This window comes from Nannobrachium achirus (genome assembly GCF_963921795.1).
Source record: "Nannobrachium achirus genome assembly, chromosome: 6".
Lineage (NCBI taxonomy): Eukaryota > Metazoa > Chordata > Actinopteri > Myctophiformes > Myctophidae > Nannobrachium > Nannobrachium achirus.
In genome coordinates this window covers 31,457,307-31,522,425 of record NC_137815.1, presented here as the reverse complement: position 1 = coordinate 31,522,425, position 65,119 = coordinate 31,457,307, and the positions used below count along the sequence as shown (strand labels likewise).

The window sequence follows — 65,119 nt, the reverse complement described above, 5'->3', positions numbered from 1 at the left end:
AATAGTGGCAGTAATTAAGCCAGTGTCAAGTGCAATAAGCATCTCCTCGCTTGACATGTCTTTACAGATGTCATGAAAATACAACGGTTCGTGTTTTCTCTGTTTTTTGTTTTTGTAAGTTAGTTGGTTATTCACGCGTTGAACTTTGTTGCTGTTCTCCAATTAGGAACTCCTACACGCTAGACCTTGGCAGCTGAATGCAGCACTGAAGACTAATTAGAGCGAGAGAGAGAGAGAGAGAGAGAGAGGGGAGGGGGGGGGAGAGAGAGAGAGAGACTGAGAGAGAGAGAGAGAGAGAGAGGGACGCACTGACATGCGCACGCGCGCGCGCGCACGCACGCACGCACACACACACACACACACACACACACACACCAGGGTTGTCAACATTGGACTGTCAGAATCCAGGAGATTTCTTTTTGGGGGGTGCGCGGAACTCCCCAACCGGGGTCTGGGGGGTCCTCTCCCCAAAACGTATTAATAGATATATTTTCCTGTGTTCTGTTTTTTTGTGCATGTTTGGTACATTTATCAGGCTTACTTTACTAGCATGTGTACAATTTCAGCCTAATATGCCAAATGTAGGTGTACAGATCTGATGACAGAAGCAAAGTAAGACATCTTTAATAATGACGTCTCATCTGTAAGTCATTACTTAGTGAATATCTATATGATCTTGCATGCATTGCCCCCACCCCTAAAGCGGGTCCTCCCCCAGAACATTTTTAACATAGTAGATTTTATCTCCTGTGTTCTGGTGAATTTTGTGCATGTTTGATACTTTTATCAGGCTTGCTTTACTAGCATGGGTACAATTTCAGCCTTAAAATGCCAAATGTTGGTGTACAGATTTGATGACTGAAGCAAAAGGACATCTTTAATAATGATTTCTCATCTTTAAGTGAATATCTGTATGATCTGTCTTGCATGCATTGCCCCCACCCCTAAAGCGGGGGGTCTGGGGGTCCTCCCCCAGAAGATTTTTAACATAGTAGATGTAATCTCCTATGTTCTGGTGAATTTTGGGAGTTTGATACAAAATCCAGGAGAAATCCAGGAGACTCCCAGGAGAGGGGTTCAAAATCCAGGAGACTCCTGGGAAATCCAGGAGAGTTGACAAGCCTGACACACACACACGTATTATTGTCATCATGGATGATCCATGTATGGGACAGTGTAATTCAAAGTAACTTAGTAGGCCTACTACTTAAAAGTAAAATGTTGAGGTATATGTTTTACTTTACTTGAATAGAACAATGTTCAGTATTTTTACTTAATACTGTACTACACCTTAGAGACAACTTTTACTCCACTACAATTATATGAAAGCCTACTAGTTACTCTGTAGATTTAGATTTCTATTTCCTAAAGATTGTTATACATTTTGAAAGCTTGAAATGGGACATTTCAGCATAACCATTACTTTTACTTTGGTACTTTAAGTACATTTTGATGCAAATACTTTTGTAGGCTACTTGGAAGATCTTTACTTAAAGGGATATTTCACTTAGATGAAAATGAAAAACTTGGGTCATTTTTATCATCTATTTGCCAACTCAGGCTTTTGGGAGCACCCGGGACAGTTTTTAAGTTGCTCCATTCAGTATTTAGATATTTTATATTATTCATTTGATCAGACACTCCCCCTTCCTATACAAACCCATTGTAACTTCAAACTTCCATTTTAACCATAATAGATTAATCAAAAACACTGTCTTTTTTTCTGATGACTCATATTACCCTCCTAATACGTTATCTGGCCATGTATTTATTTTCAAGAATTTGTTATTGTATTTAAAAAAAAATCCCTCAAAATTATAAAAAATAAACAAAAAAAGTTGTCGAAAAAACAGCCAGCTCACGGGTAGTATGAGTCACCAGAAAAAAGACGGGTATTTTTGATAAATCTATCATGGTTAAAATGGAGTTTGAAGTTACAATGGGTTTGTATAGGAATGGGGCCTGATAAAATGAATATCAAAAATATTGAATCAAGGAAATTAAAAACTGTCCAGGGTGTTCACAAAAGCCTGAGTAGACGATAAAATGACCAAAAGTTTTTTTGAAAGTGGAATATCCCTTTAATGGAGCAACTTAAAAACTGTTTGGGGTGTTCATGTAGACGTTAAAATGTCCAAATTATTTTTACCTGAAATATAACAGTATGATGTGAGTACTTCTTCCATCACTGGTGATGGAAAGTAACTATAGGGTTCGGGTTCGGGTTGTAGCCTACTAGAGGACCATTTTCAACATACTGTATATTCATGGTTCCCCACTAATGCTCATTATAGTATGGTACCATTGCTGGCTGTGGAGTGGACAGTTCAGAAACCCACCTACCAGTGACATCATCGATGGGGAATTCCGCCTGGGTGACAGCAGACTGCTGGCCGAGCGCTGGCACTTATGGGATCAACTTTGACCCAAAAAATGCACATACCTGGTTGGTTGTTTTTAAGTTGGACAAAATGGGGCCATTTTCCCAAACATGGAGATGACTGACATCATAGACTTTTGACGTCAAACGCCACATGAGACTGACACAATATGTCCACATATGGGCATTCCCAAATATGGGCTTAATATTAATGACTCCAGGGATCTACATACAGTATATGAGCATAAAAGGGACAAGGTCGGAATTCATTTGCAAGTGTGACTATTGATGACATCAGGGATCTCCAGATTAGAGACCACAAATATAGGTTTCACAGAACTCAAGTAGAGAGACCCATCTCAACATCAACTGTTCAGCAGAGACCCATGCATCTCGACATCAACTGTTCAGCAGAGAGACCCATGCATCTCGACATCAACTGTTCAGCAGAGAGACCCATGCATCTCATCATCAACTGTTCGTGCTGCCAATCAGGCCTTTGTTGCTTTTGTGCCAAAAGAAACAAAAGGAATGGACATTATATTAGACCGGTGGAAATCCATATATTTGGTCAGATGAGCCCAAATTTTAGATATGGTTCCACCCAACCACTAATAGGCCTATGTCTTGTAAACAAGCCATAGTGCTTTCTTGGGTTTAAATCCTATTCGTAGACCTTGTATTTGAACTGTACTGTCCTGTGCTTTTCCTATGCAAACTGCCAATAAAGTATTCAATCAATCAATCAATCAATCAATCAATCAATCAATCAATCAATCTCTTTGTAAGACAAAGAGAAGGTGGTTTCATCATGTGTGGGTGCCACAATGAAGCAGCCTAGGAGGTGCATGTGTGGCCCCCAAACTGGAATAAACTCCCTGTCGCACTTAGAACAACAGACTCACTCCCTATTCTGCTGTGGCCTGAATTCAAGACTCACCCCTTCAGACTCCACCTTACCTGCTTATTGTAAATTGCTCTGGATAAAGAGCGTCTACTAAATGCCTAAATTGTATGGGGTCCTTTGCTGGTGACACTGTTGGTGATTTGTTCAAAATTCAAGGTAGGCCTACCCTTATCCAAGTCCATCATGGCTACAAGCACATCAGCATTCAGCAGCAACATGCCAGAAGCTTACTGTGGGACCGTGTACCAACATAATGACCCCAAGGCCCAAACACACCTCCACTCTACAGACTATTTGACCAAGAAGGAGAGAGTGCATGGGTCAAATGATCTGGCCTCCACAATCAATGATTAGTAGACACAACCCCTTCAAAGAAACGGCAGCGCCATCTACTGGACATGCACGGTATCACATTGTGACTGCAGACCACCTGTCCCGTCACAGACAAGTCTATTATTTGTTTTTCTTCGCACTTCGCAGCCAGTCAGAAACTCAGAATACTTTAATGTTGACACATCTGCACCACTCGTTCATGGGGTCTGGGCTGGACACCTAGCTTTAAGTAAATCATTGATGCAACATGTGAAATGTAACCGTATGTTTATTTTAGTAGTTAGACATCCTTGATATGACCAACTTAGTTCCCACGCCCATCTCCTGCTTCACGTATTGCAGTGTGTGTGTGTGTGTGTGTGTGTGTGTGTGTGTGTGTGTGTGTGCGTGCGTGCGTGCGTGCGTGCGTGCGTGTGTGTGTGTGTGTGCAAGCGCGCGCACCCGCGCGCGTTGGTGTCGAGGATCACTTATATCGGTGAAGTTATGCGCGTCATGGTGTCCAGACTCAGACCTGACCGGACGGAGTTTAAGCAACATAATCTGGATTCTGACGAGGAAATAATTCATAAGTGTGAATTAGCTGTCAGATTTACAATTTACTGTCATCATGCCAGATGCTGGGGCAGAAAAGGTAAATAGCTTAACTTTGTACACTGAGTATGACTAGGCTATACTTCAGACTCCGACAGACTCTTTGTTCTTTATCCTTCGATCTTTGAAGCCTGTGGTCAATATCCTGATATATTTTATTTAAATTTGTAAGCGGTTCAATTGTGTTGTGTTAGTGGAGAAAGACTCGTCATCGCATTTAACGCGATATGTGTCAATTATTGAATATGTTCCATGTTGTTCCATATCGAATTTCATACTAGGCCACTGGCCTGCCTATCAGGCAAACACAGATCTAAAGACAACACATAGCCTACTACAAAACTTGAACTGACAAAGTGCATTTATATCGTCTTGAGTAGGCTATAGGCTATCTATCATCGTCTGTTTTTACGCATGGAGACTACATGCTTCAGACGCGCCTCCATCAAGAGACTTAATTGGCTCATCTGAACCCATTTTATTTGGCGTCTCTCTCTATATTGACAGGGAAATGCTCGGACGTTGGCACTAATGGTCGCTTCATGTGCCATTGGTGGCACTCTTCAATATGGCTACAACCTGGCCATAATGAATGCCCCAACAGTAGTAAGTAAAGTTGGATTCCCGTGGCTGCACCTGCCCGCCCCCCCTCTCTCTCTCTCTCTCTCTCTCCCTCTCTCTCCTCTGTGTGTGTGTGTGTGTGTGTGTGTGTGTGTGTGTGTGTGTGTGTGTGTGTGTGTGTGTGTGTGAACACACTCACACACACATTTCCCTTAGAAGAGATTGAAAATAACACCAGCATCCCTATCCTGGGGGGAAGAGTCACCAAAAATAGCTGATCTACAAGCTCACAAGTTAACATGTCTCAATGTGCTGCGAGCTTTTAAATCGGCTGTTTTTTGTCAAGGAGATTTGGAGAACAACTTAGTATAGATTGTCTAAAGTGGTTAAACTGAAGTGATAGAGATACATTCCAAATATTATCAAAGTATTCTCAGGCACCCCTGGACTTGTGTGTTTGTGTTTGCTAAACAGTTCCTGTGCTGTTTAAATACCATTTAGTAAGTTCACCGAAGTAAACATTTGACAATGCTTAAACTACACTTTTTTTCCTTCCCTACAGTTTATTCAAAACTTTATAAATGAGACATTTATGGAACGCTACGACGTCCAGTTAGAAGACTACCAGGTGACTCTGATCTGGACAATTATTGTATCCATCTTTTCATTGGGGGGCCTTGCTGGTGCTCTTATCGCTGGACCGATGACCATATATTTTGGGAGGTAATGTAAGGGACTCTCTAACCAGCTGTCTATGAATGTGTGTATGTGTATGACTGGACGTCACAAAGGGTAAATGATCATCCCTGTCCATTGTGGATTATTCCAAAGTTTGATCATTTACTCTCATTGCGTGGTTCTTTCGTCATTGGACGTTATAATGTGTACTGTGGGGGAGCTGCTTTCCATTCCCTGGTGTGGCATTATGGTGCTTATTTATAGAGCAGTGGTTCTCAAACCTTTTAGGCACCCCTGTAAATAACCTTTTAATCCACGGCACCCCTGAATTACATTACATTTATGTACATAATTTATTTACATAAATTATATAACTTTATGTAAATATACACACCAACTCAAGTCTGTTTTACTAAGTATCAAGGGTTGAAATGAATTGATATTGATACATTCCAAATATTATCCAAGTATTCTGAGGCACCCCTGGATTTACATCACGGCACCCACTTTGAGAAACCCTGCTATAGAGAAACCATAATGTCTGTGTAGCCCCCATAGTTAGTACAGCCATGAACCAGCCGACAACAGCCCTGCCAATCGGGCTCAGCCCTATTGGCACAACAGTTTGTGCGTTGGTCTGGTGAGTGGGAACCCCGGGTTCATTCCCCGCTTCTGCGCATCACTACACCTGCATCACTCACCCACAATACAGGGGCTTTAGTCAGGTGCCTGGTCAAAGAGTATGTGAGAAAAGAAAGTAGGCAGGACTCAGTCATGCCCTTTCACTTTTTAATTGGCCTCACCGGGCCACACAACGGACACGTGTTGAATCAGTCAGTCTTCATCAGCTTTTCACGTGCACTGATGAAGACTGACTGAGTCAAAACGCATGAGGGCCCGGTGAGGCCAATTATTGGACTCATCGGGACAGACAGCGGATTAAACAGTGAAAGGACATTCACTGAGGGAGGACTTATTTATAACTTCTAATGCTTGATTTATAATCTGTCGTGTGACGCCTTGTGAAACTTGTAGATTTGCTATTTCCTGGCATGCCACACATACGACAAACTTACTCACATCATGATTGACAAACAACTTTGTCTACTAGTATACCAAAGAGCATCAGGATGTTCTTGATGTTTGTATCTAAACAGCTGATAGGAGCTGACAAACAGGTCCCTATCCTGTACCTTATGAGATTGAATCACGCTAGGACTAACTGTCCTGCCTTGTAATCGTGCAACACTCCACCACACTCTGTTGTGCATGTGCTCCAGAGATAGAGACACTGCTGAGACCTGACCTTGTCTTCACGCATTTGTACACTCTCATATCATATCGTATTAAAACCTTAACAGCAGGGAGGACAAGCAGGCGCTCAAGTCTGTAATAATATCTGGTGCACTGGGAACAATGGGAACGAAGATGTATCCAAACAAGAGAGACAGGAGGTCCCATGACACTCAAAAACTGTAACAGAAAGGAACACATACTTTATAAATCTATATTTGCCATGTTAAATTCATATTATATTAAACCTTGTTTATTATTGATCATTGATGAGACTTCAGTTCATTCCTGGCTCCAGGTGAATTTAGAATACACGTACATCAGAGGAAAAATACAGAAGAGAAATCCCTCTTTTGCCAAGGGATGCATTAGACACCTGGGTTAAAGGCAATCTGTCTCTCTGAGTTGATTGAGTGTTAAGAAATATGTTCGATATCGGTACACTAATGGGAAATGTAGAAACACAAATGATCAGTTTAGTTCTCTTTTCGTTCTCGGAGCGACCTCTCTCAGGCATCTGGCTGATGAAGGTTGTATGACCAAAACCGCTATCAATAAAATAAGCATGCAAGTAAAGATGTGTCAAAGTGTGACTACTACTCACAGTAACACTGTTCTTCTTTTGACAGGAAGAAATGTATGCTGTTGAACAATGTTTTCCTACTGAGCGGTTCACTGTTGGCTCTGACAAGTAGAGCTGCCAAGTCTTTTGAGATGATAATAATCTCACGTGTCCTGGTTGGAATAAACGCTGGTATGTTTAATTCCATTTCAGAGTGATATGGATATAATATTGTTCAATACTTTAATCGGTTGTTGGTTTGAACTGGCATAGTATATAATTGCTATAATATGGATTTAACACTATAAATCCATCCTATGGCATGCATAGGATGGATTTAATATATATTATAACATAACATAAAAACTGACACTATATGTATCCATTTGTACACTTTCAGAGTTAACTGAACTTGTGTAGAACCAGTGGCCAGTAACCTAACCAAAAAGGAACAAAAAGATAACTAGATGACAGGTCAGTTTGACATGAGCTTGTGTGATAAATTCACGGTGAAACCTGTCTTGTTGCACAGGCATCAGCATGAATGTGCAACCCATGTATTTTGGAGAGAGCGCACCGAAGCACTTACGAGGCGCTGTGTCCTTGTCTTCGGCAGTCTTCACAGCTTTTGGAGTGGTGTTAGGACAGGTGGTTGGACTCAGGTATAATCAGAAATTACATATCATGCTCAGGGAAGGGAGGCCGGGGAGAGAGGGCCGGGGCAGCCCAGTAGGGCACAATAGCAGTGGCAACAAAGAAAACCTGTTATTAGATCAGTCCAGCCTACTCTAGAACGATGTAAAGTGAGAAACGATGCAAGTTAGTAATTCATATCCGTTATGCAATAGGCTACCCATTGTAGCCTACCCGTTGTCAGATTACCCGTCTGTATGTCTGTGACCCTTTTATGCCCATATATGGAGATTTCTGTATCAGTCTGTCATTTTCCCTTTTATGCCCATAATGTATATGGAGATCCCTGATGTCATCAGTATATGTCTATCTTTTGGGCTTATCGATTGGGTTAGTGGTTTGGGACAAGCCTAACAATGTTGCATGTTTAAAGATAGATATTCAATATATACATTAAGTCCACTATTCTGTTATAAATATGAATGCTTTATTGATGTCAATTCATCTTGCAGAGAAATATTGGGCAGTGACTCCTGCTGGCAGTACCTTCTGGCCAGTAATGCGATTCCTGGTTTCATCCAGCTGCTCACACTGCCATGGTTTCCAGAAAGCCCCAGATACCTGCTCATTGACAGGGGTGACAAGGAAGCTTGTGTGGATGGTTAGTACTATGATGTTCAAATCCAATTTGATGGAAAAGTACACTTTGATTGATTGAATGATTGATTGATTGATTGATTGATTGATTGATTGAAGTATTTATTAAAAGTTTGCATAGGGAAATGTACAGTTTCATGACAGTACAGTTAAGTTCACTGGTACAAGGTCAACTAAAAGGAAACTCAGGTAAGCCTTGTGGCTTATTTCCATTGAGATCCTTTTCTTTAACTCATATAACATTGAGTGACATACAGATGGAACACAGTACTATGCTGTAGATGCAGGAGAACGAATTTGACCCTTTGTTTGAGCCAAATCTGGGTTGGACATGGTCTGTGGCGCTGCCCATGGTGTTATAATTGAGGACATCCTTAACGTTTTGAAAGTATTTTGTCAGGTATATGGGTATCTTGGTGGAGTGTATCTTGTACACCAGGCCCATTGCAAGATGCTGTACTCTGTCATCTACCCTGAGCCACCCCACGCTAGACTGGTGAATAGGGGTGAGGTGAATCCGAAGATGAAGGTTAAGCATGACCCTAATTATTTTGTTTTGGGCTGTTTGGAGCCTTGTTTGTAGGGCCTTTTGGCCTTGTTGTTTAACCACATTCAACCTGGCATGGGCAACAATTGTCAGAAATTGTCAAAAGTCTTACAAAAGAGCGAACATATCCGATCTAAAGTTCACAACACATTGTGATGCGACATGTATATATATATATATATATATATGGCTTAAATTGTAAAAAATCATTATTGGATCTTTGTAGTGCAATCTTTTTGTTCTGCAATAAAACATCCGTATTAGACTATTTAGGGCCAGGTAAAGAGAAAGGATTTACAGGTGTTTCAACCAGCTGTGATTAAATCAGTGGTTCTCAACCAGTGGTCCGGGGACCACCAGTGGTCCTTGAGGGGGTTCCAGGTGGTCCCCAGCTAAATGATGGAGAGTTGGTAACCAACAGGTCCATTTGGTTTCATTTTACACACTCAAGAGTTAAATTGTTGTTAAACACCTGCAATACTTAATTGACAAAAAGACAAAAAAAAAAGAAGAAATGTTATTTTGATTGACCTGTTATCAGTCCTATGGCACCACATCAATACAGCATAGAATTGTGGACAAAATCCTATCCAACAACGATAACTGCTAAGTTTTGGGTCTGAGAGGCTCGAATGCCGAATAAATAATGGACCTTAATTGAAAAGCACTACATTAAATTAAAAGAACGAATGGACTGATGTTTACCTGTTGGGGTTTTCTTCAGCTTTGAGACGGTTGCGTGGATGTGAGGTCCAGAGCAACGAGCTGGATGAGATTCTGCAGGAGCAGGATGAAGCCAGAGGCGTGAAGCCCAAGGGACCGTGGGACCTTCTCACTGACCGCAGTGTCCGCTGGCAGCTCATCTCCGTCATGGTCATCAGCAGTGCCATGCAGCTGTGTGGCAATGATTCGGTGAGATATAGACAGTGTTGATTTTGACAGCCATCTTTGATTTTGAAAATAGCCAATCTTCTACAAGCTCACAACGCGTCGCGCTGTGAGCTTTTCGGTCTGTGATACCCGCACGCACCCATGATGACTTGTCTTAGTTTTACTGGATCTCTACTCCACTAGTCCCTCCCTAACATTACAGTCTAGTTTTTATTTGTTGACAAAATTGTCGGTATATTTAGTCATAGGTTTAGTCATCATAGCTTAGTTTTTATGTAGGTTTATTCCGTTTTCGTCAGTGAAAAAAGGTAGTCGACCAAAAAGTTTTGTCATAGTTTTAGTCGAGGAAATCAACACAGGATATACACTTCTGAAAAGACGTGATACATCTGCACACGTCATCAAAACGATTTCACCTGTTTAATGTCCACACTCTCGTAGTAGTAGGAGCAGTGTTGTATTGGTCGTGTCATGCGGGTACACGTCATCCCGTATCTTTTTAAGCAGGAGCACACGCACGCATGTGCAAGTTTAAAACAACCCTTAAATTCACAACTCAACAACTTTTACAAAAGCTGTAGTGTAACACCAGCAGCATTAACTGGATGCATATAAATGGTCTGCTAACTCCAGTTAGTGTTAAGCGACGTGCATGTGATGTCATTAAAATAGTGACCCCTACACACTAAATCACCAATGCAACACTGAGTAGGAGTTTGTTATAGTGCTGGGATTAATCGTTGCTTTTCAGGTGTGCTCTTTATGTTACAAAAGGTTACTCTATACACGTAATACCCCAGAGAGGATCAGTGTCACTTATACCCAGCAGTGAGTTCACTATTCTATACTGAAGGCATCAGCGGATTAGATATTTGAGACGGTAATCAATAATTCATACTCTGTTTGGATGTTTTACACAGACGTTTTAAAAAATGCATGTGTGTGACGGCATTGGTCCCCAGTGTAATGCTGAATGAGTGACATCTAAATAACACGTTAGTAAGAGGCGTAAGCTTTTGTTTATTGCCGTTTCTGTCATGAATGTTCATAACTGTAGATCAAGAACTGTTTGTCCTGCTGCAGTTAAGCTGCCTCCCTCTCTCCCAAAAAATGCTGACTAAATAGTTACAGGTTTCGAGGATTTCAACCAGCACCGAGCGGCAGCTTTGTGTGGGAATGGGTATTATGTAAGTTATGTAGCAAATGAACCAGCTGCTGGGTAAATCAGCTTATCAACCATTTCAACTTAACACTTAACGGTAAATCATGAATGATTAAAAGATGCTCTGCTCTGATACTTTTCATGTGTGCTCTCTACCTTACAGATTTACTTCTATGCGTACTATGTGTTCAAAGAGGCTGGGATAGCCGACAGTCAGATCCAGTATATCACGATTGGCACCGGTACATGCGAGTTCACCGCCTGCATACTGTGTGTAAGTAAATCTTCAAAAGCAACACCAACTAATGTCTTACGTAACTACCTACACACACTACAGTACCTCAGAAGGGGAATAGAGAACGGGCCCCGACTGTACTTCAGTTAAATCCTTAATCCAGACTAGTGGAATGTCTGGGTTAGAAGAATTCTGTTTATATACGTTTCACGTTCCAAGGGCCACTAAAGCCTCTATGTGTTAAGCATGTTTTTGATAGACAAATTACATTACAAGAACACAATGTGAACTAAGTTGAACACTTCAACCCTATAGTAGGCCTATACTATAGGGTTACTATTCTTTCCTTTTTTCTGCTTTTGTAATTGATGTTATCCTATGCAAAGTAGTAAGTACTCTGTTCTATCCGTCTGTCTTTCAATGTTATATGAGATACATAAAGTGGTTCCTGTGTAAATAAGCTGTAAAGCTTACTAGGATCTCCTTTTAGTTGACCTTGTACCAGTGATTTGTCATGAAACTGTACTTTTTCCAATTGCAAACTAATAAATTCTTTAAAAAAAAACTCTTAAAGCAAATGTATTTGGCGAAAACAGCCTTTATTATTTTCTATTTCCACTGAACGTTTGACTCTTTTAGCTAAATCTTCACCTGTAGTGGTTTTCAACCAGTGGTCCAGGGACCAGCAGTGGTCCTTGAAGGGATTCCAGTTGGTTTCCCAGCTAAATGATGGAGTGATGGAGAGTTGTTAACCAAATGGACCCTTATAGATCTTTAACTCTTCATTCTACGCTCTCAAGAGTTAAATTATTGTTAAACATCTGCATTACTTAATAACAAGAGGCCTACACAATTAGAGAATATAGAAGAAGTGTTATTTTGATCAGCGTTTGCCTGTTATCTCTCCTATGGTAACAACAGCAATACAGCCGGAATTGTGGGGGGGAAATCTTATCCAACGATAATAAAATATTAGTTTTGGGTCTGAGAGGCTAAATCTCATCAAATGGTGGTCCAATGAATAATGCACCTTGATATGAAAAGGATTGAAAACCACTGTATTATAGGGAATAGGGAAGCAATAGGGTTTATGTGAAGTTAAAATCAGTGTGTACTTTCTAAATTTTCAGAACCTCCTGATAGAGCGAAAAGGACGGCGGTTCATGCTGATGGGCGGTTACATCTTCATGACGGGTTGGGCAGTCGTGTTCACGATTGCCCTGTCATTTGAGGTAATATTCATCACATTTTAAAATGGATGGACTGTAGAGAACTCCTCTAATCATTGTTTTAACAGACAACTGCATTTTCTTATTGAATTTGTTGACAGTTGACCATGCATCACAAAAACCCAATGTACGTAACTATTTAGGGGAGTTTACAGTTGTCATGAAATCATCATGTGAGACAAAATGGTAATTTGGACCTACCGGTATACAGTTGTTGGACATTTTGGAATATTTCTCATTATGTATAAAATATTGAAGAAAAATACGAGATATTATAAGAGAAATGTTGGAATTCATTGATGAATTTCCTGTCATTTCCAACATTTCAATGCAACTGTCTATCCACTAGGAGGCATTGTATATCCAGAATAGAAGCCATTGAACATTCTATTCAGAATTATATTGATCTGCCTGTAATTAATCTGCCTCTGGAATTAGTTTACTTTTAGCATGTAATTATCCTTAATAAATAATACATTTATTTTTATAATCAAGGTGACATAACATTATCCTGCCCACCAGAATACAATGTGACTGGTATTCTACATTAGGTTGGTGGAGTGTATGATTTAAGTGGTTTTCAACCAGTGGTCCTTGAGGGGGTTCCAGGCAGGTGGTCCCCACCAATGATGGAAGATTTGGTAACTAAATGGACCCATAAAGATCTTTAACTCTTGAGGTGCCCCCGAGGAGACCCCTTTTCCTGAACAAACACTCTAGAGCAATGATTATTGAAATATAGAGCTTTACAGCACCTTTAACTGAAATGTTTAACTGAAGTGTGAAATATTTAATTTGACTTATTTCTTTATCACTTAACATTTTAATGTCGTCATTTTAGGGGCAAGGCCAATTGGCCTTTGGTGTTGTCCCTTTTTTGAGGGCACAAAGGCCAAATGCCAGGGCAGGAAGGCCATTAAATAAAACACGATTTTAGTCAATTGAAAGAATGTTGAATTTAAGGGTTAGGGAAGATGAAATACATATTGACAAGAAAGAGAGGATAAAATGGTACAGTCAGATTGGGCATTAAGGCCACTGTGGCCAGAGGTCATGCCATTGGTTTGAGGGGCACAAGGCCAAAATGAGGGGCAACGGCGGCCATGGCCCTCATGTCCTCCCTGAAATTCCTGCCCTGCTTAACATACTAACCTGTGGCCTATTATTTTCCTCCCTTAAAAAAATAGCATTTGGTATCCTGGATGCCCTACTTGAGCATGACATGCATCTTTACCTACATCCTCAGCTTTGGAATGGGACCAGGTCAGTTGAAAGCCTGTTACGCTGTGGGGCCTTTTCCACCGGCAAAGAACCGGTTTGCGTTCTTTCTTCCGCCTATGGGATGGCAACTTTCTTGGAACCTTGGTTAGTTCTTGCGAGCTGGCCGACTTTTACGGTTCGGAACCAACTCGGTTCTCGGTGGAAAAGCTCACCTCTGGTTCATCCCATAGGCAGGAGAAAGAACCCAAACCAGTTCTTTGCCGGTGGAAAAGGCCCAGGATATTGGTGATAATTTTGTACTGCGTTTTTTCATTACCGGTACATACATACAGTACAGTAACAGACTCATAACATACTATGAAAACACCTTGTCACTTTCTTATTAGTCTCGCGTGGCCAGACTGTTGTCTTGTCTCCCACAATTTTCAAATGTTTCCGTCATACAGTCTGGAGCAACAGAAGCTCTGATCATTAGTAAAATATAAAGCAGATGTGAAGCCTCTTCACCACTTCTGTTTCGCCTTTACAGTCGCGCACGTTTCCTAATAGAATTCAAAATCATCTAAGCATAATAGCTTGCTGCTTAGTAGAAATGGACAAAAAAAAGTTCAATGTAAAGATATTTCAAAATATATTTTCGTGAGCGGAAATGCCAGCTTCCATTACAAGGTTTTCGGGAGGCGTAGTTCCAGACTCTATATAGCATTTGGAGATTGTGGAATAGTTGTCTGGCTATGCGAGACTACATTCATATTAAACCTTAAAAGTAAGACTTTTTATGCGATGCAATTATTTTAATGTTCTCACCCCGCACATTATTTGAATTGCTATCAATATTATGTCATTATATTTATATTGTTAAATAAGTAAAAGCCTATTTTGTGTTTCTCTCAGCCGGAGTGACTGGAATTCTGCCTACAGAGCTCTTTAACCAGGCTGCTCGGCCCGCTGCCTACATGATAGCAGGCTCCATGATGTGGATCAACCTCTTCATCGTTGGAATGCTCTTTCCATTCTTGGTGGTGAGTCTCATTCAAGATATCCACTCACCTACAACCCACTGGCGTAGGCAGGAATGAGAGTCACGGCAGGCGAAGTGCCAGCCCTAACGCTGCCTACGCGTCTGCTACAACCTACAGTATAGGTACCAGTCAGTGTTAAAGTCATCGACTAAGTGACGGAACATGTACGTCGACTACATTTTTTCACTGACTAACACGAAATAAAAACAATATAAAAACCAAGCTATAACTACTATAAAGTAAGACTAAATGTATTGACAATTTTGTCAACAAATAAAAACCAGACAAGTCATTTTATGTTTGGTTGCGCTCGGGTCTTGTGCTCTGAAAATAGCCGATTTACAAGCTCATAGCGCGTCACGCTTTGTCTAGTGCACTGTATGACTTCTGCAGCTTGGCCTTCATCCTTTCTGACTTGGTTGTTAACATCTCCCATTTCTTTTCTTTTCTCTCCTCTATTTTCTTCCATGCCTCCACTGATATCCAGGCCTCATTTCGTCTCCTTCTAGGACCTAACACTTTCTTTCCAGCTTCGCGCAGCACTTCATTGAAGTTGTAAAGGTCTAGTTCTTGCTGGTTTTGCAGAGCAGTAAACCTCTTCCTCACTTCTATAAGGTTTTCCTCATGGCTGGATCTTTTAACTTTGCTACATTTAGTGGTTGTTCCCTTTGATCTCTTTTCTTGGTCTTTCTATGTTTTCCGGTGATAAGCTTAGACTATTTATAGGGGCAAGTTACAAATTGCAGACACCTGTAGGTACTCTTTTAGAGCGGTTACAATGTTTTGTTGGTGGTAGGGCCTTGCACATTTTGGTGACATAGCAATTGCGACACATTGTGAGCTTGTAAATCAGCTGTTTTCAAAAGATATTTATACATTCATACCTTTACCTGTAACAGAGTATATCTACATTGGAGTATTGATACTTTTACATAAAGTAAAACATTGGAGTACTTTTTAACACCAAGGCTTTCTGAAATGCTTTGTCTCTTTGCAGAGTGAACTGGGTGAGTACTGCTTTGTGCCTTTCGCTGGCATCTGCCTGTTGTCCTCTCTCTATGTGGGCCTGTTCCTTCCTGAGACCAAGGGGAAGACTCTACCAGACATCACCAGTGAATTCCACCGCCTCAACTACAAGGGCCAAGAAAAACACCACTCAGCCACAACAACCGTGTATCAACTGGGAGAAGTGTACCATTCCACTTCCTTATAGACTGCTGCGTTCAAAGGGATAGTTCACCCCCAAAATGACTTTTGTTTTCCCCCTATCGATTACTCACCCCGTGCAGACTTGAATTCATGGATATTCCTTTTTTTTTTGTCGCATTCGTAAGCCAATAATTTGAGGAGACAGGCTCTTTGTGTCTCCATAGGGAACCACTGCTGGTCATCAAATGAATGTCTTAAAAAGAATCCATGAATTCAAGTCTCCAAAGTAATCGATAGGGGAAAAAAGAGTCATTTTGGGGGTGATCTTTCCCTTTAATGTATATATATTTTGTAATTATTTTTTACATACTGTAAATCACTACAACAAACACAAGTGTCACACACACGCACGCACGCACGCACGCACGCACGCACACACACACACACAAAACGTTACCGACTATGTTCTTAACTGCATTGCCCAGGTTCTTCATGTGTTTTGACCATTTGACCGAGTGTATGTATGTACGTCTGCCTTTCCATATGTACTGTATGAGTACGGCCTCAACACAAAAGCTGCAATACCTCTGGGTGACCTACCTTCAAGTGGCGCTGTTGAGCAGCCTAAATCACCGCTCACTCCCAATGGGTGGGATTATTTCCCCTACTTTTTGAGCGGTGCCTGACTGAGTGTATGTATGTCTGTAGGAGTATATCCATACTGCTGTTGAGTAGCCTGCATCACTCACTTCACATGGATGTGATTTTTCCCCCTTCTTCTACAATCTGCTTGAACTGCCATCAGCCACATGTTACATGAAGTTGACAAGACTTTCATTTAACATTCCTAGTTCTGTCACTGGAAGTGAGTTTAGTATTGTTGAAGGTTACAGTACACGGGGGTCAGACACAACAGAGGTTTGAGGTGGTGCAGCCTCTAGGGACAGGGCATTTTTTTTTAAAGAAGGGTACCGCTGGAGAAAAATAGGGGAGGGTCATGCCTTTCAAATTTTAGTCCAAAGGATGGTCAGCTATGTTTTTCTTTTCTTTCTTTTTTTAGTCCAAGGGGAGGGTCATACAATTTTGTATGCAGATAATGTCGACCTTCCCTAATAATTGCTTCTTTTTTATTATTATCATCAACAATGGCCATCATCTTGGCCTATTTGACAGTGGAGAAGCATAATTGCTTTGATGCATGTAACATTAACGAGCGTCAATGAGCATCAGCTGGACACACACAGACAGACAGACAGAATGACAGACACACACACATCTGTAGTGCTCTAAACTTATAGTGACACATAATTAATGATTCTTGTGATTTGGTAAGCTTACATTGATTTCATGTCAAACACCATACAGTAACAACACCCATACATTTCACCAAAAATAAAATAAAACATATTAAAGAATATACTTATTGTCACATTTTAATATCAAAATATATCGTAGCACAACATAGGGGTTATCCTTTTTTCCTTTATCTCATGGGGAGGGTCATGGCATTTTATATCAGGGCACATACATTTTCTCCAGGGGTACCCTAAAAAACGACCTGTCTCAAACTGTTTTGGCTCAGGTCATAGCTGTAAATAAAGTTTTCATTCACTGCACCCCTGAATTACATTGTTACTTTATTGCACCATTTGTCATATTAACGGTATGTAAATATAAATCTTTCCCCTAAAGATGCAGTATATGTCTGGAGAGAATATTTGTTTCCATTAGGACAGACTGGAAATAACTTTTATACTTGCATCCCTATATGCTGGAGGCAATGTTCACCAAAAACAGACGATCTACAACGCGTCACACCATAATGCATTGTGAGCTTGTAGATCTGCTATTTTAGGTGAAGAGAGTTGATGTTGGATATACTGTACTGTATGTTTGGTGTTCTAAATTAAGCTTCCTATAATGGTTTTAAGGGATGGAATGTATTATTGTAACTTGCACATGCCTTTATAGCGAGTATACTGTACACTAAATACAGTTAAACCTCCCATATTGTATTGTTTTGTATAGGAGTAGAATAATGTATAGGTCATATCTATAACACTGTGTTGTACCGTGATTGTGTACTTCACTCTACTTCCATTTAAACTGAATTAAAATCTTCAACTTTCTATTGTTTGTTTTCGTGATTGAGTGATGGACTTTTTATAATAAAACAAGAATGGTCTTACACAAACAGTACAAGGTTTCCTCCTGACAGCGAAGATTTTTATTTTTATTTTTAAAAGGGTTTCACAGACACCTACTCAGTGGTGTAAAGTAACTAAGTACATTTACTTAGTACTGTACTTGGGTACTATTTTGAGGTATTTCCAGTTTTCAATACTTTTACTAGCTCAAGATAGGTCTGCCTTTTGACCATACATTACAGTATGTTACAGTAGGCCTACTGTAAAGGCATTCAATGTCCCACCAACATGGTTCCCATGTCCTTGGAACACTGATATTAAGCTCCCCTGGGTATCCCCTGGGTATTCATGCAATACTGTTGTACTCTAGAGGCTAAGGAGTAACACAAAGTACCACAAAGACAGGTAACGAAAAAGGTTTACATTTATTACAGTTATTGCCAAGTTGATGTTACAGAAACTGGATGGATGGATGGATGGATGGATGGATGGATAGATGGATAGATAGATTCCTTTGGCCTTGTCTACTTTAAGTTACTAAGCACACAACACCATTCCTCCAATATCCACTCCACCCAAAATGAAGCCCCATAAAGGGGCCATAACGAATACAATGAGCAAAACAAAGCAATTAAAACATGTTTGGACCTGTTGGCTACAGTGCAGATAGAAAACACAACCCCCATTTTTCATTCATTGTAGATTGACATTTTGTGAAAAGATTTAGCAAGTTCTCCTGCCCTGCCCCCTCAACTGACCCTATGTACAAAATACTTTTAATAATACTATTTGTATTAACTACAAGGTGTTAATTACCACCTTGAGGCATGTAGCTCTGGCGAAGTGCATGCAGTGACCACATTTGAACTACAGTTTACAGTTACAGTTTAGGCATTTAGCAGACGCTTTTAATCCAAAGCGACTTACAATAAGCAGATCAAATATCACAATAATAAACAAATGTCAGTACATCAACAGCAATATAACAAATGCAAATGAATATCTATCTAGAAAAACAGTATAATCTGTAAAGAAAAATAAAATAATAAACAAGGTTTCTAAAAAACCTAAAACACAAATGCTAACTAGCTTCATGTATGGACATTGATTTCCAGTAGTGCTAAGGGTTTTGGTGGAGTCTGAAAAGGTGAGTCTTCAGTCCACGGCGAAAGCTAGCGAGTGAGTCCGTTGTTCTAAGTGCGACAGGGAGTTTATTCCACAGCTTGGGGGCCTGGAGGGCAAACTGTCTCGGACGAGTGGATTTTTGCCCTGGGGTTTTTAGCGAGGGTTCTGTCAGCATCCCTGTGTTGCCTGATCTAAGTGCACGGGTGGGGTGTACGGGTTGATCAGGTTTTGGAGGTATGGAGGAGCCATACCTTTGGCTGCTTTGAAGTTCAGCATCAGTGTTTTGTATTCCATGCGGGCCGCAAACGGGAGCCAGTGGAGGCTGCGGAGAAGGGGAGAGACATGTGAGAACTTAGGCTGGTTGAAGACCAGTCGTGCCGCAGCATTTTGGATCAGTTGGAGAGGTTTAAGTGCACATGCCGGGAGACCAGTGAGGAGAGAGTTACAATAGTCAAGTTTTGATATGACAGATGTCTGGATGAGGAGCTGGGCTGCCTCTTGGGTGAGGAAAGGTCTGATTTTACGGATGTTATAGAGTGTGAACCTACAGGACCGGGTGACTGAACTAAAGCAATACAAACGAGGAATTGACAGGTAAAATCTTGCACCCCACTCTGATTCCATTAGGCCTAGAACTGACATAGCCTAATAGGCTGCTGCTGCTGCTGATGATGTGATCGTCAGCTAAAATGCACTGTGCATGTTTGTGTCATTGAAAATGTAGGTCTACATTTATTTCTAAAGACTACTGTAAGTGAGTGAGAGAAAAGATCCACCGAACACAGCGAAGCAGGCTGGATCCCACGCTAGTAAATAAGTAAATTGTGAATGTTTTGCAGGTTTGTTTTTGTTAATTTGTTCGACAGTATTTTTGCAGTTTGGATTGTTTCGAATTGAGCTGGGCTATATACCATGGCTCAAAAAAAATAAGGGAACACATAATCACTGCAATGTAACTCAATCACAAGTCAATAACACTTTTGGGATATCAACCTGTCCAGTTAGGAAGCAACACTGATTGTAAATCAATTTCACCTGCTGTTGTGAAAATGGAAAGACAACAGGTGGAAATGAGGCAATTTGCAAGACAGCCTGTAAAGAAGTAATGGCGGGTACCACACATAGACTGTAGAACAATATGGACGATGCGAAGCCATTGGTTTCTATGCAGCGCAAATGGCCCTTTTCCTTAGCCTGGTTAATAAACCAGACTGCACAACACCACCCCCTGTGTGTGATAGAGTCTGACGCTTGCAGTCAGGCTACCTTTTCCTACCCCTTGGAATGGGTGTCGCCATCATAGAATTGTAAAGGCATCAGAGATGCTATTGGCTGCCAACGGTCATGTGCAACCGCAGGGATACATGGGAGAATGTGGTCGGAGCCTCCCGAAATACAGCACACGAAGAAGAACACAGCCGGCTGGTATCAGTTTAGTTGGCCACGTCCCCCCGCAACTTTATCATTTATTTTAAAATAAATTGGACCACATTTCGACAAAACGCATATGATGGTGATTGAAAGGCAATTTTTAACTAGCGATAGGAACCATACAGTATTCATGAAAATGTTAATTAAGGTTAGAAAACCAAAGGGGAAAATGAATGGGATCCAATGGAGAACAATAGACTGTATGTCAATCCCGCCCCATTTTGCTCTTGTTACTAGGTAGAACAAATTTACCATTGCAGATTCTTTTATAGTGGAAGTGGATGGGGGAAAAAGATTTTTCATAGCCTCATTATTGCTATTTAAAGTACCAAAGGAAAAACATCTAGGTGATATTAATAAAAAGGGAAGAGAAAGGTACAGTAGTTACATTGCAAAACAGGGGGTTTCCCCCGAAAATATATGTTTTAATTTGTTTAATCCCAGTGGGACAGAATCACCATGGCAGATTCTTTTTTAGTGGAAGTGGATGGGGGGAAAAGATTTTTCATAGCCTCATTATTGCTATTTAAAGTACCAAAAGAGAAACATCTACTTGATATTAATAAAAATGGAAGACCAAAGTACAGTAGTTACATTGCAAAACAGAGGTTTGCCCCCAAAAATACATGTTTTAATTAGTTTAATCCTCTGAGAAAATCTGAGGAGAGTTACAGAGAGAGAAAGCGCAGTGCATCTTGGGTAGGAATTCTGTCAGCCAGCCTATAAATCCACGGCAAAATAGGCTGGCTGTCGTAATTCTGCCCATTTAAAATATATGTACCCAATACCAATCGAAACTCTTAGTTACATTGATATTGTTCATGTGAACTAGTCTGTTGAAGCTTATTCATTATAATGATCGAAATCGCTATGTTCGCGCGGGGCCGTACTGCACGCTCGCCGTGTTCCGCAGTGCGCACCGTGCTGAAAGACTAAAGCAACATTCTCCCACTGCACACCCCCGATAGCAAAAAGTGAATGATTTTTTCTGGTTGGCCAGTCAGGGAGTCTCAGGGACCAATCAGAAGGCTGACAAACGGTCTATTCTTTGTCAGATCGGCCGGGGGGGGGGGGGACAGCGCAAACTAGCGGCCAATCATAGGAAGTTTTACTTCCGTATTGGAGTCTTTTTAAATCGGCAGAACTATGCCCCTGGTACCACACTAAACCATTAGCTGGTTACTGTATTTGTTACCCTCCATGGGTGATTGGTAATAATCAGTCCAGTTGTTTCCATTAAAGAGCTTTAATTGCTATAGGTGTGGTTCCTATGAATAAAAAAAGACAGAAAATACAGTGTGTATCAAATAGTTGCAATTATCAAGTTACATCAAACACACATAAAAATATACAGAAAGATTAATAGTCTAAACTGTACAATACTGCAATAGCTTGATAGGCCTACATAGTATGAGCATAAAGGCTCAAGTAGAATAAAGTCAAAACTGAATATCTACAAGGCAGATGCACGCACACCAAGCACAGAATGCAAACTGACTGATGTAACAAACAAAAACTGCACTGAATGTGCTCTGCTCTACTGGTCAGCAGGTGAAACTAATCTTGTACATTAGTGATGATTAGGTATGACCTGGGAGATCAAAGGACCAGGTCATACTGACATGGGCCGTACCACTAGAAAGAGGGGAAACTGTTTGGCCCTTTGAACACAACCCCTATAAAACGAATGGTTTTGAAGGTGGTGGCCACAGACCATTTGCCTGTCCTCATCCTTTCTGGACGATTTTTGGATTTGCATTTTGCCAGTGCCCTCACCACTAGAGGTAGCATGAGGCGGTATCTGCAACCCACATAAGTTGCTCAGGTAGTGCAGCTCATACAGGATGGCACATCAATGCGCGCTGTGGCAAGAAGGTTTATTTTCATACCTCTCGGACAAGGTCCCCCATTGGGATAACAGCGCCACCTAGTGGCGCAACAGAGTAAAACTCATAAGCTCCCGTACGTCAATTTTACATTGTCGGAAGGGCTGTCAATCACAAACAAGGGCGCCGCCCCCGAGTGTATAAAGGCAAGCCCGGCCACCATAGCGTCCTCTTCCACACCTCTGCCTAGCGCAACTAGAGTGAGCGAACTCAGCTTTGTTAAAATATTCTGTAAAGTTTGGCCTGAAGCGACGGCTAGGAAGTCGCCCATTGGTTTTTATAGAATATCTCCTGTACGTCTATATTCTCCAGTTACTCTTCTCTTCACAGTTCACGGTGTTTTCTCACCTTTGCTCGTTGAAAGTTTCTTGCTTCTTCTCTGTGACCGTTGTTTGTGTGTTAGCCTGACGTAGCTTAGCATTGCTTAGCTTCACGCTAGCTCGCACGATGTCTGCTCAGAGGCCCACAGCTAGCTCCCTGCTAGCCATGGTTCCCAAGAAGTGCGGTCTTCCAGGATGCAAGGGACTCATCGCACGTGAGGACACCCACCCGTTCTGCATCGTCTGTATGGGGGTGGGACACGCTCTCTCCGCCTTGTCTCCACCGGCTCCGGCCCTGGGGATGAACTGCGTGGACTGTCTCCAGTATGATGTTGCAGCTCACAGGGCCCGCTACGACATCGCTGCCTCCGGCCTCGCCTTAAGCACCGCTGTCTCCGCTGGACCTCCCCCAGGCCCCTATCCTCGTGTGCCGGACAGCGCCCTGTGCCCCCCTATGGACAAGCTGCTAGCTCAATCCCTGGTGTGGAGCCTCAAGGAGGGACACGAGCACTCCGGTCCTGGTGGTCGCTGTCCTTTCAACCTGGCCATAGGAAAGAAGCCCCCAGGGTTTGCTATCGCCTTCGACGGCAAGCAATCCTCCAGGGTCAGGAACTCCTACAGGTCCTCTGCGCTGGCCGCCAGAGGACTGAACGCCACTCAGCTACTGCTCTCGTCCGCCAGGCACCTCTTCAATGAGCTAGAAGGGGTCCCTGAGGATACGGCGGCTGAACTCGACAAGACGCTCCGTATGTTGGTGGACCTCAACGTTCACGCTATCGAGTGGGTCGGGCATGGTATGGATTACTGCATGCAAGCTGAACGTGCCAGGTGGCTGCACAAGGTGGAACTCGTTGGCCCTGCTAAGGGGGAGACCGAGAGGGTCATGCAGGACCTCCCGGGTCACCCCACATCTCTGATGGGAGGCGGACTGGACCTCCTCCGTCTTGAAGTGGAGGCCAAAAAGACCACCAAAGACATCCTGGAGGCTACCACAGAGCCGCGGCAGCCCAAGGAAAAGAGCAGGCAAGGACGACAGAGCTCCCACGGTCAGGCTGACAGAGGGCGCTCTTCCTCCAAGCGGGGCAAGCCCCATCCCCCCAGGACCCCTTCCTCCTCTGCGGGACCCCCTCGCAGCGAAGTGAGGGTGCCTGCCCGCTCTGAGTCCCGCCACCCTCCCAGGGACGGGAAACCGGCCGGCTCCTACAAGGCCCGTGGGAAGCCGCGTCGGAAGTGACACTGGATTTTGGCGGGGTCCCCCTGAATATTCAGGGGACCCCCCCTCTCAAACGCAGGCGAGTGGACAATGTGAACAATTTTTCTCATGCCAAGAAAATAATGTTTATGCCTCCTCCTCTGTGTACACCAGTGCCTGTATTAAAGAGTATGTTGATGAAACAATGCCTGTTTATTTCAACCCCTCCTGCATTAGTACAGACGACCCCATTTTGCATGAAAACAGCCAGTGTAGAGAAGTCCAGGCAGGAAATTATTTCCACTCAGAAATTACCGCTTTATCCAGTCGTGCAGACAGGTCACAAGCAAATGGTTTCTCCTCCATGCAAAATGTTCCCAAACACGTTAAATCCTATTCACAGTGGTTTAGTTTCTCATCTGTGCAATACTCCTTTGTCTCCACTGAGCGGCACTGCAATGCCGAGTTTAGTCCAGAGCAGGGGTTTGGTGCTAACGTCAGGGAAGAAGTCAGCACATTACAACAGCCAGGGTTGGCCTCGTCTTCCCCGCGGGAAGCATATAAAGGCATTAGAACAGGTATTAAACGTAGACACACTTCCCCGTGCCGGGGATTATGTTTCTTATGCAATAAACCCTGTCCCCCGGGTTCTACGTTATGTGTCCCTTGCATCTTTAACGAGCGGGGCTATGAGGGCGTTACGTTCTCCCCGGCCGGAACCCTACGCTTTCCAGCGCAGTGGCCACCGCATACGGAAACGTACTCCCTGGATGCGGAACCTCTCGGTCCCGTTCTTCCTCTCCCTCGCGACCCAGTAGTCCTGCTGGTGCGGTACAACCCCAAGGCTTCTCCTTTGCTCGTCAACACGCTAGCACGGTGTGCGGAGCATTGGAAACGTTGCAATCCGAATCAGTGGGTGTTTCGGACAGTGACACGGGGCTACAGACTACAGTTCGCGGAAATACCCTCCCTCTCCAGCAGGGTTATTTATACTCGAGCCCGTGGCTTGAAAGCAGATGCCTTGAGAGAGGAGATAAGCTCACTATTGCGCAAGGGTGCTATAGTGGAGCTGGCGCGAGACCAGAGCCGTTTAGGCTTCTGGAGCCGCTATTTTCTGGTTCAGAAAAAAGGGGGGGGGCTACGTCCGATTATGGACTTACGTGCTCTGAACAAGCACTTGAAAAAGTTCAAATTCAGGATGTTGACATCAGAGGCCCTGATGAAATCAGTGAGGCAGGGGGATTTCCACTGTTCAGTGGACCTGAAGGACGCTTATCAGCACGTCCTTATTTATCCCCCCCACAGGAAGTTCCTGCGGTTCGCCTTCGAGGGGCGCTTGTACGAGTACACGGTCCTCCCCTTCGGCCTTTCCCTGAGCCCGCGGGTTTTCGTGAAAGTGACCGAGGCGGCCATTGCTCCACTGAGGCACCAGGGAGTCAGACTCGCGAATTACATCGACGATTGGTTGATTTCCGCCGCCTCCTGCTCAGAAGCGGCGCGTCATACCAACTTGGTGTTAACCCACCTGAAGGCCTTGGGTTTCAACGTCAATTTTGGCAAAAGTGTGTTGACACCCTCCCAGCAGGTTTCCTTCATAGGGATTTCTCTGGACTCGGCCACTATGTCGGCCCGCCTCTCAACGGAGAGGGTGGACAGGTTCACGACTTGTCTCCGCTCTTTTCAGCTGGACCGAGTGGTCAGGTACAAGGAGTGTATGAAGTTGGTAGGGCTGATGGCTTCAGCAGTACAACTTCTCCGCCTGGGCAGGTTTCATATGAGACCTTTCCAGCGGTGGGCTCTGGCACTCAGGATTCCTTCCCTGCAAGGGTACAGGAAAGTAGTGGTCAGTCAGGCCTGTTTGGACGCTCTAGTCCCTTGGAGGGACCAGGCGTTACTGACGAGTGGAGTCTCCATGGGCGAGGTGGTGTCACGCAAGGTGATCACCACGGACGCCAGCCGCTCGGGGTGGGGCGCCACCTACGAGGGGCGTTCAGCCAGGGGTCTCTGGACCCCGGCCATGTTGGAGTACCACATCAATTACCTGGAGTTAATGGCGATCTACTTGGCGCTCAAGCATTTCGAACCATTCCTCAGGGGTTGGCATGTCCTGGTCAGGACAGACAACACGGCGGCCATGTATTATCTCAACAAACAGGGCGGCCTCTCCTCGCGCACCTTGGACCAGCTGGCGTGCGAGATGACGCTCTGGTGCGTACCGCGCCTGAGGTCCATCAGAGCCTCCCATGTACCAGGTCTTCAGAACGGCGGCGCCGATCTGTTGTCCAGGGGGGAGCCTCGCTACGAGGATTGGTCTCTCCACCTGGCGGTGGTGAGACAGATCTTCTCCAGGTTCGGTCAGCCTCGGGTCGATCTCTTTGCCTCCCAGGAGAACGCGAAGTGCCCCCTCTACTTCTCAGTGAGGGGACCTTCTCCTCTGGGGATGGACGCATTTGCTCACGAGTGGCCGGAGGGCCTTCTCTATGCATTTCCACCCCTGGAACTGATCCTTCCCACTCTGGAGAGGATCAGGTGTTCCAACCTGGGGGTGCTTCTCGTGGCACCATCCAGGGGAGTGTGGAGGTCTGTGATCACCCCACTGCTCTTTCGGTCCCCCTGGCAGCTCCCCTTGCACAGGGATCTGCTGTGCCAGGCGGGGGACGAGATTTTCCATCCCGACCCCCAGGTCCTAGACCTGTGGGTTTGGCCCGTGAGAGGGAGAACCTGCTAGCTGCAGGCTTCTCACCAGCGGTTGTAGCCACTATTCAGAGTGCTAGAGCCCCCTCCACTAGGGCTGTGTACGATGGAAGATGGAATGCTTTCCTGGACTGGTGTGAGCTACAGGAGCCACCTGTGGTGGCTCACTTGGCGCCAGCTCAGAAGGTGTTAGATTTTTTGGAAGACCGCCTGGACCTTGGTCTGGCGTTCTCCACGTTGAGGGGTTATTTAGCGGCTATTGATGCCTGCCACCTGGGGGTGTCGGGCAAAGGCCTATCTAAAGTCCCTGAGGTGGTCAAGTTCATGCATGGTGTTGACCATTTGAGACCTGTGACTAGAGCCTTGTTCCCTACTTCTGCAGGGATCTGCAGGTGGTTCTTGAGGGCCTTTGCAAGGCACCATTTGAACCGCTTGAAAGGGCCTCTTTGAAGCATTTAAGCTTCAAGACGGCTCTTCTGTTGGCTTTGTCTACAGCTAAACGTGTGAGCGACCTTCATGCGCTCTCTGTGAGCCCTGATTGTATGAGGTTTCTCAATAATGACTCCAAGGTTCTTCTTAAACCTCATTTGAGTTTTACTCCCAAGAACCGGGTGGTCCCGAAGGATCCTGTTGTTTTGACTGCTTTTCACCCTCCTCCGTTTGCATCGGAGGAGGATAGGCGTCTACATTGTCTTTGTCCTGTAAGAGCCTTGAAGGCCTACTGTGACAGGACGGTGGACAGCAGGTCTACTTCTCAGCTTTTCGTGGTCATGAATGCCCGTCAGCGAAAAGCGGTGTCCAAACCCACTCTGTCGAGATGGATTGTGGATGCTATTAAGTTGGCTTACGCCTGTGCGGGGTCTGGAGTGCCGGAAGCACTTAAGGCCCATAGCACTAGGGGTGTGTCGACTTCTTGGGCCATGTCCAAAGGTGTCTCGATTAGTGAGATTTGTGCGGCGGCGAATTGGTCTTCGCCGTCCACCTTTGCGACCTACTATCACCTAGACGTTGCGCCTTCTGCCTTGGCGCATGTGGTTCTGGGTGCTGCTGCCCCGTCTACTGTGTAGCGGGGCGGCTCTCCCCTTCCTAGGACAGCATGCCGCTGTTCCTGGGATTCCGGGGGGGACCCTGAGTTTTTCCCTTATATTACTGTAGTATTATGAGGCGGACCCGTGTCTGCTCTTAGTGCATAAGGCGGACTTCGGTCTGTCAGGGTCTCTTTTACTGTCTGAACACGCCCAGGCCCGGTGGGTCTGGGTCGGGCCAGTCTCAGGAGGGGTCACGTCGGTTGACGGGGCCTCCTTCCGGGTGTGGTTTGTGTACACGACAGTTCTGTCGGGTCATAGCTTCTCGGGGAGTTTATGAGTCCCAATGGGGGACCTTGTCCGAGAGGTATGAAAATAAACGCATAGGTTCCGAACGGAACCATGTTTATTTAATACCGGAGGACAAGGTCCCCCAGATTAAGCCCCTCGGTTCGCCTAGTTGCGGGCAGAGGTGTGGCTTTAGAGGACGCTATGGTGGCCGGGCTTGCCTTTATACACTCGGGGGCGGCGCCCTTGTTTGTGATTGACAGCCCTTCCGACAATGTAAAATTGACGTACGGGAGCTTATGAGTTTTACTCTGTTGCGCCACTAGGTGGCGCTGTTATCCCAATGGGGGACCTTGTCCTCCGGTATTAAATAAACATGGTTCCGTTCGGAACCTATGCGTTTGCTGTGTCTCCCAGTACAGTGTCCAGACAGAGCATGGAGATGGAGGAGATACCAGGTATGAGGGCCCGACGTCTGCCAGAGAACTGCTCATGATGACAATGCTCGTCCTCATGTGGCTAGAGTGTGTCAACAGTTCCTGCATGACGAAGGCATTGACCTGAATCCAATCGAGCACCTCTGGGACGTCTCCTACCATCCGCAGACGCCTAGCCTGATTTCAGACTCAGCTCACGCTAGTCCACTCTGAGAGTGGGCGGGGTCTCTGGTCTGGAAGCAGGCTAGCAGACGCCACCCCTCAGGAGAACGTCTGTCGTCTCATCAGGAGCAATTTTTGATAAACGTTTGAAATTGTTTAAGAAAATGTACAGTCACATTAAAATATTGTAATTTGTCACAATATAAATGTTAGAGGCATTTGATAAAAAATATAATTGTTTGTCCATATCAGCCCAGCCCTTATGTACGTTTGTAAAATGTACACTTGTTTCTAAAGATATTTTTATTTATAAAAATATATTTAAGCCCACGTTCCAGAGCTTTGTTAAAATAAAAGAATTGAAGTTCAAAAAGAAAAAAAAAAAAAGAAAATTGATGGAACCATCATCATTGATGAGGGACCAAGATGGTGGCGTAGTGAACGGTCTACTACAGTTCTCGCTCTGTCTTAAAAAAAGAAAAAAGAAAAAAAAAACTTTTAAAGCAGAACTACTTTCTACGGTCTAATTTGTTACCATGGGAAATGGCAAAAAATCCAGGCTCCAATACGCAGACCTGCACAGCACCCCTCTTTCTTCCCCATCCAAATCACACTACAAGAAAAGAACAATGGAAAAAGACGCAACTAAAAACATCATTGCTATGCTGAAAATGGCTATCGATGCACAGGGGAAGAATATTGATTTAGAGCTTCAGTGAATTGAAGGTTTCTATTAACTTTATCTCTGAACAGTCTGAATACATCAAGGAGCTTAAAGGAAAAGTGTCTCACACCGAAAACAGAGTGGGCAAAGTGGAGGAGAAAAATCAAACTTTGGAAAACAAGGTGCTGGAGTTGTCACGTTACAAAAGGAGATGGAACCTCCATGGCCTCGCCGAGATGGAAGGTGATTGAAATCTGCCAAAACATGGCTCCTAAGCACATTGATACATTTCCGGAGGTGATTGATTCAGTGCACAGACTTGGAAGGAACCGTGACATGATGTGAGAGGAGTGGAGTTGAATCCTAGATCCTACCACACTGCCAAGTGACTGTGAGACTGAGCACTTGGGTCTTATCTGTTTTTAAGGTTCTGCTTTGAGGATCTTGATCCGTAGTATCTTGGGTAGCTCACCATCAAACGTCCATCCAATGAGTGATATGCCAATATCACTAATCAATCCAATCAAAGGAAAAGACCTGACCTGTTTATAAAACAGGGTCATATTCACAAATTAGGATCACAAGTTTAGAAAATAAAACATTGTCTTCATCTTAGTTCAACTACTAACAGTATATGTTCACAATTAGCTGGATGCACAATTAAATCAAAACACTATCAAAGTTATTCATTTACTGGTACAGTCACAAACAGCACAGTTCAACTCACCAAGTCAGAGCTCAAACAATTCACAGAATCATCAGGGTTCCAGGATCACCAGGTTTCAAAAGAACAAAAATACAGCACTCTTCTCAAAAAGAGATGGGATCAACCAAAAACATATCTTGAAATTACAAGAGTCTGTTCATATTCATCATCAAATTGCTTCTTTTCACTGTCAACTCAATCTGTTTATTTCACTCGCTCTGCAGCATGCAAGCTGAATCACATGGCTGGTGTTTCTTCAAAGAGCAGTGACAGTCTATTCATTGAGAAACCTCATTGGTCAATTGGTTTGATCAGAGCGCCTCACAGGGCTCTTAAAGAGGCAGTACACAAGTAGATGAATGTGAATGCAGAATGAAAATTACTCTGTTGGGCCTTTTCCACCAAACGAACCGTGGTTCAAGAACCAGTGCCGTTCCTTGGAACCTTGGTTCGTTCTTGCAAACTGGCCACAAACCGGCTTGCGTTTCCACCAGATTGAACCAGAGGAACCAAGGATTTTGTGGTTCCCGTTAGGAACCAATTTTTACGGTTCGGAACCAACTCGGTTCTCGGTGGAAAAGCTCACCTCTGGTTCATCCCATAGGCGGGAGAAAGAACCCAAATCGATTCTTTGCCGGTCGAAAAGCGCCCTGTGTAGTAGTAAAATAGTTTTGGGCCAATCTTATTTAGTGTTCATCTTTAAAGCTCCTTTGTAGAGGTTTGGTTACTTTATTTTAAACTGGTTTATATCCTTACGTCCATTTATATTTAGATAATTAGTTTATTCAGTTTTGACCATATCTGCATTTACCCAGAGGTGTTATCTTAGGTCAAGTCAATATCAGCTTTGCCCCCTTGACAACCAGGTGTGATTGCACACACAGAATCAGCCATATCCTCCATCCCACCCAAAGAAAATGATATTCATCATCACTGTAACCAGCATCAACTAATATTAGCTTTGCTACTTGCATTTTCATTACATTACCACATTATCAGTAGGCTACATACATACATACATTTGGAAATTTGCTCAACATTATAGCAGCAAAATCCGATTTGACCACTTTTAAGTATATAGTGATAACAATCATTTTCAGAGATGCCAAACCAGGCTAGAACACATGACAAGGGGTTAAAGACTAATACTGAATGGGTTGTCTACCCAGAGATAGCTGCTTTTGTCTCAATATCAGCTATATAGCCGACGGTTAGGGGTTACGGTTCAGACGTGAGCTCAAGAGCTGATATCCAAAACGTTGCCACTTGCCATTCAGTTGGTAATAAATTAAATTATTTTATTCTCTGTTCAAATTCCCTTCTGCATACAAATAAATACAATAAATAAACATAAACAGCCAAAAATAATACGTAGAACACTAGCCACACAAACGCAGTCGAAAAACATGTTTGCCTCCCATCAGCTACGCCTGCACTTGATTAGGGACAGGGTTAAAACCTTGTAACCCTGTCAACCTTGGCCTTGACCATGCCCTGCAGCAGGGACATGCAGAGAATGTTAGAGAGACAGGGTCTGAAATTTCTAAAAGGGCCTTTTGGTGAAAATATTGAAAATAGCAGACCTCACAACGTGTCGCAGACCGTGAGCTTGGAGGTCGACTATTTTCTGTACTTGATCTGCACTAAACTAAACATAATCAAGTGAATGCTGGACATGTGGTGTAACAGCATGGATGTCTACACAGAGTGGGCAATTCTTTTCTTTTTTTTTTTTTCTTTTTTATCCCACGATTTTGCAACCCATTTTCACCCAGTGCCAAGTAATCCTGGGCTCTGCTCTCCCTTTGCCGCACCTGGGGAGACAACGGACTGACCTCATGCTTCTTCAATGCATGAGTAGTCCAAGTTGTTTCTTTTCACCTGACAGGGGGGATTTCGTAGTGCGTGGAAGGAACACGTTATTCCAACCAGTTCCTTTCCCCTCCATCAGGCGCCCCAGCTGGCCAGGGGGAGTCATTATTGAGACCAACCAGGATTACTGCATGTTTTTGTGAGGGTATCAACCCTAGGAGACACGGGGAGAACATGCAAACTCCACACAGAAGGGACCTATCGCCGACCCCACCTAGGGTGTGGGCGCTGATGAGTGGGCAATTCTTTTAACATAAGATGCTGTTTCTAAGTTCAGGAGCTGCCTTCTGGTATGGCATGGAAAGAGGGCAATTGTATTTCTTTCACCATAGTAACTGCATTCATGGTCTGGAGAGGGCACTTACCGACGGCCAGGGGCGACTGTACAAAACTGAGCAAGTCCAGTTTTCCAGTTTTCGGTCGATAACGTTCCCGACCCGCTGCCGAAAACCTGACGATGAGCTCCCGTTCGGCAAACGACGCTATCCGCCGCCTTCCGCCGCCGAATCGTCGCCGAATCTGTGCGGTTAAAAGTGGCCTTTACAGATGGGTAAAAGGGCCCCCGTCTATGTCTGCCCTGCAGTGACGTACGTCATCAAAAGAGAAACAACATTGGCTCTTACACTTACGGTTATTATGAGCATAAAAGCAATATTTAAAGTCATTTTCTATTAGCACATGCATTCCATAAATTCCATAGGGCTGGACCACACATTTACAGATGACATCATCAATTGCAACGGGAGTTGTCCCTATTGAGGGAAAAATCTTTTCTATTGATTACTCACATCTAGACTTGAATCCATGGACATTCTTTTTGTTTTAGCCAATTATTTGATGTGGTTCCCTATGGAGACACAAAGAGACTCCTCAAATTATTGGCTTAGGAATGCGACAAAAACAAATAAATATCCATGAATTCATGTATCCATGGTGTGAGTAATCGATAGAGAAAATAGATTTTTGGGGTGAACTATCCTTTTAAGGCTTATGTGTAGTACCATGAGGTGCATGCATAGTCTGATTGATTGATTGATTGATTGATTGATTGAATACTTTATTAGCAGACAGTGCAAAAAGAGTTTCGCACAGGGAGGTACAGTTCAATACAAGGTCTGCTAAGAGGATTCTAAACCCAAGAAAGCATATGGCTTGTTTCCATTGGGGTCCTTTGTAGCCTACTCAATTCATAGAAGCCTTTAATGACATGACAAATATACAGTACAATACTATGAAAAACATCATATAAACAGTTAGAAATCAAAAGGAAAAATATGTACAGTAAACAGTTTGGGGGTGAGGGGTGGGCTTTGACTTTTTACAGGGTCCGGTTTCGAATTACAGCCACCTGTAAGTGCTCTTTTAGAGCGTTTTTGAAGGACAGTAAGGATTTGCAGCAGTCAAAGTGATATTGGATGAGCGCTCCTGCTAGTCCCCTGTGTTCCTACTAACCAGTGAGGAGATCCTGTACAAAAAACTTGTTCTTTGATTGAACATTTTTGATTACTTTAGTTTTGCCATTTTTTCACTGGAAATATTTTCCTCTAAAATACAACCCAGGTAGGTAATTTCCTCATTCTTTCTTTTTCACCTACATATTGATATATACTGATATGAAATACACGTGCTGACTTCTGAGTAACAAACTAAACTATGAAATCATATTTTATGCTAATAAGCTAATCTGCTTATAGACATAGTAGTGGGTGTGGGTTTCTGGTGCCACTCAAAAATCGGCCATTAATTTTTCCCATAGAGATTTACAAAAATATTTATAAAAAATATTTTAAGATTCATGCTATCCAGGATCCTGGTGAATCGTGACCATAAAACCTTTGATTCTGTGAATAAGAAAAAATATGTATTAAATGTAGTAGCCTATATTAATATAATTAAATATCATATTTTCTCAGAGAGTAAATGGAACCAAATAGACATGTAGGGTCCATTTGGTTCCATTTGTACACTCTCAGTGTTACAAACCTGTAATGGTCATTCAGGGCTAGCTTTTTATGTGTTTCTGGTAATAATATCGTTCATGTCCGTGGACGAAGAATTCCACCACAAGCCAGCATGGTGATGACCCCTGAAACGATGCAGACATGAACATGCATTTGATTTACTAACAGGTGGATCTCACCATTTGATACACCTGATATGTGCACAAATAGGCTTTACACAACCTTTCATCAATCAGACATTGGTCTTCTTTGCTTACTATAAGCAAATTAACCTACTCTAACATTTAAGAAGAGCTTTGTGAATGAGACGTGGAGGACAGAGGCAGAGGAGAAGATGATGAAATCATCTGCAACACAGCGGAGCAGTGTGGGCCAGGGCGTCAAGGCCACTGTGGCCTCAGGTTGTCTGGCCCTGTTACAGATTTTGTCCAAAATCATGCAGATCGGTACACAGTATCTCTGTAGCCATTAAACGAAACGGGTATTTCTTACATTGATGCTCCTACATATTATCATGCAAGCACCAGTTAAAGTTACTTTCCATCCCTCATATACTGTGTGCACAGTGCACATCCCATAACCCACACACTGCACATCATTTCAGAGCTCATATCTTTGAACGGGTAAGGACTAGTCTATACTATAATTTTGCGAATGTCTGAGTGAGTGAGTGAGTGAGTGTCTGTCTGTAACAGCATTTCTCCTCGGTGGCTGGAGCAATTGATCTGAAATCGCATCAACATCAGCATATGAACACACCTGACATAACTGTGAAGGCCGTTTGTCACTTTCACAAATCGTATGCTGTATATTAGCATTTTTATGGTGTATCTACTATCTATTCTGCATCTAGCATGAGGCACATCTATTCTGCATCTAGCATGAGTAGTATGAGTAGTTCCTAATGCTTGAATGACTGGACCATTGTAAGTTCTTTGAGTTTGCAATATGCTTAGAAAAGTCCCTTAAAATTGCAATCCTTTACATGAAACGTTAGTACTACTTTTTTGTTGTTGTGTTCTGTCTCGACACTTTATGTATATATATATATATATATTTTAACGTAATTGCTCTGTATGGCTGATTCTCCTGTATTGTTGATTCTTGTTTGTTTTTGTCGCTTGGCTGTTTTACACAACAGTCCTTTTCTTTTTTTCTTACTGTCCTGTAACCTTTAACTGCTGTACCTTCTGGGTAACTGAATTTCCCCCGTGGGATAATAAAGGTATCTATCTATCTATCTATCTATCTATCTATGAGGCAAAATGTTTAACCAGCTCTGTGTGTGTGTTTGTGTGTGTGTGTGTGTGTGTGTGTGCGTGTGTGTGTGTGTGTGTGTGTGTGTGTGTGTGTGTGTGTGTGTGTGTGTGTGTGCAGGCAGGCGGGTGTGTGTGCAGGCGGGTGGGCTGGGGGGGGGGGGGGGGGACAGTATCGCTGTAGCCATTAAACGAAACGGGTTTCTTACATTGATGCTCCTACATCATGCAAGCACCAGTTAAAGTTACTTTCCATCCCTCATATACTGTGTGCACAGTGCACATCCCATAACCCACACACTGCACATCATTTTGGAGCTCATATCTTTGAACGGGTAAGGACTAGTCTATACTATAATTTTGCGAATGTCTGAGTGAGTGAGTGAGTGAGTGAGTGTCTGTCTGTAACAGCATTTCTCCTCGGTGGCTGGAGCAATTGATCTGAAATCGCATCAACATCAGCATATGAACACACCTGACATAACTGTGAAGGCCGTTTGTCACTTTCACAAATCGTATGCTGTATGTTAGCATTTTTATGGTGTATCTACTATCTATTCTGCATCTAGCATGAGGCACATCTATTCTGCATCTAGCATGAGTAGTATGAGTAGTTCCTAATGCTTGAATGACTGGACCATTGTAAGTTCTTTGAGTTTGCAATATGCTTAGAAAAGTCCCTTAAAATTGCAATCCTTTACATGAAACGTTAGTACTACTTTTTTGTTGTTGTGTTCTGTCTCGACACTTTATGTATATATATATATATATATATATATTTTAACGTAATTGCTCTGTATGGCTGATTCTCCTGTATTGTTGATTCTTGTTTGTTTTTGTCGCTTGGCTGTTTTACACAACAGTCCTTTTCTTTTTGAGCGGTGGTCACACCGTCTCCATAGCGTGGCCGTGTATGTATCCGTGTGTGTGTGTCTGTCTGTGTGTCTGTCTGTATGTAGCCTCTGGTGTATGTAGCCTGAGTACCCTGTGTGACCAGAGAGGTGCTGTTGAGTCTAGTCTGCCCTGAGCATCAACTGCAATAGCAGTGGCGGCCTGAGTGACATGCATGGATGGATGGATGGATGGCGCTCTCTCTCTCTCGCACGCAAGCAAGCACTCCCCCCCCCCCCTATTAATAATAATAATATTATTATTATTATTATTACCCATATATTTGTTTTGCTGTTGCGCAGCCTCCACGACCACCGCTCAGTTCACACGGGTGTGATTTTTTTCTTACTGTCCTGTAACCTTTAACTGCTGTACCTTCTGGGTAACTGAATTTCCCCCGTGGGATAATAAAGGTATCTATCTATCTATCTATGAGGCAAAATGTTTAACCAGCTCTGTGTGTGTGTGTGTGTGTGTGTGTGTGTGTGTGTGTGTGTGTGTGTGTGTGTGTGTGTGTGTGTGTGTGTGTGTGTGTGCAGGCAGGCGGGTGTGTGTGCAGGCGGGTGGGCTGGGGGGGGGGGGGGGGGGGGTATCGCTACAGCCATTAAACGAAACGGGTTTCTTACATTGATGCTCCTACATCATGCAAGCACCAGTTAAAGTTACTTTCCATCCCTCATATACTGTGTGCACAGTGCACATCCCATAACCCACACACTGCACATCATTTTGGAGCTCATATCTTTGAACGGGTAAGAGCTAGTGTAAACAAATTCTTCCAGACGAGAAATAGTTTTGTAATATGAAAACTCTATTCTTATTCGAGCTGCAACCAGAAATGACCCATCCTTCCCGACCAAAAACATGAAGGGAGAACAGAACACACTGTTAAACCACTCAATTTGAACTGCACCGACTCAAGTCCAAGTCTCAAGTAGTATACAGCTCTGACACAACGTGACCGATGATGGGCCCACGTTTCCTTACATCCCTTGAATGTGACATTTGCACGTGCATACTGTACATCTCATTGTTGATTGATGCTGAAACAATGTAGTATAGGTCGGCCCCTGTCATGACCAGGAACATGGTCACATGCTGTTCTAGAAGGCTGGTTCACATCTTGAACTTTAACTTGGTCTTGTCCAACTTGATCTATTCAGATGTAGCATACAGTATCCATGTACTGTATGTTACGGCCTGCTTTGCACAAGAAGCCCCACATGACGTCTAAAGTGACGTCCGCCATGAAGTCAGTAACAAATTAGTTACCTCCATCTGAAACACAAACAGACCCAAAAAAATCTAATACCTAACCGCCTAAACACATGACACGTTTTGGGAGCAGGAATCAGCTAGATCTGAACCAGTTCATTCCATGGATTGAAGGCCTGGGTTTTCGTAGAATTCATAGCTAGCACGCACTCACATTGCCAAGCCCCACAATAATTGTCTAAATGATCAGTCGAGATCTGTGGATGAGTAACAGGTTACAGTAGATGTGTGGATATATTACTGATCCATGTGTGTTGTGCCCAGCAGCATCATCATCATCATCCTCCCAGGGCAACAGGTGCTCTCCTGGCACTCTGGTGCTCCAATTCCATCAGCCGATATCCAGGGAGCTAGTATACCACCAAAATGAACAGTGCACTAAAAGAGCTGGTAAGTTGTTGAACATATTCCAGAACAATAATTTATGAACTCGACATTTTCCAACTGAAAAATAGCACTAATTGTGTCACTTATGCTCTTTCTTTTTATATTTTGCCTTTAATTTACAACTGATGGAAATGATGCATGTGTAACATTCATTTAGGCTGTGTAGCTTATATTAGGGCTACACCGTATAAAATAATAATGACAAATAACAATAACAAAACAAAGAAATTGGAATCTCGTGTTCAGTTGGTGCCATTAATTCCTCTGGTGTACTTATTTAAGCTGTGTGGAATTTATACATTTGCGTGGGCCAACTGAAGCTGTTCATGTTTACCTCAGAAAATGAATGGTAGCACTTAAAGTAATTCATACTTTATTCTAGGACCGATGAAAATAGCTGATCTACAAGCTCACAGTAGATCTGCTATTTCCAACACTTTTTATACATTTGAAAATGTGAAATGGGACATTCTGCATAATGAGTAGGCCTACTTTTACATTTTGTACATTAAGTACATTTTGATGGCACTATACTTTTGTACTTTTACTCAAGTTTACATTTTGAATTCCCGTCTTTTACTTGTAACAGAATTATATTGCAGTATTGATACTTTTACTTAAGTAAAACATGTGGGTACCTTTTCCACCACTGCTTGTCTGCACTGATTCAACTCCAGGTGCAGTACCGGAGGCTCTACCTGTTGGCCCTGGTGCTGGGGGTCGGGGGGTCCTTTCAATATGGGATCCAGGTTTCCATCATGACTTCTCCAGCAGAGGTAGGCTATACAGCAGTGGTTCTCAAACCTTTTCATTCGTTTTGTCAAGGACCCCCAAACTGACACCAGCGGACCCCCATTTGAAAAGATATGCCAGGCAGGGACCCCCATTAGAGAAGATTTTTACGGCTCTAGCAGTGATTCTCAACCATCAAGGACCCACAGTTTGACATGCATTAGGCTACGGACCCTCATTTAATGGCATTTCTATCTCTGGCAGTTTACAGTATATTGTAAAGTCAGTGTCAATTTAACTCTGTGAGTGTACAAATGGAACCAAATGGACCTGTTAGGGTCCAAACAGGTCCATTTGGTTTTGGTTCCATTTGTACACTCTGAGTTACAGACCCATAAGAGTCCATTTGGTTTCTAACTATCGTTTAGCTGGGGCCCCCCTCGAACTGCCTCGGACCTCACTTTGAGCACCACTGGGCATCCCACTGATTTGTGCTCATGCATTGATTAAACTGTGTATTGTTTAAATTTGTATTAAAGTATAAAGGGGAATGGGACAATGGGTAGCCCCATTTCTAAAATATCAAAAATAGTGGATCTACAGTATGAGCCTGTTTTCACAATTTGTTTGGGGGGAAAGGGAAAATGTTTGAAAATGACATTCCCAAAACAGGGGATGCCACGTTGAAAGTGGTTAATTAATTAATGATTGCATTAAACAATAAAAGGCTTGTCTGAATTACAACACATGTCACATGTACCGGTAGATGGGCGGTTATCGATTGCGATGAAATCGGATTAATCTGCAAAAACAATTCAGAGTAAATGTGAACACTATAGGGGTGGCAACTGCCATCCCCCGATGCCCCAAATGATGCCCCCTGCAATCACCTCCTTTGTTTTGCTGTGGAGAGAGCGAGGTTGTTTCTCCTGGCACCAACATCACCAGAGAGGTTCACTTCTCTGTAGTCAGCTATCCTCACCATTGTGACGATTGTGTGGTGTCAACTGCAAAAAGTAAAGTTTGTGTTGGAGCTGTGTGTCGTGTGAGTGAACTCTGTGGTGCCCCAGTGTTTAGGGCTCACAGCTGATTGAAATTGAATTACTGTCACCATTAACACATTCCTTCTCCTCTCTGCTGGTAGCATATCCTGAGATTTGTGAACCAGACATGGATAGAGCGATACGAGGTTCCAGTAGACGACGCCACCGACATGCTCATCTGGTCCTTCACTATGTCCATCTTCAGCCTGGGGGCTTGGTTCGGCTCTGTTCACAGTGGGAGCCTTCCTGTCAGATATGGCCGGTGAGCAGGGGTCAACGGTCAATATGTCCGTACACGGACAAATGTGTCCGTGGCAAATTTTAGATTTTGTTTTTACATAACATCATTTAAAATGTTCTTATTTTGATCATTATACCCAATTACTGAATGTCAGGCTTCAGATTTTCTTCAGAATATGTATGACACTGATTTACTATGACACTAGCTATGACGCTTTGGCACACTAGGAGTTCACTAGCTGCTGCGAGGACAGTGGTTCTCAAACGTTTTATTTTCAAGGATAACTCTGAGTGTGTTCATCTTTCTACACTCAGAGTTACAGACCTGTAATGGTCCACTTGGACCACCTTCAAGCAACCCTGAAGGTCCCTCAACCCACTTTAAGGACCACAGTTCTAGTAGTATACATTTAGGTCTAGTTCAGTTTCTGGTAATATTTGTATGTCCATGACAAAAATAGAATTTTGACAAAAATCTCCATCACAAAGACAGCATGACGATGAACCCTGCCGGTGAGACAGATACAGAAACACACACACTCATAACATACATACAGTGGTCATAATACTTTGTTTTGTGTTCGGTAGGAAAAACGCTCTTTTGATCAACAATGTGGTGGCTTTTGTGGGCGCTCTGGTTATGCTCTTCAGTCGCTCGGCCAAATCTTTTGAGATGATACTGCTGGGCAGATTTCTCTACGGATATAATTCTGGTATTTTTTTATTTACGTATATATATATATATATATATATATATATATATATATATATTGTGGATTAATCTGATTAATCTGTGTGTGTGTGTGTGTGTGTGTGTGTGTGTGTGTGTGTGTGTGTGTGTGTGTGTGTGTGTGTGTGTGTGCGTGCGTGCGTGCGCGCGTTTGTGTGCGCGTGTATGTGTGTGTTTGTGGATGCATACAAGTATTGTACTGTATTTGCAAGACATTGTAATTTGATTGTTAAACGTTGTGTTCCTCCCCAGGCATTGGGCTGAGTGTGCATTTAATGTACATAGGAGAGTGTTCTCCTAAGAAACTCAGAGGTTTCATGACACTCACATCCTCCATTTTCATTGCCATGGGGAAGCTGGTGGGCCAACTACTTGGACTCAAGTAAGACTCAGTTCCTCAGATCGTGTAGTATTAGCTCACTGTGTACAAGTCAGAAGATATTGACAAAAATAGAAAAATCACAACTTAAATTAACTACTTTAATTAACTCAAACACATGAAAATTCTGGCTTCACTGTAGAGATTTTGGACATGATACAACAGGTTTTGATTTAGATCCAAAAGACGTATTTGTAAGTGAAAGCAAACTATTATTAGTTGATGCTTAAAACCAAACTCACATGCTCATGTTCAAATGAGATTTAACAACACATGCCTAGTCTGTCTCGATCTTTTCTGAATCATAACCTTAAGTTATATAATAAAGCTAGTTCATGCATGTATTTACATTTTAAACAGTAAGTTCAGTAAGTTATAAAATGTTCCTCGATCCTCTCTTTCTCACTTTATGATAAAGGTATGTTTACATATTAAGACATGCTCATCTTTTAAACATGTTTTATTCACAAATTCTTCAGGGAACTGATGGGCACTGAAGACATGTGGCCGTATCTGTTAGCTGTTAGTGGCATTCCTGCCATTTTCCAGTTTGGGGCATTGCTTTTCTTCCCTGAGACACCTCGATACCTCTACATTGACAAAGGCGACATTGAAGGAAGCAAAAAAGGTGTGCAGACTATGTTTCATGTACATTGGCAAGCTTTAGCTTTAAAGCTGGGGAAACTCCCCCGTCAGGTGATTAGAAGCAGCCTGGTCACTCCTCATGCATTGAAGGAAGCACGAGGAAGAGTAGAGCCCAGGATTACAGCTTATTGGCAATTGGCACTGGGTGAAAAATGGGTTACAAAATTGTGTAATAAAACATTTAGAAAAAAGGTAATGACCTAACAAGTTCTGTTTCTAGGCATGACTTGTTGCATGTGTGTTGTTTGGTAGCTTTACAGTGGCTGTGGCAAGACGACGACCTGAAGTTGGAGCTTGAGGACATGAGTAAAGAGAAAGAAAGTGCACAGGGGGAGAAGGCAAAGACAGTAAAGGATGTTCTCTGTTCCCGGACTGTGAGATGGCAAATGCTGGCTCTGGCCATCCCCTGTGCTGGTGTACAATTCTGTGGCATTAATGCTGTGAGAGTTCATTTCACATTTCCTCTAAAAGATTTGATTTGGTTTTCTGAAAAAAGAAGAACATGTAGTCATCCTTCTCAAGAATATCACTAGAATATCAGAGGCTTATATTCTTTGTTGACATCATTAGCAGCAACCCTGTGGTGGCTACACCATACACAAGAAAGCATTCAGAAAGAAATCATTCAAAATGAAAACAAGATCCAAACTTGTTCTACTTACATCCCAAGTAAATGACCTTTCATTTTCTGTCCCGTCGTCCAGCTTTACTTCTACGCCTTCGACATCTTCCGCGAATCCGGTATGGAAGAGGACAAGATGCATTACCTGTCCATCGGCATTGGAGGAACAGAACTCCTTACCATAAGTCTCTGTGTAAGTATCCCATCATCACTGTGGGATGCATAGTACTGGAGTCAGGGGCATCATTTGGGGCATCAGGGAGAGAACGGCAATTGCCACCCCTAGTGTTCACATTTAACCTTACAATTTGTTATTTTATGCATATTGTCCCCAACTCTGAACTGTTTTGGCAGATTAATCATCACAATCAATGCTGGTCCATCTGCATGTGACACTTATCATTTTGAAAAGCGTTTTATTGTATGCAACCATTAATGTATTAACCATTTTCAACGTGGCATCCCTATTTTGGGAATGTGATCATAGGAAAACATTTTCAACCATTTTCCCTTTTCGCCCTCAAATAAAATAGTGAAAATAGTTGATCTACAAGCTCTCAACGCATCACTTGGTGATGCATTGAAAGCTTGTAGATCCACTATTTTTGCTAGTTTAGAAATGGGGCTACAGTGTCAGTATAGTAACTTAGTTGGTACAGTACAGTATATGGTAATTTCTTGCCTCCCCCAATTTATTTCTGAGATTAGGCCTCTGACTGGAGTCATGATGAAAGTCACAATCTGTCTGCTTTTGTCAACTCCCTTAACTTTAATGCATCTGTTTTTTCATCAGGCTCTGTTGATAGATCGTGCTGGAAGAAAGATTCTAATGGGATATGGTTATCTGTTGATGGGCGTGGCTATGTCTATACTTACTATCATGCTGTCTATTAAGGTAATTAAACTCCCAGCTATACTTTCTTACTGCGTGGAGCCTTAAGTGGCCTGCCTTCCTCTGTCTGTCTCTATCTCTGTCTCTGCATCTGTCCCCATCCCGCCCGAAAGTAGACTAATTATAGATCAGCTCCCCTTGCTGCTACACATGCATAGATACCATTTGATTATTAGGCCTATTACAAAACATGCATTAATCTCTTCAGCCCTATATACTGTAGTGTATACTTAGGCTATTTGGCGGTCTTGTTTCCATTGGGGTCCTAAGTATTCAACCCATCAACATATCATCACGAATATAAAACACTATATGTACAGAGTATAGTATTGGATACCTAGTATAGGTATAGAAGGATTCAAGTCTGTCCGAGAGCCTTTTAAATTGCACAGGGAAGCCATGCCACTATCAAACTCTGTTTTTAGTTTTTTGTTGTAGGCTGCACCCTCCTCCCAAGATAAAGCATAATTATCTGTTATTCATTTCCAACAGGACCTGTATTCCTGGGTCCCTTATGTGAATATTGGCCTAATATTCTCTGTCATCTGTATTTATGGACTCGGACCATGTGAGTTTTGTTTCTTTAATTTGTGTGTAATCCCCGCTACATTACTACTAGTAGTCACTTCAGCACTGATAGTGTGTTACTGAAAACTGTTTGTTCATGTTTTCATCTCCCGTACAGCCGGAGTGTCCATGGCCCTCCCCGCCGACTTATTCCTGCAGGCCTGGCGTCCCTCTGCTTATGTGATCAGTGGGACCATCAACTGGCTAGGCCTGTTCTTCATCGGAATGGTCTTCCCTTACATAGTGGTGAGATAATGGTTCTGTGTCAGACGATAAAACTGTTTCGTGTAATAGGTCCATTGTGGTACTCCAGGGTTATCACTTACAGCAGTGGTTTTCAACCAGGGGTCCGGGGACCACCAGTGGTCCTTGAGGGGATTCCAGGTGGTCCCTAGCCTCGTAAACCAGACTCTTCCTGCCTTCATTCAGTTTACTAGGCTAGGTGGTCCCCAGCTACATGATGGAGAGGTTGGTAACCAAACAGACCCTTGTAGGACCAATACGGGTCCATTTGGTTTCATTTTACGCTTTCAAGAGTTAAATTATTGTTAAACATCTGCATTACTTAATTTACAAGAAGTCTACACAATTAGAGAATGTAGAAGAATTGTCATTTTGATCAATGTGTGCCTATTCTCTCCTATCTCTCCTGTGGCACCACATCAATACAGCTTGGAAGACAAAATCTTATCCAACGATATCAAAATATTCTCATCAAGTGGTGGTCTCTGGCTCAAATGCCAAATATATATTGGACCTTGATATGAAAAGGGTTGAAAACCACTGATGTATAGTAACTGTGTCCATATTTAATATGTATTTTAATTGTTGGTGTTTTCCTGTGCTCTTTTATAGGATGGACTTGGACAATACTGCTTCTTGATTTTTGTGGTTTACTGCATCTTCAGTTCAGCATTCATGTTATATTTTATCCCAGAAACCAAAGGAAAGACAATGGTAGAAATCACAGAAGACTTCAACAAATTGAATTTCAAGAACAGGGGCACTGACATTGAAAAGTCAGACTTTGTTCTCGCAACTAAATTTTGACACTTTGTTCTTGCAACTAAATTTTGAAAGAAAAACGTTTTTATTTATATTGTATATTGATATGTTTTCATCATGGATTTGGTTGTTCAGTATTCATTCCTTGTTATGGTGAAGAGACAATTAACCATCGACAGAACTTCACAGTTACACATTGAGCAAGATGTTGGCGCTCCCAATTCCACGAAGTATTCAATCCACCAACATGTAAAAATAACACCACAAATTCAATATCATCACAAATATAAAATACTATATGTAGATTATGTACAGAGTATAGTATCGGATACCTAGTATAGGATATAGTATAGGTATAGGAGGATTCAAGTCTGTCTGAGAGACTTTGTTCTCGCAACTAAATTTTGACACTTTGTTCTCGCAACTAAATTTTGAAAGAAAAACGTTTTTATTTATATTGTATATTGTTATGTTTTCATCATGGATTTGGTTGTTCAGTATTCATTCCTTGTTATGGTGAAGAGACAATTGACCATCGACAGAACTTCACAGTTACACATTGAGCAAGATGTTGGCGCTCCCAATTCCACGAAGTCCACCAGTCTCCACAATAATAATCATTAACACCACAACTGTCTAGGGTCTAGACTTAAGTTAGCGCTCCCAATTCCACGAAGTCCACCAGTCTCCACAATAATAATCATTAACATAACTCTAGAGTCTAGACTTAAGTTAGCCCAAGTTGACACTGACAGACATAGTGGTACACACAGGGGCGTCACACCAAATTCTGGGCCTTGGGTACAAGGATTCACTGCAGGCCCCCCATGAATGTTAACTATTGAAAAATAGCAGATATACAAGCACACAGCGCAGCACCGAGTGCCGCGCTGCAAGCTTGTATATCTGCTATTTTTGAGAAATCGTGAAAATGTGTGCAAGAAACCTATGTCAAGGACCCCCAAGATGATATGTATTTGGCCACGGACCCCCATCTCAAAATATTAAATTCCAGGGACCCCCCAGAAGCAAAATTTGAGTTAGAAATGTTCGCCTAAAAAATACATATATTCAAAGATTTTCACACATTTTCACAACTTTTCAAAAATAGCAGATCTACAAGCTCGCAGTGCGGCACTCGGTGCCGCGCTGTGAGCTTGTATATCTGCTATTTTTCAATAGCTAAAGTATAAAATAATTAAGGCCCCTCCACCACCGAAATGAGGTTAGGGTGACCTGACATCTGTAACTGAGTAATCAAATATGTCATTTCATTACATAACTGTGTCTTGTGTTACCCTGTGAAAATGAATAAACACATTAAAATCTGCCAAAGCTATGCTCTCTAACTTAATCCTGACGTATACTTTGTTAGTCACATGCATGGTGAACGAACCACAATGTAAGCTTGTAGATCATCAATTTAAGCACATAGGTCTAATTTTCACCTAGGCTATGCCCAACATACGGATATCATGTCAAATGTGGTTAATCCCAGTGGTTACCTGTTGAGGATATAGTCACCAGCATATACTGTACTGTACTGTACTGTATGTGTGTGTGTGTGTGTGCGTGTGTAATGTATGTATACCGGTGTGTGTGTGTACGGTGTGTGTATATATATATATATATATATATATATATATATATATATATACACACACACACACACACACACATTTTCTTTCCTGCATTTGAGACAGACCAACATTTCACGAGGTTTACATTCTTCTACATTCTCTACTTTGAGTAGACTTCATGCAAGTAATGCAGATGTTTAACATTTTAGTTAAAGATCTATAAGGGTCCATTTGATTGAAAAACACTGCTGTATATACTGTCAACTGACCACAAATAACTGACAAAGGGAGGTTATATACTGTCAACTGACCACAAATAACTGACAAAAGGAGGTTATAGTAGGAGCTTTTTCAAATGCAATTTATTTGACACTCACCTCTGAACCATTAAGAGAGATGAGACTCAGTAACAGAGTACAAAAACAAATATCTATAGAAAAGTATGCTTATATCAATTGAAACATGTCCCAGGAGACATAATAAAACATGTATCTGACATGTTTTTCAGAACAATCTTCTGGAGTACAATGATAAAATACCAAGTTAACATATTGTACATCTTGTTTGTCCATGTCGGTCTATACAAAAGTGTCAATGCAAGTCACTCTGCATGTTTTTTGCCTACCTTTTTCTTAAAAATAAAAAAAGAGGTTTTAATCCACTGCTAAGTCTGCTATGTGCACAATCAGTATTTGGAAGGCACTTTGCAACAGACCAAAAGCAAACGTCAAAACAGTCAGAAACAAATACGTAACTAGGCCTAAATAGTCAATGGAATCTTTTATATTCGAGTACCAACATGAGACAAATCAAAATAACATCCAATGAATTTACTACCATGTATTAAATATTGAGAATCTGTAACAGAACGGTATACTGTACGTTACATAGCATCTTCCATTTATTTGGGGAAAAACAAAAACAAACAAACACCCTTTATTCCCTCTACAGAGTAAATACTAGTGCATCATGGCAGAGTGGATCCCAAAAAAATGAACAAATTGGTCAAAGAGGTGAAGTGTGTCTGGCAGTGTGCGGCCCACTACCAGAGCAAATTGAGAGTACAGTGAACAGTTAGCCACAAATTGCATCTCTATGTTGAATCTAGAGTTGCAACACCAATCATTGACAGCCCATGCATCCAAACAGAAAGGTGCCATCTGATTGTATTAAACAACGTTAAACTCACCAACATTCCAGCTGTATGGAAATCTTGAATAATCCACTTTCCATCTGCACAGTGTTTGTTTGATAGAAGTCCACCGTGGACATGTTATGGGCTACTTTCTGTCAAGAGATTCCGTACAGGTGATTCTTTTTCTAAGTGTTGGAGTTTGGAATCACTCGTTTTCAATTTCAACAAAACGTCCTGCTGCCTCCCGCATTATGTGCAATTTAGAAACAGGTGGTACACAGGACCGTGATTTCCCAAACTCCAACACTTAGTTCTTGACAGAAAATAGCTCATAACATGTGTGGATTTTTATCAAACAAACACTTTGCAGACAGAAAGAGGATAATTCAAGCTTTCTGGAATGGAATGTTGGCCTGTTTAACGTTGTTTAATACAATTAAATAGGACTTTTCTGTTTGGATGCATGGGCTGTCAACGGTTGGTGTTGAAACTCTGGATTCAACATACAAAAAAAAAATAACCTAGAGTTGCAATTTGCAGCTAGTGAACAGTAGTGCTACTGTCACCAACCAGTGATCGACACTCAGTCCCCAACTCAACTCATATACATAGTAAAATACTCAGTGTTAAATTAAGTCCGAGTTACAAATCGATACATTGTCACTGAGGATTTTACTGTGCAACCAAGACAGCATTAAACAAGGTTTACTCTCTGTAACGCAGTGAAGACACTCAATCAAAACGTCCATAACTTAATATCCCTCTACATAACAGACAATGGAAAAAATATATACACATAGGACAATCACTGACAAACATTGATCATATATTGGTTTGATCATATATATATTTATATATATATAGTATGTGTATATGAATGGTATATACACTTGTTACAATCACAATATAATCATAAATAATGTAGGAATGTACTGAATTTTAATAGACTAAGATAAGCCACAAATAATTAAACTGAAGCAAAACGGGAAACAACAAACGCACAGAAACAAACACAGAAAGCCAACCAATATTCAAAACACTCACATACCCCACTACACCCCCAATCCATTCATGTAACATTCTTTCCCTGTTTCGCCGACCGATTTGCCATGTACCAATGTGATCAATGGTTAACTTTAAACGATAAAATGGTTTGATTCAATATGACACACGTGTTTTGTACAAGTTACAGTGCCCAACAAATCTGGTCAATTAAACACACACAGTGTTTTGACTGAAATCATAGAGATTATTTTGTGTAATAAATAGCTTTCTGGAGGCTATAATTAGTAACTCAATTTATATCATGAGGTTGTTTAATGAATTAATTCATAACAATAGACCTATCAATTAAGGATAAGCATGAGGCAGATAGCCTGATCTTTACCTAGTATCAAGCCAGCATTGTTCAATGAAAACAACAAATCTACAAGCCCATGATGTGTTGCGAGCTTGTAGATCTGCTATATTCAGTGCATTAACGCCGGCACATAGCCAAGTACAACTCAGGCTTAAAGAGCACACAAGGAAGAGAGAAAAAGTAGAAAGTTGAGGGGTTAGCTCCCTCCAGCTGTGAGTAGACTGGAGTGCACACTGCACAGTTCATTGAGGCCTGTTCCTCTCACAGACAGTCAATGACATACTGTAAGTATGAGCCAAGGGATTTAGTTTCACCCATTTACATTCTGAAACCACAGTTCCATTTCCACAACAAGAGTGCAGACGGGGCGACGGCTGATTTCATACAGAAATGCCTTCTTCACCTCTAGCACAAGCAAATCTGATAGAGGAGAGGCACTGATAGTGTGGGTAACTTTAGGCATAGCCCAATACAAGAGAAAGGAACATTGTCAATACAAAGAAATGGATGATTTGAATTGCATTGTTTTTGTTTTTTTTTGCCAGTCAAGAGGATGGCAGATCTAGAATGTTAGCGGCTCCTCACCCATTCCTGCCCACAGCTGTATAGTAATGGCCTTAATCCTGCTTCAAATAAGATCACTGTTGCACAACACACACACACACACACACACACACACACACACACACACACACACAAAGAAACACACACATCTCTGTATCTAACATAATTTAGCGTGTAAAATTATCAAAATTAGCAAACCACAAGATTTTTGTTTGACAAACAATATAAAAAACTTTTGTACACAAAACATAGAGGGCATGAATAAGTTAACAAAATATAATCTACATTTCTTAGAATTTTATAATTGTCACACCTCAACTTGGTCCCCATTATATTACACGTGAGTGATTTCACCTTTAAGTGATTGCCAAAAAAAGACAGGGAAACGTTCTTATTTGAGGGAGTTTTACAAAGGTATTCATAATAAGCTCATGGCGTCTTCATTACACATTAACGGGACGTGATCAGAATGAAACTTAATAAGTAATAAATGCCATCTATTTTATAGGTGGCACTTTAACACAAATTCTCTGATGCTGTAAGACTGACTGGTAGAACTTCTTCCTTTATGAAATTCTCAATACAAACTCTGTTATACTGACTGAGAACCAATGTAGTTGGAACTTCAGTGTAATGGCCACGTTAATATTGAAGGAAGCAAGATTAGGGGGTATTAAAGGCGCACAGATTGTTTCCTCCCTAGTATCAGTAAAAATTGGTGACGCCCACTTCTGTGACGCACGCTAAACGGCCTGCCTCATATGAGCGAACTGCTTTATATATACCCCCAAACACTTCCTATTTTAGATGGCACCATGGCGTCAATGTTAAACGTTAGCCTATCCATCCCTGCTCCTCAGGATCAGCATCCCTCTCGTCAAACTATTATATTATATTATATTATTATATATTGTCGTTGTCGGGTGGAAACCTTGTATGTCCAAAACGGTTCGTTTTTTATCATTTAAAAAAAATTAACTAAACTAGTGAAAACAGCCGATCTACAAGCACACAGTGTGCTTGTAGATCTGCTGTTTTCACTACACATTTACGTACACATTTAAAACTTGGAGATACAAGGTTTCTGCCCGACAGTGACGATATAATCTAATACGCATTGTACATTATTTTATTAGGATTAAGGCTAGGTTTAGGCAAAGTTTTTGTCGCCCCCATGCAGCGAGGCGGACCACTCTGCCCGTTCGGTGAGAACCGACTACAACAGTAGTTGGTTATAGGCAAAAAACTGTTTGCTGGCGGGCTTGAGCAACGACAGGCACCACCGAGCAAGTCGCCGTGCCGAACACTGGGAAGGCTGCCGACTCGGCATAAGCACAGAATGGTAAATTATCCCACCCCACCCAGGCAATGCCAGCGACGATCCTGGCCCGTGAAGCATAACTAGGGGGCGAAGCAGTTATTTGTGCATCACAGAAGGGGGCGTAGAGTCCTTGGTATGATTACCTTCACCATAGTGGTGAAACATTTGAAGAAGCTATTCAAAAAGAAATATGATAATTGCTCCTTCGTGAATATGCCATAAAACATGAGCTTGTTATGCATGTGATAATGTGTCCCCTTAGAATTAAACTCTTACAAAAGACTGATAGCAGACTTCGACACAGAACACAATCTTAAGCAAAGGTGTAAGGCAGAATTTAACCCCTGCCATATATATATAAAACAAAAAGAAAGAAAGAAACTTGGAAAAAATAAACATTTCCTTGAAAGCAGCAGAGTACAATATTCAAATAACAGATTCACCGATCTTGTTGTCCTTAATTTAAGGAGACGTGTCATTGCAGCCTTCTGAGTAAATAAGAATAAGCTAGAATAAGTAACAGCAACTAAGAATTAGCCACTTAAAATGCAATGGCAAATGATAGATCTGTGATGCATTTCATAGCATTGAAAAACTGTGGGGGAGTCGACAATACGGTAAGTCATTCCTTGCTCTAAGAATTAAAATTACTCACCTTGTAAAAAGTAACAAAAGTAGCTATGAAAGGTTGATTACACACACACACACGAAACAAGGTCATACTAATGTCATTAAACTTCAAAATGATCAGATTAAAAATAAACCTTTGCCAACATTTCAGAAAATACAAATATGTATTATAATAAGATAAAATAAAAATGCTTTCCCCCACTCTGAAACAGAAAGAAAGAAACATAACGTCAGACTCCATGAAACGGAATAATAGCAGAGCTGAATGCACAGTGAGCGACACAATGAACAGCAGACTCTTCTTGAGGCAAAATTCTTCCCAAATAAAGAGGATTTCGGAGCGGGGCAGGGGCGGTGCCGGGGGGTTTGGGGCTGGGGTCATAAAAAAAAAGAAAAAAAAGAAAACCTTGTCCTAATTATGAGAGGTTTTTAACATAACATAATTCCCAGCAGTTAGGTCACTTCCCTCCAAAGTCCATCCCGCTCTGACCTGCCTCGGGGTCAACCAGTGACGCGGCGAAGGCAGACTGCACTATCTGAAAGCCGAAGGACTCCAGCAGGGACATGTTCTGTTGTGGGGAGAAGGGAGAGCTCAGGGTGGGAGCCAGCTCTCCCAGTCCAGAGGACCCCGCTCCCCCCTGGCCTTTCTGGGTCTTGTGGACTCGATGCTGGTGCTTGTTGAGGTAGGACTTGGTACGGAAGGCCTGACCACAGATGCCACATGCAAACTTCTTCTCGGGGTCCGTCTTGGCTTTGGATCCCTCTGGAGAAGCCAGCGCCCCGGCTGAAGGTCCATTGCAGGCTAAAGAGGACATCTCGAGCTCCTCCCCATCGGGCTTGTGCGGAGACTTGAGCTCGCTCCCGTTGGACAGTTCCCCAAACGAAGGGTCCGATTCATCAGATTCCAGATGTGGACACTTCCCAGCGTTCTCCTGCCCGTCTGAGGTCACCAGAGTGTGAGGGAGGGGACAGACCAAGAGACAAAAAGAAAAGATGCAAGGAGAGAGAGAGAGAGAGCCTTGAATTAGCACAATATACGTTCAAAACAAGGTTAAATTATAACCATTTTGCAGTAGCTGACAACCACCTGAAACAGTTTAAGGTTTAGGCTTCAAGTTAAGTGCGTAGTCATGTGCTCTGAATAGCGGGGGGAGGGAGAGTGTAACAATTGACCCAAAACATGCTCCTTTGACAAATACATCTGGAAAACCTGCCTTATGAGCAATCATTTGTATGTGACTACAGTTAACTGAACTCTAGAAGTGGAAGGTCCAAATCATCTAGCCCAATGTCCACATTAGGAATCTCCTGTGCTCATCCAATCAGTGGGCTGTAGTTCGCACCATACCCCACCCCAGTCCACCCTCCTGCTGGACTGTACTGACCTGCAAGAGGGCCATGGAAGGGGAAGCCAGGTGCGCCGGCAGAGCGACACTCCCAGAAATATGGAGGAGCCCCACCTGACTTCCCCAGCAGCAGCTCAGGCTGCAGAGGGCCTGGCTGGGGAAGAACCGGGGTTCCAGAGAGCCTGCTGTGAAAGCGACCCTCTGCCTCGGGGAAGGTGACAAGCAGCTGGTGACTGGCGCACAGGTCTATACACAACACCCGGCCCAGAGAGAAAAGGAAGGGGGAGGAGGGACAGACATAACAGGCCAGCGGTAACCACAGAGATAGAATTACCTTCATTTCACCACTACTGTTATTTTGCATTACTGTCTGTAATCCTCAGACCCAGTAAGCAAGCAGCATTCACTTCTTACTTCGTTCAGATCACCGGAACAAAAGGTGAATTAATTACTATTCTAACAGCCAATTTGTGAGGCCTGGCGTCTGTGGCACAGTAGCTTACAACTCAGATAGTTCATTATCAAACGTAATTGATAATGGCAAAGCTACATTGCACAGGCCTCTTCTATGACAAAAAAGCCATTTAAGAATTAAATGGACTTAAAATGTGTGTGGTAGATGTATTATTTCGTGTATGCCATATAAAAGGACAGCACTCATTCTAGGCCATGTTCCACTTGCAGGAAAGATATATTCTCTTTGTTGTTCATTCAAATTCACCATATGCCCCTTTATGTACAATTATGCTTAGTCCCTTTATGACACGACTAGATGATTTAGCATATAGCAGAATAAAGACTGCTAAAGTCCACAATAGATTTAATTATCTAAACCAAACTTTAAAAAATCAACACTTACAATACATCTAAAATTTAGAGATAAAACCAACTATAGGTTTTCAGCTATTAGCTTAATGGACATTCAAACACTGCCTGAATTACAGGAAAGACAAATTACTAGTATGTGGGTTGAAGACATACTGTATGTGTTGTGTACTGGTTTTCATAAAAAGGCACATTTTATATGCTGCACTGTTATACAGCACACACATTACTAGGACAATCATGCAACATCAACACATTGCAGACCACCTGGTGATGGAGGGCAGGCCAAGCAGAAACACTTCATACGACCATGGCCATGCATGCTGAACACGCAGGCAAAATCAAATAAAAAGGAGTACTACTACTAGTCCCTATAATATGATACTCTCTTAAGGTTCTTGTTGCTCAAGCTCGACAGAGATGGTGCGCCAGTTACATTGTAACTGTTTTTTTTTGCTACAGCTGCCAAGGCAGTGAGAGGCAGTTCACATGCGTCACAGAAGGGGTCATCACCATGTTACTACTACTAAAGACGGGTGCGCATCACAGGGCTTGACATTAAGGCTTGTCCTGTTGTCTGGGACAAGTATATAAATCCGTCCGGACAAGTTCATTAAAAATGTACTTGTCCGTTGGACAAGTGGCTCTTGGTTTCACTTTTTCTGAGATGCTCCTTGTGGCTTTGTGCTTTATGCAGTCTATGGACTGCCCATACTATGGAGTGGAGGGTGGAGGGTGCAATTAGGGGGGGGTCGTTCACTCACTGTGAACAATTAAAAGACTAGGCACGTTGCAGATATGACTCACCCACCTGTGGTCAGTCCAGACCAGAAGTATAATTGTGATTTTTGTGCCCGGACAAATGTACTTGTCCAAAGGACAAGTGCCTCAAAAAGTTAATGTCAAGCCATGGCATCATATACATTCATGACACTGCACCGTGGGAGATAAAAGCTTGATTCTCCACCTTTCACACTGCAACGAGTGAATGTTGGGGCAATGTTTTACTTACAAAAATGTACCGTATATACAGTATATATACTTGACAGAAGAGGACATGGGTTGGTAATTTTCACAAAGGTCTAACTAGCACTGTAATTTACTGCCTGTGATTGAGCTGTAAAATTATTGTAGTATTTTACTTACTAGTTTACTATGAAAACCGGCACATTTTGTCCGCGTATCTCTGTCTGTCTGAAGGCCTGACACTGTAGTTCCCCTGACACATCACTGTGACATCAAAGATGATATCACAGGTGACATCACCAATGTAAAAGTCCATATACGGGTATTCCCCAGAATCCCTTTTATGCCCATATATCAAGATCCCTGATGTCATCAATATACATTTTCTAGTCTAGTCATCTAGTGGAAGAATATAGCTTCACTCCAGACTCAAGTGCTAATGAAACAGTTTCAAATACCATTTGCGTCTCTAGCACCAAAGCTACAATCACTCTGACCTGAAGCTTTAGAAAGATCTGACTCATGTGAACAAAGAAATGCATGTTAAACATACAACTTGAATTAATTAAATTTGACTACAAAAAAAAAAAAGTTTAATCTAAATAAGGCTTAAGTCACAAAAAGTGGAGAAAGCGAACATTGTTTACGTCCAATAGTAAACAAAGCTTTGCATATCACGGTATACTGTATACAACCATGCAGTCAAAATCTTCAACAAGTTCCCTGTCTGTTCTGAAAATGACCGATATAGATAGCCAACAGAAAAACAACCAGCAGATGAAATCTGAAAGTAGCAATGTATGAAGGAAAACAGCTCGGCAGCAGCAGCAGAAGTTGATGTACGTGTTATGTTTTAAGCATAGGAAAAAAAAAAAAAAAAAGGGAATGCAACAGCATGTTTCCTTCCAAAAAGCAGCAGAGCAAATGAAAGCCAGAAACATGAAAAGGTTGGAGGGGTGGAGCAGACGGCTGCTTGCCTTCCACTGAGCACTGGCGTCCCGTGTGATAAGGGGTGCCGTTGTGCATCGGTGTCCCCCCCCTCGACTCGGGGAACACGTGCACTGTGGCAGCGGGGTGGGGCAGTGGCGAGCTGTGGTGCGCCTTTATGTGCACCTTAAGGTAGGAGGCAGTGGAGAAACCTGGGACAACATAGGAGAGCAAAGGAGAGGGCAGTTGATGGAGACACCCGGCTCTATGCCTCCTGAAATAAAATAAAAACATTCATACTCATAATACCCGTGTACCCAATGTCAATTCTGACAGGTCTGGAACTTTGATTAAAAGACAACTTCTTTTTTTTTTTTTTACAACAAGGGTTCATATTTTAGATTGTAATTAGAGAAAGTGTGAGTGTTCAAATGTTTTAATTTACTGCTGCTTTCTACCGTTTTAGTGATTTTAGCGATTTTGATTTCAGTGGGTGGGGGCATGCGTACAAGTGGCTAAATATGTATGACACAATAAGCCCATTCCCAAGATGCACGGCAATCTTTCATGGGCAGATGTGACTTATGGGGGCTAGTAGTGTTACTGTAAATAGTAATAAAGATATCGCTGGATTATTGTGTCTAAACATACATATTTAGCCACTTGTACACATGCCCCCACCCACTGACATCAAAATCGCTAAAACGATAGAAAGCAGTAAATGAAAACATCTTAACACTCATCTTTTCTTTTCTCTAATTACAATCTAAAATATGAACCACCAAGTTGTCTTTTGACACTTGAAGACCAGCGTTTATCTGAAATCTAGATGACAATGTTTCAAGACTGAAGTGAATTTCCGTCTCTTTGAGCTATGGAACAATGTAAACAAAAGACACAGGAACATCCATGTGAATCCTACTAGCAGGGTTCCCAAACATTTTTACCAATTAATTTCTAAAACTTTTCCAGAATATTTAACCCAATTTCCAGGACTATATAACAATAATTCAGCTCAATAACAAGTCGCTTACTCCTATGCGCAATGCCCAAAGACAGGTAGTGTATGCCAGTGGTTCTCAACCTTTTCAGGCTGTGACCCCCGAAATAATCATATTTTAACTGGGGACCGGTACCCTGACGAGCACTAAGAGTTGAGGAATTTTGTATAATACGTTCCTATTGTGAAAATAGCAGATCTACATGCTCACAACGCCTCACTATTTTCACAATTTCTGCCTCTAACATTTGACAATTAGGCCAATGTTTAATTCGTAATTTCAGAGGTATCAACAAAATCAATAACCAAAGACAATGCATAGCTATTTTTTCCAGGACCCTTGATCAATTCCAAAACGTTTCCAGTACTGGAAAAATATTTTTCTAATTTCAAAATATTTCCAGGAATTTCATCATGGTGGGAACCCTGTACTAGGAGCCAGAGCAATGCTCCTCCTTTGCAGCTACTGTATGAGTGTATTGAACGAGACCTGGGTGAGATCTGGCTTGGATCCCCAGTTACAGGTACTTCTCAGTCACTGACTTGCTAGAGCAAATACACATTCTATTACACATCTGTGCTGGACTGCTGGACCAGTGCACGATTTACAAATAACACAGTGAGTTTTTGCCAGTTAATCCTGGTTATGTCAATATTGGTACCACCCTCTGGCTGTCAACAGCTGCATATGCAGGTAAGCATCTTGAGAAGGAGATGTAAAGTATGCTGTTTCTTTGCTAGCTAGAGAAGCAGTAGTAGTACAAGCAGGTAAACTAATGGACCAAACTGCAGAAAAACATAATGTAATCTACTGTATAACCCTCTCTAATCCTTTCCCTTTTAAAAGTTTACATTTGTAAAATTCCTTACTTTGTAACTACGTGGAGCCAAAACCTTTGTAATTTGTAGCCAATTAGAAGTTGGCAAATTATGGAAAAGCAAAGAAAGACAATTCAGAAGCTACATTTTCAAGAAACTGAATTTGTAAGACTATCAGATAAGGTAAATTCACGTTTTAAATCTTCTTCAGCATGAAGAGGTATAGATTATACAATTCAAAACCGTCTCCTGATCATGGCATCTACCTGAAGCTATTATCAATGCATTCAAATGTGCAGACAGGTTTCCTGATCTTTTGAACATTTTTGAAAAATATCAACAACAAAAAAAGTTTGGAAGAATTGAAAGATTTTGATATACAGTATATCAGCTTGGGTGTCCTTGACACGACATTTAGAAGGCATTTGTAGAAATCAGCCTAAGGTCTTAATGGGTTAACCTGATAAACCATTAATCATGTCATAGACATGCATATCTTTGAAAGACCATGCATGTAGGAAATAACCAGTTGCACCACTTCTGCTTACGAACATAAAACCCTATGCACAATATTTGAGTGATGGTTCAGACTGCCTACCAGTGCATCCAACCAATGCATCGTGGGAAAGATACAACCTAACCAGAGACAAATCCACAGGGTGTTGCCTGGTAATTGCGGTTTCCCGGTGCCAACACCACTTGACACCAGTTATAATTGCTGCTCTGTGGATTCAGCTATTATAGCACAAGACAACACAACAAGGGCTTCGTGATAGTTCTATACCTCAGTAAAAATATGCATAAACCTAACCCAACGGGAGTTCGACCTATGGGGCAGTCCCCTGTGCAACAATGTGTGTTCCTTGGATAAAGAAATAGAAGGTATGTATTGCTTAACCACCATAGGTGATCCTGTAATTGGCAGAGAGAATTGGCTTACTGATTACTGGGGAAAAAAATTGATTCAAATCAGCCAGAAATGTGTGAAGGTGTACAGAAGGTTACACAGAGTGTTTAAAATTATATACTAAGAGGGTTTGATCTAACAAAAACAATTTGCTAATTAAAAAGAGTGGCTCTTCAGTCCGTTTAGGGCTGGCAGTACTACTATATATGGTACAAGATAGTTTTGCAGAGCCTACATGACATTCATGCATCACATTAATACGAACAACTGATTTCCTTGCATATGAAATGCTTCAACCTCTCCTGGAATTCGACAGGCCTTATTTTGCTTAGATTTCATGCAGCTCATGGTACAGACCTTATGGAGCAGAAAAGGACACAAACTTCTCTTGTTGTGAACAACCCTGTCCAACAGTCATTAGTGACACATGCAATTTCAGGAATTGCCATTTGACCATATCCTGCTCCTTGATAAGTTAACCAAAATGTCACTTAGTAATAACATAATAACTTTGTGTAGATAAATATATATCTACAAAATTATACATTTTAAAAATAGTTTTTCTGTTTAAAAAAATAAAGTTAATTGTTGATTGTTGACATGGTCCAAGTCGAGAAATCAGCCATGTTTTTCGTTTATCTCACCCCCTCTTGCCGTGTTGTGTTGTATGTGCCAATTTGTGTTGGACAAAGCAAAGACACAGCTATCAGCTGATAGTTTAGTTTTAGAATTAGTAGCTATAACATTTGAAGAATTTAAAGAAAGGCCATTAATATAGTGTCATTGAATGTGAAATATGTGAATCAATAGGTTGTAACTGTATATGAGCACATAGCAGTGTATAACATGTGTAATGACAATACAGCAGTGTATAGCATATAATATTGGCCAGTTACCTTTGTTACAAATACCACAGTAGTTATGATTCCCTTCACTGTGTTTCTTGAGGTGGTCGGTCATATACGCAGCCCGCAGGAACTTGCCACAGATTTTACAGGGGATTTTGTCCTCATGGCAAGCAAGGTGTGATCGCAGGCGATCTCTCGTAGCGAAAGAAGCATTACAAATCTGAAAGACACAAATTAACATCAGCTATCCAGTCCATTTTTTTGGTCCACATGATTTATTGCAAGAACTAAATGAACTCAAGACATTTTTTAATTTGTTCATAAAATCAATCTATTTTTCTATAGGTATATCCAAAATGTCACCTGGCACTTGTGGGGTCTCTCCGTGGTGTGAACCTGTTTGATATGCCCGTTCAGATGGTCTGGTCTGGAATGAAAAGGGAAAATAACTCTCCTGTGTCATCAAGTCCATGTGTCTCAAAATGTTCAGTTGTACTGAGGCAACAACCTTTGACCTCTGGGACCAGAACTACTTGTAAGGTAACCTCGCCTACCAGGCTTTCTGGGGGAAAAGCCTGGTGTTCGTTCACTGTTGGCCGTTTGGTTTCCGCCTAAAGCGCGGAAACCACAAGAAGAAGCGGCGTCACTTTGGATTTGGTCCCCCCGTTTGTTTCCCCAATCCCTATTAAAATGCTCAAGTAGCCTAGCCTAGTGTAGTCTTGCCAGTCGCTACAAGTTGGACTAAAAGATGCATATACCAAACACATTTTTCAAACGCAAAACTACTCCGCATCAAGGAGTTTATTAGGTAGGCCGTAAAAGTATGTCCTTGAGCGCAGGGGAATATTTTGGGTCAAAACTGATTGATCTTTCCGGCAAATTGTAGTCCTTTGAGTACTACAACATGACGTGTTGTGGTTTCCGCTCCAGACCGGTTATAACCCCGAAAAGTGAAGTGATCCCATACTACTTGTAAGGTAGCCTGGGATACATATTTTGGTTTCTGATCCGGTCGGGAGCAGAACTTTCTACGTCATGTAGTAGTGAATGTAGTCATCATCAGGCGGAACCACCGGTGCCGTGCACGTGCACCTCCAAAATGTTTAAAATTGGTTTAAATTGGTATAACCGTTTCTTTTCTTTTGGTATAATAACCGTTTGGAATGTTCATCTTTTATTCGAACAACTCGTAGCATGACTAGCGAGAATAAATTAATTGATTTGCATTATTACGGAAATAACGTTATGTCATGCCTTACAGGTCTGTTACTCAGAGAGTGTACAGATGGAACCTGCCTGGTTCTATATTAACTCTTTCAGAATCGAACCACCAAGGATATTCAGTGTAGAATCGGGGATGCCATGGATGAAAAGTGTATCAAATTAGGGGTCTGTGGCATAAATAATGCATATCATAGTGTTCCTTGAAATTAAAAGTCTGAGCTGTGAGAATCATTGGGCAAGAACAGTGTTTCTCAAAGTGGGGTCCAGGGACTCTCAGGTTTCTGTAAGGGTCGATTCATACTCCACTTTTAGAGCCTAATTTATTTCGGTTCGGCTCTATCTAAACTATGATATGGCGTCATTCAGAGCCGAACCGACATAAATTAGGCTCTAAAAGTGGAGTATGAATCGACCCTTAGGGTGTTCTAAATTGACCTATACAAGTCTGTAACTCTTGACAGTGTACAAATGGACCCTATTTATATACTGTCAGAGTTAAGGGTGGGTCCTCCTGGAAATATACAAGTTTGAGAACAACTGGCCGAGAAGATGTAAATCAGGCCTTATTGGGGCGAAGCCACAGTCCAGGCTCTAAAACAATAAAGCAAGAAAAACAAACTCAAGTAAGTTACTAACATATAATAACCCATACAAGTCTGTGACAGCGACAGTATTTGTATACTGTCAGAGTTACATGCAGGGCATGACATTAAGGCTTGTCCTGTTGTCCGGGACAACAAACTAATGCATCTTTATGGACAAGTTCATTAAAAATGTACTTGTCCATTGGACAAGTGGCTCTTGGTTCCACTTTTTCTGTGAAGATCCTAGCAGCTTTGTGCTGTATGCAGACTATGGACTGTGTAGTGGAGGGGGCCAAGGGGGTCTTGTTTTTATATTTGTCAAATAAATAAACAGAAAAGGAAATGACTGTGAAATGGCAAGTTTATATCCGGACAAGTGACTTTTGTGCCTGGAAGAGTGAATGGGGTAATGTCACGGCCTGGTGTGGGTCCTTGAAAATATAACAGTTTCAGATTCAGAACCACTGGCCTAGGAGATGTAAAGCACAATAATAACTCACCTGGAGAAGCCTTTTCCACAGCTCTGACACACGTAGGGCTTGCCCACGGAACCGTCGTGGGAGCGCACATGGTACGACATCCTGTCCTTGCGCTTGAACCGCAGGCCGCACACGTGACAGGCGTACGGCTTCTCCCCGCTGTGGGACAGCTTGTGTCGGTTCAGGTGGTACACGTCGCGGAACACCTTGCCGCAGATGTCGCAGCCCACGTGCCGCCTGGTCCGCTCCCGCTTGTTGCGGTTGACGTTGTGATCCAAGCCGTGCAGCAACGGCACGCCGTTCTCCAAGCCCTGCAAGTCCGCTTCAGAGTGACTGTGAGATATCAGGGTGATGCCGTGACCCTCCGTGGGCACTAGACTGTTGTGGGTGGCCGCGCCGTGCTGCGCTTCGTGGTTCTTCAGCCGCTGGGGTTCCGTGAACGCCTTGCCGCAGGTTCTGCACGGGAACAGCGCGTTGACGTCCGCCTTGATAGGGGTGCTGGTGGCGTGGCCGTGGCGGTGCTGGTGGTGGTTGAAATGCAAAGGCTCCATGGCCGTCGTCGGCGTGCCTTTCTTTGGTCTGCCCCGGCCCCTCTTATGGGAACCGGGGGGAGAGCCGCCGATGCTGCTGCCACCGCCACCACCGCTGTCGTGGAAGGAGTTGTTCATGTCCTCATCCTCCTCCTCGTCGCCGGGCAGTGGCAGTCCGTCCACAGGCTGCAATACGGGCATCGACGACTCGTCGTCGTCGTCCCCCAACAACATGTCATCGCCGTTGTTGTTGTTTTGGGATCCGTCCATGACATGATGCGTTGTTTGTCCGTTGTTCGCAAATGAGGAGGAGGGCATTCCGTTTAGCAGCATGCTGCCAGTCCCGTTCACCATAACGTGATCGCCGTGGTGGTGTTGTTGTTGTTGTTGGAAGCCCGGTGGTTCCGACAAGGAGCCAATGGCGGCCTGGAACAGACTGGCGTCCCCTCCCCGGGCGGTGGGCACCAGGATCTGCACGTTGGACTGCTTGATCACCTCCTGGCAGATCTCGATCACGGACCTCATCAGCAGGAACTTGGCGGCCGTCATCAGCTCAGGGAAGCACTCCAGGCGCACCACGATCCGGGACGTGTAGGCGAAGTCCAGGATGTCGCGGAAAACTTTGGGGCTGATCGTGTGCATCTCCAGCTCCCTGTTGTTGTTGTTGCTGTTGGCGGCGGCGGCGTCTCGGTCTCCCCCGCCGAGGTCGCCGCCTCCTCCCTCCGCCGCCTGACAGCTGAACACCGACTCGAAGTAGTCGCTGCAGGCGGCCAGCACGGCGCGGTGCGCGGGGAAGCTCTCCTCCCCGACGCGGAGGACCACGTCGCAGAACCTGCCTCCATCTTTCCTCTGAGCGTTGAGGTTGTGTAGCATCTCGGCGCTGTGTCTGCTCACCTGGTAGGTGTAGGAAGAATAACCGCAAGACGGCTGCTCCGCTGCCTTCTCCATGCCGGATGATTCATCCAACACCCCCGATGGTTGTTATCGCGACGGTCGTTGTGGAAGCGGGGGACTCGTTTCGATGTTATTTTTATTCCTAATAAAAACACAAGCAGCCCTCCTCCCTGTCCGTGTAGCATGTAGACGCTAACGGCTACAGCGAAAAGCAAGCAGCAGAAAGATGGCAGACCCTCCGCTTCCTGTGAACTTCGACCCCCGTTTCTTGTAAGGGGTGGGGGGTCGCGGTGCTCCGTTTTAATGTTATGTTCGCCCTCTCCTTGAGATAAGATGGGACCACTTTGTATTGAACCTCCTTATCTGGGTGCCGTTTTCCCAGAGGATATTAACGTCCAGTATTGGGTTATCGTTATCACAATACGGTCATGTGTTTCTGTCACAATGGAACTACATAATAGTACAACTACTCAGTTCTCTTCCTGGTCGCGCTCTTAACCCCCTCCCCCCAAAAACACAAGCACGACGCACTCAGGTTCTTAATCTTGTTTTGAATGTACTTTACATGGAATGCATTAAAGCCTCTGCGTGTACTGTAGTTGTCTCCACCAGCCGAAGGGGGAGAGTATGTTTTCGCCCCTGTCCGTGCGTCCGTCCGTCCTCCGAGTTTGTGTACAGCTAATCTCCGGCGCCGTTGGCCCGGACGCTGCCAAAATGAGCACACACTCCCTGGATGCCAATTCAGAACCTCTGCCCCACATTTTTCAGATGGCCCTGTTCTAGCGCCACTATGAGGCCGATGTTTGCAAAACACATTTCGGTACACTACTCCTACAGATTTTGTCAAAAAATCACGCAAATCAGTAGACAGTATCTCTACAGTCATGTGATCGACATGGTTCTCTCTGATTGTCCATATTCCTTCCTGATTGGCTGAGATTGGCTTTCAAAGTTTGTAAGATTGGTCCGTTTTGGACACAATGCCTCAAATCACAAACGCAGAGTGCAATTAACATGAAATCGCGCACACACGTTCCCACTAGGCCGAGGAAGAAATGCCACTTAAAATTTTTGAAATCAGCCTCATGGTGGCGCTATAACAGGCAGATTCGTGGTTTTACCTATAACTCCACCGATCAGTTTCAAACTTTGTAAGCGCACTCCCTGGATGCCAATAAACCCTTTTGTAAATCCCGCCCCATTCTGCCCTGTTACTATGATGGGACATTAACCCTGGGCAGATTGTTTTTATAGTGGAAGTGGATGGGATTTTTTTTTCCCTTCATAGCCTCATTACAGCTATATAAAGTACCAAAGGAAAAACACCTAGGTGATATTAATAAAAAGGGAAGACAAAGGTACAGTAGTTACATTGCAAAACAGGGGGTTTACCCGAAAATATATGTTTTAATTTGTTTAATCCCAGTGGGACAGAATCCTCTTTGCAGATTCTTTTATAGTGGTAGTGGATGGTTTTTTTTTTCCCTTCATAGCCTCATTACAGCTATATAAAGTACCACAAAAAACACATCTACGTGATATTAATAAAAAGGGAAGAAAAAGGTACAGTAATTACATAGCAAAACAGTAGTTTTCCCCCGAAAAATAAATGTTTTAATTAGTTTAATCCTCTGGATCAGAGATAGAAAGAGAAGCGCATTGCATCTTGGGTACTAGGAAGAGGACAGAGAGAATGTTTCTCCTCACATAATAGGCTGGCTTTTCGTAATTCTGCCCATTTAAATTATATGTACCCAATCGTGACTCTTAGACCATTGATAAGGTACATGTGAACTAGTTTGTTGAAGCTTATTCGTTATGATGAGCGAGATCGCTTGACGCTTGCCGTCGCTATCACCGTACCGGCCGATCTCCGTGTCGCGCACTGCGGACAGTTGTTGAAAGGCACATTCAATATTCTCCACTGCACAAACTCCACCCCCGATAGCAAAAAGTGAATGTTTTTTTCTGGTTGGCCAGTCAGGGAGTCTCAGGGACCAATCAGAAGGCTGACAAACGGTCTATTCAGAACCTCTGCCCCACATTTTTCACATGGGCCTGTTCTAGCGTCACCAGGAGGCCAATTTTCAAAACTACCTTTTGTCCAGTACTCCTACAGATTTTGTCAAAAAATCACGCAAATCGGTAGACAGTATCTCAACAGTCATGTGATCGACATGGTTCTCTCTGATTGTCCATATTCCTTCCTGATTGGCTGAGATTGGCTTTCAAAGTTTGTAAGATTGGTCCGTTTTGGACACAATGCCTCAAATCACAAACGCAGAGTGCAATTAACATGAAATCGCGCACACACGTTCCCACTAGGATGAGGAAGAAATGCCACTTAAAATTTTTGAAATCAGCCTCATGGTGGCGCTATAAGAGGCCAATTCGTGTTTTACCTATAACTCCACCGATCAGTTTCAAACTTTGTAAGCGCACTCCCTATAGGCCAAGGAAAAACCCTTTCCTTGCATTTTTCACATCAGCCTTTTATAGCGCCACCTGGAGGCCGACTTATGTAAGACACATTTTTGGATATTACTCCTTCAGAT

The 65,119-nt window shown here is 42.6% G+C and overlaps 3 protein-coding genes across 4 annotated transcripts; 2 read left to right on the top strand and 1 right to left on the bottom strand.

The window, feature by feature from the left end:
* Positions 1-4,227: 4,227 nt before the first annotated feature.
* LOC308287011 (solute carrier family 2, facilitated glucose transporter member 11-like) lies at positions 4,228-16,115 on the top strand (the record flags this gene model as incomplete). The annotated part of the gene is made up of 12 exons (XM_080728132.1): positions 4,228-4,251; positions 4,719-4,817; positions 5,335-5,495; positions 7,373-7,497; positions 7,838-7,967; positions 8,451-8,599; positions 9,867-10,054; positions 11,359-11,469; positions 12,561-12,662; positions 13,847-13,922; positions 14,775-14,902; positions 15,900-16,115. 12 exons carry the CDS (start codon positions 4,228-4,230, stop codon positions 16,113-16,115), a joined length of 1,509 nt encoding a protein of 502 aa, XP_080584258.1.
* Positions 16,116-24,610: 8,495 nt separating this feature from the next.
* Positions 24,611-44,670, top strand: LOC308287010 (solute carrier family 2, facilitated glucose transporter member 11-like; the record flags this gene model as incomplete). Its single annotated transcript, XM_080728131.1, has 16 exons — positions 24,611-24,730; positions 24,835-25,028; positions 25,751-25,853; positions 29,512-29,665; positions 37,651-37,736; positions 38,448-38,546; positions 39,647-39,807; positions 40,374-40,498; positions 40,768-40,897; positions 41,374-41,522; positions 41,792-41,979; positions 42,244-42,354; positions 42,955-43,056; positions 43,546-43,621; positions 43,739-43,866; positions 44,476-44,670. The coding sequence occupies 16 exons, from the start codon at positions 24,611-24,613 to the stop codon at positions 44,668-44,670; spliced, it is 2,121 nt and encodes a 706-aa protein (XP_080584257.1).
* A 5,650-nt stretch (positions 44,671-50,320) lies between these two features.
* patz1 (POZ/BTB and AT hook containing zinc finger 1) lies at positions 50,321-62,645 on the bottom strand. Of its 2 annotated transcripts, XM_080728668.1 has the most exons (6): positions 61,162-62,628; positions 59,217-59,280; positions 58,902-59,073; positions 55,330-55,491; positions 52,601-52,807; positions 50,321-52,155 (listed from the first exon to the last, which is right to left on the bottom strand). In XM_080728668.1, exons 1-6 carry the CDS (start codon positions 62,616-62,618, stop codon positions 51,674-51,676), a joined length of 2,544 nt encoding a protein of 847 aa, XP_080584794.1. In that variant the 5' UTR covers positions 62,619-62,628; the 3' UTR covers positions 50,321-51,673. The 2 variants fall into 2 exon arrangements, with proteins under 2 accessions (XP_080584794.1, XP_080584793.1); XM_080728667.1 differs by lacking the exons at positions 52,601-52,807; positions 55,330-55,491 and having other exon boundaries at positions 61,162-62,645.
* Positions 62,646-65,119: the final 2,474 nt, after the last annotated feature.

Coding starts and splice junctions, on each gene's coding strand:
- patz1 (XM_080728668.1), bottom strand. CDS start 62,618: ATGGAGAAGGCAGCGGAGCAGCCGTCTTGCGGTTATTCTTCCTACACC. Junction 59,281..61,161: donor TGTGGAAAAGGCTTCTCCAG/GTGAGTTATTAT, acceptor TTTTCATTCCAG/ACCAGACCATCTGAACGGGC. Junction 55,492..58,901: donor CTGTGGTATTTGTAACAAAG/GTAACTGGCCAA, acceptor ATGTTGTCCCAG/GTTTCTCCACTGCCTCCTAC.